This window comes from Juglans microcarpa x Juglans regia, chromosome 1D (genome assembly GCF_004785595.1).
Source record: "Juglans microcarpa x Juglans regia isolate MS1-56 chromosome 1D, Jm3101_v1.0, whole genome shotgun sequence".
NCBI lineage: Eukaryota > Viridiplantae > Streptophyta > Magnoliopsida > Fagales > Juglandaceae > Juglans > Juglans microcarpa x Juglans regia.
In genome coordinates, this window is record NC_054594.1 from 15,477,736 (window position 1) to 15,549,824 (window position 72,089).

General features: G+C 43.5%; 1 protein-coding gene across 1 annotated transcript; it reads right to left on the reverse strand.

Moving 5' to 3' along the window:
• Window positions 1–52,185: 52,185 nt before the first annotated feature.
• LOC121268333 lies at window positions 52,186–52,925 on the reverse strand. The gene is made up of 2 exons (XM_041172589.1): window positions 52,836–52,925; window positions 52,186–52,737 (listed from the first exon to the last, which is right to left on the reverse strand). Exons 1-2 carry the CDS (start codon window positions 52,923–52,925, stop codon window positions 52,186–52,188), a joined length of 642 nt encoding a protein of 213 aa, XP_041028523.1.
• Between the last annotated feature and the right edge of the window lie 19,164 nt (window positions 52,926–72,089).

The window sequence follows — 72,089 nt, forward strand, 5'->3', positions numbered from 1 at the left end:
TTCAAGGTTGGATGTCCTTGGATCGCATTGTAGGAGGAGGGAGCCTTTACCACAAGAAAATCCACCATGGTAGCCATCGTTCTTAGGGTCGTTCCCACCAGGATGGACAAGGTGATTGCTCTGATTAGCTGGATCACATCTCTAGTGAAGCCCTTGAGGGGTGTCGGGGTCGGGTGCAAATGATAGGGCAAGATCCCCATCCGAATGAACGCTTCCCAGAATATGATGTCAATCAAGTTGCCGTTGTCGATCAGGACTCTCCATGTTAAGTAGTTGGTGATTTGCACGATTACGACTAAGGCGTCATTGTGGGGGCACAACATGCATTCTTCATCCTTTTCGCTGAATGTTATGACAAGCTTCCTCGAGTGGCTCTTGGCACCTGGGACTACACTGTAAGTGATAAACACTTCCTTGTATCTGGCCCTCTTGGCATGGGCCCTCCTTGCTGATGAGGTGGTCCTTCCCTCGCTATCGTGAGAATTCCACCCACCGGGCGGCCCCCTCTAGTCGGGCTTCTTCGACATGGGCTTTCCATGGGCCGCCCTCCAACCCCTCTTCTTACTGGACTTTCACTTCTGCACAGCTGTGCACGATCCTTGGTTCATTGGCCATGCCTTTCAACACCTTGTTGGTCCAGCAGGGCCTTTAACTCCTCCATCTTTCGCTTTCTAGTGAAGCAATCCTCCATTCGGTGGTTGTCGGTTTTGTGATAGGTGCAATACTTAGTATGGATCGTGACCTATTGTTGCTTGCCTTGCAGGCACAGATCTCTATCGTCCTCCACTACTAGGCTGGAGTGGGTGCAGGGGTCGACCAGTCCTCGAGTGGGCTTTTCCTCTGCGTGTTTGGCCTCATGTGTCTTCTTCTTATTACCTTCTCGGCTCATCCTACTTCCCTGGCCAGCCACTTTCTTGTATGCCCTCTCCAACTCGATCTTTCAGGGAGCCGTCAACGCCCAAAGAGTATCTTCAGCATTGGTAAAACTATCAGCTCAGTCCATGAATTCTCTCAAGGAAGTCGGGGTCTTTTGCACGATCTCTGTCATGAATGCAAGGCCAAATTCCCCTAATAGTGCTGCTAGGGTGATTTTTTCATTCTGGTTGTCAGTCCTTATACTCTCCCTATTGAACCGGGAGAGGTAAGACTTTAGGCTTTCATCATCTCTTTGTTTCATGGTGAGGAGGTAGGCTGTAGGTCACCTCCTCTTCTGGCTGGCCATGAATTGCGTCAGGAAGAGTCAGGCCAACTCTGCAAACCTGTCGAATGCACTGAGTGGCCAGGAGCCAAACCATGCTCTTGTTGTTCCCCTTAGAGTGAGAGGGAATCACCTGCATGCAACCTCTCTCGGGAATCCGTGTAGGGTCATGTGGGCCTTGAACATCTCTAGATGCTCCAATGGGTCCTTTGACCCATCATACACGTCTATCTTGAGGACTTTAAACCTCAGAGGGAGAGGGACTGCCATGACTTCTGAGTTGTATTGCAGCTCATGCTAGTGAGTAGTTGGTCCACCAAGGATGTTGTGCCTAGCTGTTTGACCATTTTTGCGTACTTGTCCTTCGCAAGGAGATATTTTCTTGGTGAAGAGCTGCCAGTTCCTCCATAAGTTTTTGTATCACTTAGTTTGCTCGTTGATTCTTCCTTCCATCACTTTAGGTTGTTTTTCTTCCCGTCGCGAGGCTTGAGAACACATCGTTGCCTGCATACAAAGGACATGCTACTATAGGAAATAAAATCGCACTGACGGCATCATTGTTGATGTCGTGTTTTGCGGCCTGGGCAACTCCACGCTATTGAGCTCGAGCCTGGTTCCTGCTAAGATGGAGAATGGGAGGCTTCGCGCCCGTGGTACCTCCGATGCTCAAGTTAGTGCAAGGTATAAGATGAAGAGAAAAAGTGAGAGCTAAGAGTTTGGAGTGTAGAAGTATTCAAGAGTGTGAGTAACCCTATTCTCGGTGTAGAGAAGGGGTATTTATACCTGGTCGGGGTGAGCCCTGAGGTGATGGGGACTAGTATGCACTCCATACTGAGATCAGGTGTCCATGCCAACTTCCTGCCTCCCTACAGACCTGCCAGGCCTAACCATGGTTGTCGTTGGCACCCACGGGGTATGTTGTAGTGTGCCAACCCCTGGACGCATTGAATGCAGCGTGGCCCTTGCCATGGCGTGCCCGCTTCTATTCTATTAAATGCAGCGTGGTCCTTGCCAGGCATGTTCATCTTCCTGCGCCGTTTGGACAACTGTGTCAGGAACAAGGGTGTCCCTGATGGTCGGCCAGTTATGGTGTCAAGTTGTCCTGCCCACCTCCCATCTTTTTGTCAGTGTACCTTGCCTTGTTTCCCTCTTCCTGGGCTTTCGGGGTCGACCAGGCCCAGTCTAGGCCTTATATGTGGGCTTGGGCCCGAGTCTTATCACAGGCCCGGCCCATAGGGGATTTCTCCCCTCACAGTGCTCGTAATGAAGTCGAATGGCAAATGGAGAATGTGCTTCACCGATGTCAACAAAGTCTACCGGAAAGACAGCTTCCCACTTCCTCGCATCAACTTGATTGTCGACTCCATGGTGGGTTAGCGTATGCTCAGCTTCATGGATGCCTTCTTTGGGTATAACCAAATCCGTATGAACCCTGATGATGAAAAAAAGAGCTCATTCATCACTGACCGAGGCTTGTATTGTTACACGACAGTGTCTTTTGGGATTAAGAACGTAGGTGCCACCTACCAGAGGCTGGTCAATTGTTTATTCAAAAATCAAATACGAAGGAAGATTAAGGTCAACGTGGACAACCTGCTGGTTAAAAGTGGGACCACAGAACAGTACCTGAATGATTTAATGGAGGCTTTCCTGATACTATTACAGTACCAAATGAAGCTGAACCAGGCAAAATGCGTTTTCGGTGTCGGATCAGGAAAGTTCTTAGGATTCAATGTGTTCGAATGCAGAATCGAAGCCAACCTCGAGAAGGTGGAGGCCATCCTCAGCATGGCCCCACCCCAAAACATACATGAGGTACAAAGGTTGGCTGGGCGAGTGGCAGCTTTCAATCGGTTCATGTTAAGATCCACCGACAAATGCCTACCTTTCTTCAAAGTCCTTCGAAAAGCACAAGTATGGGATGGCAAGTGCAACCTGGTGTTTGAAGCCCTCAAGAAGTACCTCATGAGCCCACCACTCCTCAACCAACCCCTGTGTGGGGAAACACTGACCATGTACCTGGCTGTCTCCCACCAAGGCACCTCCTCAGAGTTAGTGCGCGAGGAGAATGGGGTCCAAAGGCCGATCTACTACACCAGCCAGGCGTATCGGGGGGGGGGGGGGGGGGGGCGAAGCTAGGTACCCTTTCATAGAACAACCCTTTGCGTTGGTAGTAACCTCGCGCACCCTGCGCCCATACTTTCAAGCTCACCCAATAAGGGTTCTCACATAAATCCCCCTAAAAATGGTACTATAATGATTGGACGCCTCAGGCCGGCTCATGAACTTGGCAGTGGAGTTAAGCAAATTCGACATTGATTATGCATCGCGAAACACCATCAAAGGACAAGTTCTAGCAGACTTCATCAGCAAGTTTACCATTTTCCAGCAGAGAACGATGATGCGCCTCCCGTGAAGCTCTAGCAAGTATTTGTTGATGGCTCATCTTGTTGGGATGGAGGGGAGTGAGAGTGCATATCGTTATGTCCGAGGGAGAGGAGTATAATTACGCCATCAAACTGACATTCAAGATTATGAATAACGAGGCAGAGTATGAAGTGTTGCTTTCGGGGCTAATGGTAGCTAGGTCTCTAGGCACCACCGAAATCAAAGTACAGGTTGATTCTCAAGTAGTGGTCAATCAAGTGCGTGAGGAGTTTGTTGTAAAAAGTGAAAAGTTGAAAAAATACGTAACACTAGTAGAGATTTGAACCGTGGAAGTACTTATTGTAGGGATCGAGGTAATGGAAATACTGCTCGGAGTCCAGCTTGGGCCGAGGACATACTCAGGTAGTTGGAAACCAATGAGGTGTTAGAGGACAGACAGGATGCTAGAAAGATTAGAAATAAAGCAGTGCGCTACACTTTAATCGAGGGATTCTATATCAGAGGGGCCACTCGGTGCCACTCTTGAGGTGCATCTCCTCAGAAGAAGTGCAATACATGTTGGCAAAAATACACGAGGGGATTTGTAGAAATCACTTAGAAGGAAATGCGCTGGCCGGGAAGATAATGAGAACAGGGTACTACTGCCTCGAGTCCTGTGGTATGCCAAGGAATATGCACGAAAATGACAGGAGTGCTAAGAATACACTAGGGTGCCTCATTGCCCACCGGAAGAGTTGACATCAATCACGCCACCTTGGCACATCTACGAAAATGCTATTGCTAAGATAATTCATTGTCGTAAATTTATATATTTCCATGCACATGTTAGAGGCCCTAACGAAAGATGTGTTGTATTTCAATGGCAAATTTTAGGAACAAAATGTAACCCACCAACAAACTCTCCGCCAATAAAATCAACTTAGTCTCCATCCGCAAAGTCAATTCTGTCAATGTGATCTACATCAGAAAAATTATAAAATCTCCATCAACAACTTACATCCTCGCAAGAAGAAAGGGGCGAGTTCAATGTCTAAGGCTGCTCTGCCCCTCTCGCGGAGGAGTGCGGGTCGACCCTTGGCCACTCAAAAATAAAAACTTTCTCGTTAAGCGTCATCAGGCAGGAGCGAGTCCAGTAACAGACTGCCCGAATGACTTACCTCCCTACAAGATACCATAGGGAAAGGTAGGCCTAAAGTTGCATTGTCCCTCCTGCAACGGAGAGCGAGATCAGCCCCACGGCTACTCGAATGAATTTTCCCGAACTCTGTTGCGACGAAATGTGGGATCAGCACCAGAACAACTTATCTCTCCATGAAGGATGATAGGTGAGCAAATGGCTCAACCTCCTCGTTCGGGAGAGCAGGAGCAGCTTCCCCGGTGGCCTGAGTAACTTACCCCTACCCATATCATCATGAAGGTACGGACCAGCAACATCATTGTCCGAATAACCTCCCCACCCCCGTGGGGCACAAGAGGTAAAGGTAAGCCTAAAAGTTGCCTTATCCCTCCCACAGCAGACTGCAGGTCAGTCCTCAGCTAATCGAAGAAAAGTTTTACCTTTCTCGTAAGCCTCAAGAGGAGGGAGCAGGTTTAGAAATAGACTGCTCGAACGACTTACCTCTCTACATGATACCATATGGAAAGGGGTAGATCTAAAGGTTGCCTTATCCCTCCCACAGTGAAGAGTGGGATTAGCTTCAAAGCTATCCCAATAACTTACCTCGACCTCTGCTACAACGAAGTGTGGGATCAGTGCCAGGCTGACCCAAACTTACCATTTCTGCAAACTCAAGCAAGAACCTGGCTTTTGAGGCCACAATATTTCAGAGGGAGAACTAGCTTGGTCTGCAAGTCGTCATGGGAACAACATGAGGCAAGACTAGGACTATCAAAGCAATGACCGTCTCTAGGAAAATTTGACAAAGAAATGGATGGGGGGACATGGCTCATCCCTAGCCAAACTCGATAGAGGACCTAGCCTATGAGGTTGCGATCGTCCTGAAGCAAACTCAAGGAAGGACCGAGCTAACCCTCAAGTTGCCCTAAAGAAAACTTAATGGAGGACTAGGATTGTTGAAGCCGCGATCATCAAGAGGCAAACTGAAGGAAGGATTTAGGTCATGCTTAGGGTTTTCTTAAGGCAAACTCGAGAGAGGATTAGGCGAGCTTGTGAGTGGACAGGCAAATTTTGGGGAGGAACTTAGTTGCTGAGGCCAGGATCGTCCAGAGGCAAACTCAAGAGAGGATAGAGCAGAACCACAATCATCCAAGGAAAACTCGAAGGAGTCAGATGCACAACAATTCACCCTAAGTGAAACTTGAGGGAAGACCGGGAACGGTTGTGGGTTATCCTCAGGCAAACTCAAGGGGATGCTATCGTGAGCGTGCCATGGCAAACTTGTTGAGGGATCCAGCAAGTTCATGGTTATCCCAAGAGAAACTCAATGGAGCATAGAGATGCACCACACAATTCTTTCGAGGCAAACTCAAGGGGAGCTGCTTAGGTCGTTATCGGCCAAAGGCAAACTTGAGGATGACCAAGTTAGGCCCCAAGTAGCCACAAGGGAAACTCGAGAGAGGCAAGATGTAAAGGGAGTGTCTATCGAGGTTGTGGGTCATCCTTTGGCAAACTCGACGATAGACTGAGTAAGTGGGGTCGTCCAGAGAAAACTCAACAAAGGATCGAGCTTGTCCAAGGCAAACCTAATGGAGGATTCGGGTTACTTAGGTTGCAATCTTTCCAACCCAAGCCCGGGGGAGGAACATGCGAGGTCTTCCCTCAAGTTTTCCTTGGAGAGACTTGCAGCCTAGCTCAGTCCTCTCTCAAGATGATGGGGCCTCACCGGAGATACTTCCTCAAGTTTGCCTCAAGATGATTGCGACTTTCGCAACCTTACTCCCTCAAGTTTGCCACGGGACGACTTGCAACCCACCCTAGTCCTCCCTCGAGTTTGCCACGTGACAACCCATGACCTCGCCTGATTCTCCCTTGAGTTTCCCTCAGCATGACTTACGGCCAAGCTAGGTCCTCCTTTGAGTTTACCTAGGGATGATTACGGACTCGGCTAGTCCCCCTTTGAGTTTGTCTCAGGATGATTCACGACCTAGCATAATTCTCCCTCGAGTTTGCCTCAGGAAGATCTGTAGTCTTGCCTAATCCTCCCTCGAATTTGCTTCGGCGATGTCTTGCATATTGCTCGGTCTTCCCTAGAGTTTTTCCCTTAGGGTGGCTTGCAGCACATTCCGGTCCTCCCTTAAGTTTTCCACAGGACAACCTGCATCCTCGCTTGTTCCTCCCTTAAGTTTGACTTAGGACTATCTGCGACCATGTCCATTTCTCCCTCGAGTTTTCCTAAGGACAATTGCGTCCTAGCAACCCACGACCTCAACAGGATCCTCCCATTTATATGAACCTCACGACGATCATAGCCTCAACAGCTTTAGTCCCCTATTAAGTTTAACTCAGGGTGACTTGTTGCTTTGGCAGATCGTCCCTCACTTTTTCCTTAGGATGACCCAGGCCTTGCTCATTCCGCCCTTTGTTGCCTTTAACCCTAAAGAAAATCTCGGCCTCTGTTGACTTTAACCCTCATTGACTTTGCCTCAGGACAACTTGTGGTAGCTCAGTCCTCCTTCATGTTTGCCTCGGGGAAATTTGTAGCCTAGTGAGATCTACCCTTGAGTTTTCCTCCAACCTTTGTAGCCCAAGTCCCTCATCGAGTTTGCCTCAAGGTGATTTGCAGCACTTCTCAGAGCTCTCTAGAGTTTTCCTCGGGACAACCTATGGCATTGCTTAATCCTCCCTTGAGTTTGCCTCGGGACGATTGTGGCCTCAGCAGCCTTAGTCCCCCTTAAAACTTTACCTCAGGGTGACTTGCAGCACAGTTTGGTCCTCCCTCAAGTCTGCCTGCGAATGACCCGTGATGTCACCCAATCCCAAGTGTCCCTCAAGACTATCACTTGGCAGCCCTAGTCCTTAGTTGAGCTTGCGTCAGTGCCCAACCCGGTCCTCCCACGAGTTTCTTCAACACGACAAGCAGTCCTGCTCGATCCTCCTTCTAGTGTCCCGAGAGAAGATCGCGGCCTCAATAGCCCTAGTATGGCCTTTGAGTATGGTTCGAGGCCCACTCTAGTCCTTCCTCAAGTTTGCCTCGGGATGAACAATGTTTCATCCTAAGCTCTCCTGAGTCTCACTCGGGAGAGCAAGAGCGAGAGGTAGGGGAGAGGGAGAGACAAGGGAGCAGAAGAGAGTGTGAGGGAGGAAAGAAAGAGAGGGGGAGAGAGGGGGAGGTGTAAGAAAGCATAGCGGAAAAATATCTCAAGCTCAGCTTATAAAATTGCTCCACAAGTTTCTCCAAATTGACAAATCCCCAAAGTTTCCTCTTAGTGATGAAGTGAACTACGTAGTAAAAAACTAGAGTAACACTTAACAAATCTACAGCCTAAACATCTTATCAATAGAGAATAAAAAGAGAGAGAGCTTTTGTGTATTTCAGATGATGCCAAAACCAAACTGATGCGGACTATTTATAGTCCACCAACACACGGTTGGCCTTCAAGGCCAGCCATTACACTGCAATCAAATTGTAGACTTTGCAAGCTGCAATGTAACGTATGGCATGTGGCATACGTTACTCTAAGAATGAAGGGAGGGGGTTAGCTCACGTGGGTGCCCCTCTTGCCCTCCTGCTAACATCTCCCACTAGCACAGAGTGGGCATGACCCTAGGTCTGCATCTCTCTAATGTTCTCAATCTTGTTCATACAAGTAAATAGGTCATGCAACCACCAAGCACATATGTAGAAAGGTGGGAGTACAGACACCAAATCTCTTCCAGAGAAGACCAGCATAGTGACATCCCTAAAGTGTCTGGTCATGTCCTAGACTCATTCGATCGCATTAAGATCAAGCATTTTCGAACCCTCTTGAGTTAAAAAACTCAAAACAATGCTTGACTACCACCAAATCATTTCAATGTGTTCACAACCTTTAGCCGCTACCAAGATGTAGCATCATAGTTTGACGACAGCAAACACTATCAAAGAACCGCTTTCCCAACAATGCCTCTTTAGGCCGTTTCAATTATGACCCTAGACAGCATGTCAAAGTAGAAGACATCACAACCTCCATCTCGTGACATAGTCAAAAGTAAAGGACAATTAAAAAAAATGAGATTCACACAGTGAGAAAGAGGGGAACCTTTTTCTCACTTACTCATATGCTCGTATAAGCACATGTAGTATGAAAGACATGCTATGATGGATTTCTCTTTCTCAAAAAGCATATGTCTATATCAACACTGTACAGATCTTAGTCTAGCCACTCCTTAAGCGTCTACTCGCTTAAGGACACAATGTCTCATCTCTACTCGCTACTCAGCGCTAGAGGCGATCGGTTGTGTGAGTGAGCCGATTTAAACCTATTGGCATATCTTGTGTGTGTATTAGAAAAAACAATACGATAAAGACAAAAACTGAATCATATTGTATTAATATCCTAAAGGAATGGTTACATCTCAATGTCATTTGAAACATAAATTGCATTTACAGTCTACACAATCTTAGATTCCTAACATGAGCCTCAAAGACATCTCTTGCAATAGGCATCGTTAAGGGATCAGCAACCATCCGACTCGTAGAAAGGTGTTTTAGAACCACTTCCTTTTGCGTTACCATGTCTCTGATGTAGTGATATCTGATATCTATGTGTTTAGTTCTTCCATGATACTTTAAGTTCTTAGCATATGTGAGAGCTGCCATGCTATGACAGAATATCATCACCGGATCTGAAGTATCCATGCGAATGTCGAAATGCTTAAGGAACCTCCGTAACCAAGTAGCTTATTGAACTGCTGCAGAACAAGCTATATATTCTGCCTCCATGATGGATAAAACTATACAGAGTTGTTTCTTACTGCTCCATGTAATGGCGCCTTTGTTGAGCAGAAAGACATACCCAGTGGTTGATTTGCGTTCATCTAGGTCACTGCCCCAATCGGTATCACTATAACCTCTTAGCTGCAAATATGAACCCTGATAGCACAGCACATAGTCTGCAGTTCCCTTGAGATATCGCATAATCCTCTTGACTACTTTTCAGTGAGCTAGTCCGGGGTTAGATTGGAATCTACTCACTAAGCCAATGGCATAGCATATATCAGGTCGAGTACACATCATTGCATACATCAGACTACCCACAACATTAGCATAAGGGACACGGGCCATCTTTTCCTTTTCTCTTTGATTCTTAGGACACAACTCTTTGGACAAGTTCTCACTTCTTGCAACAGGGGTGTCAATGGGTTTACTTCCACTCATTAGGAAGCACTCGAGAACTTTCTTTATGTAAGTTTGTTAGGACAAATACAAAAGTCTCTTTGAGTGATCTCTATAGATTTTTAGCTCCCATAATATATTATGCCTCACCCATATCATTCATCTCAAAAATTGAAGGATAACCACTCTTTTTGTGGCGACTATCGACCATTTATCATTTCCAGCTAGTAATATGTCGTCAACATACAATGACAATATAATGAAACTCTTCTTAGACCTTTTGACATAGACACAATGATCCTCTGTGATCATCGTAAACCCATTCGAGAGAATGGCTCTATGGAATCTGAGGTACCATTGTCTAGATGATTGCTTTAGGCCATATATAGATCATTTGAGCTTGCACACTTTGCGCTCTTGACCTTTGACCACAAAACCCGTTGGTTGATCCATATAGATCTTCTCATCTAGTTCTCCATTGAGAAATGTTATCTCAATATCCATCTGGTAGAGTTCCAAATCCATATTTGTTACTATATCTAGAATCAGGCGAATTGAGACAAACCTCACCACTAGTGAAAATGTTTCCTCATAGTCTATACCCTCTTGCTGAGTATATCCTTTCACCACTAAGCGAGCTTTGTACTTATCTATTGATCCATTCGACTTGCGTTTGACCTTAAGAACCTATTTGCTCCCAATAGTCTTACGCATTGTCGGTAGATCAACAGATCCAGACCTGGTTAGTCTTCATAGACTCAATCTCATCATTAAGAGCTTTCATCTATTCATCTTTAGTAGAAGATGAGAGAGCCTCATGAATTGACCTAGGCTCGTCATCATCTTGCGAAGCTACCATAAAAGCTTCCCCTTCAATCTCAAAACGACGACGGGGAATACTTTCACGTGTGCTTCTACGCGGCTGAGGTTGTTGCGATTGATTGACAAGTGGTGTGCTCCCACTTGGATTCAAATCCATTTTATAATTTGTAGGAGTCTGAAGAATTTCTTCCTTATTCTCAACTAAATTCCTTGGAGCACTTTCCTCTTGTTCCACAATCTCTTGAAGTTATAAACTTTTATCAACTTCACCTCTACTTGGAAACTCATCTTCAATGAAATCCACATCTCGTGACTCAATCTCAGTCACACTTCCATAAGATTGTTCACCTATTAACACATACCATTTAGAGTGTTCTGAGTACCTTATAAAGATACTCTTCTTCCCTCTAAGGCCTAACTTCCCATACTTATGAGAAAGATCGTGAACAAAATCCATTGAACCCCATGGCCACAAGTTACTCAAATTGGGTTTCTCGCCGGTCCATAGTTCATATGGGGTGGAAGTTATTGATTTGGAGGGCACTCGGTTAAGAATGTAGGCAACTGTCAAAAGTGCATCCCCCCAAAAAGAAATTGGTAGGTTTGCTTGCACCATCATTGACCTAACCATCTCAAGTAGTGTTCGATTTCTTCTTTCCACCACGCCATTTTGCTGCGGCGTACTCGGCATCGTCAACTGTTTTTTGATTCCTTTTTCATCACAGAGCTTTTTAAATTGGTCAGAGAGATATTCTCGTCCTCGGTCAGTTCTTAGAGTTTTTAAACTCTTGTCTAATTGATTCTCAACCATTCTTAGATATCGCCTAAAACATTCCAATGCTTCGGACTTATAGGAGATTAAGTAGATATGACCGTAATGTGGAAAATAATCTATAAATGTGATTAAACTTCCGTGTCTTACCCTCACACTCATTGGACCACAGATGTCTCAGTGAACTAATTGCAGTGGAAAAGATGCCCTAGTGGCTTTTCCAAACGATTTTCTCTTAGCTTTTCCCATTATACAATGTTCACATGTGGACAAGATGACCTTAGCGAGATTGCCTATTAGGCCTTCTCTAGCTAACAGAGCCATTCTATCTGACTTATATGGCTAGCCTAGCATGCCATTTATATGAATCCCAATTATTCGATGCAGAAAGAAAAGCAATAGACTCATTTATATTTGAATAATCCAAATCCAATATCATAAAACCGTCTTGAAGAAAAGTATTACCATAAAACACATGGCCTAAATAAAAGGAAACATAATTGTTTTCAAATACAATTCGAAAACCAAGTCTTAATAGAGTGACTACAAAAAGTAAGTTTCGTCAGATCTCGGGAGCGTATAGCACATTGTGGAGGAAAAGAGTGCGGCCACCCCGCAAGTCCAGCTTGTAGGTACCAAGTCCCAGTACCTCCACGCAAGCTCCATTCCTCACATTGATATCACGGCTCCCAGCTAGAATTCGGCAATACTGCACAAATCCGACTTTGTCTCGCACTATGTGTTCGGTCGCTCCTGAATCAACAGTCCACATAGGATAGAAGTGAGCAACCATTGCATGGCTAGTTGAAACACATTAATTTTGACTTGTTCTTCCCGCGCTTGCCCCTCTTGCTACGCTGAGAAGTTCCTGACACCTTCTTAATTTGTCCAGCAGCTACCACATTCTTGGACTTCTTGCGTGATGCCTTGCGCGAATCTGACGCGAGACATTATCAAAGTCTTTGATATTCTCGTTATGCATCAGGTTCTGGCTCATATTCTCCCAAGAATTAGGCAGTGATCTTATCACTGTCTGGACTTGCTGTTCATCAGTCAGGTTTTTTCCTACTGACTAAGTTCACCGATCATGGTCAACATAGCCCTAAGATGTTGTTTCATCATGTGGTCAGAGTGCATCTTGTAGGAGTCAAATCTCATGGTTAATCCATGCAACCTAGTGGCTGAAATTCCACCAAACTTCAACTTCAAAACTTCCCACATGCTTTGGGTAGTGTCATAGATCTCAAACTCACACATTAAATCATTGTGCATGCTGCTTAACATTATTATGCCAACACACCGACTTTTCTTAGCCCATTAAGTATAGGCTAATTGATCTATCTTGTAATATTCTGAGGTCCCTTCCACGGGCGTAGTAAGGGAGTGAGATAAGGCCTCCAAGACCTCTTGCTCATCTAAGACATATTGGATTTTGCGATGCCATATGTCATAGTTTTCCCCATCTAATTTGTGCCCTTTGTTTAAGTCGACAACAATACTCTTGGATGACATTTTACTACAATACATAAAGAAGGAATATTACACACACACTTAAGAAATCTGCCGCGTCCATCCAAGCTAGAAGAAGAATAATTTAGACATGTCGCAAGATCAAAAAATCGCTAGGCTTCAGAATCATCTCTTGCACCACAATATCCAATTATTAAATTTCTAACCTAATTCCCGCGCAAATTTAAAACAAATATGGAAGAATTAATCATCATAAATTTCAACCATACTCCCACTATCTTAAGTAGTCACCTAGTCCTAGTCAAGCATAAAGACAGATCCTACTAAAATTGTAGTAACCTTTTGGGCCAGTCTACAAGGACAGCTACTCCAACCACAGCAACCTGTTGGGCCAGTCTACAAAGATGGTTCATATAAGACCATTACAGTCCATTTTTCTTGTTCCATCAGTGCATTTACAGTTCTTACTGGGGCCACCATGGTCTTTTGGCTATACAGTGCATTTACAGTTCTTACTAGGGTCACTACAATTCTTTTAGCCTATCATTTACACTAACAATTCTAACTAAGACTACTTAGTGGGAATTTTTCTATTTTATCATTAAAAGAAACGAAGACTAATGTCTAAACATTCAAGACTAACATTCATAAATGTTAAAATAATCACATATCCACATGTTAAATTCATATATACATGTAATCACATTTAATCTAAAATATTAAATAAAAGATCACATGTAATATAACATTATGGAATTAAAAAAAATAGCATGAATATAACCATATATTCACATGTAATCACATTTAATCTAAAACATTAAATAAAAGATCACATTTAATATAACAATATATCTAAGCATAAATTAAATCATGCAAAAAAAAAAATTATTCTCTTTATAAAACAAATGTATAACAAATACATTTAAAACCCCCACCTAAATTAAAGGGAAGTTGTAGCCCAGTGGTACACCTATTACCTTAATTTCACTAGGTGGTCATAGGTTTGAGTGTCACTTTTATTTCTTTGTACAAAAAATGAGCTCATACTTATCTGGGCAGGAAAAAAAAAAGGCCCAGTTAAAAAAAACAAAGTTTTGGGTCTAAAAAACCCAGCCCAGCTCCAAATAAAAAAAAAAAAATGAGTTGTGCGCCTAGGCCCATGTGAAAGACAAATGACTTAGCTGTCGAGGAACTTAGCTCGTGAGTTTTACACAGGCAAATTCTGGGGAGGAACTTAGCTGCCGAGGCCAGGATCGTCCAAAGGCAAACTCAAGAGAGGATAGACCAAGACCACGATCATCCCTAGGAAAACTCAAGGGAGTATCGGATGCACAACAATTCACCCTGAGTGAAACTTGAGGGAGGACAAGGAACGATTATGGGTTATCCTCAAGCAAACTCGAGGGGATTCTATCATGAGCGTGCCATGGCAAACTTGTCGAGGGATCCAACAAGTTCGTGGTTATCCCGAGAGAAACTCAACGGAGCATAGAGATGCACCACAATTCATTCGAGGCAAACTCGAGGGGAGCTGCTTAGATTGTTATCAGCCTGAGGCAAACTTGAGGGATGACTGAGCTGGGCCCCAAGTTGCCACGAGGGAAACTCGAGAGAGGACGAGATATCAAGGGAGAGTCTATCGAGGTTGTGGGTCGTCCTTTGGCAAACTTGACGATAGATTAGGCAAGTGGGGTCGTCCAGAGCAAACTCAACAAAGGATCAAGCTTGTCCAACGCAAACCTATTGGAGGATTCAAGCTACTTAGGTTGCGATCTTTCCAAGCCAAGCTCAACGGAGGATCAGGTGAAGCCTTCCCTCAAGTTTGCCTTGGAGCAACTTGCAGCCAAGCTCGGTCCTCTCTTAAGATGATGGGGCTCACTGGAGATCCTTCCTCGAGTTTGCCTCAAGATGATTGTGGCTTTAGCAACCCCCTACTCCCTCAGGTTTGCCACGGGACAACTTGCAACCCATCCTAGTCCTCCCTTAAGTTTGCCATGTGATAACCCCCGACCTTGCCTGATTCTCCCTTGAGTTTCCCTCGGCATGACTTGCGGCCAAGCTAGGTCCTCCTTGAGTTTACCTAGGGATGATTATGGACTCGACAACCCTAGTCCTCATTTGAGTTTGCCTAAAGATGATTCACCACCTAGCATAATTCTCCCTCGAGTTTGCCTCGGGAAGATCTACAGTCTTGCCTGATCCTCCCTTGAATTTGCTTCGGGGGTGACTTGCATATTGCTCGGTCCTCCTTGGAGTTTCCCTTAGGGTGGCTTGCAGCACATCCTAGTCCTCCCTCAAGTTTTCCAAGGGATGAACCTGCGTCCTCGCTTGTTCCTCCCTTAAGCTTGTTCTCCCTCGAGTTTTCCTAAAGACAATTGCAACCCAGAGACCTACGACCTTAACAGCCCTAGTCCCCTTTGTTTTTGGCTCTGGGTGTATTAGGGCCCAACCAGGTCCTCCCATGTATATGAACCTCACAACAATCATAACCTCAGCAGCTCTAGTCCCCTATTGAGTTTAACTCGGGGTGACTCGTGGCCTTGGCCGATCGTCCCTCACTTTTTCCTTAGGATGACCCGAGCCTTGCCCAATCCACCCTCGAGTTTGCCTCGAGACAAGCTCCAGCCTCAGTTGCCTTTAACCTTCATCGACTTTGCCTCAGGGCAACCTGTGGCAGCTTGGTCCTCCTTGATGTTTGCCTCAAAGAAATTTGTAGCCTCGTGAGATCTTCCCTCGAGTTTTCCTCCAACCTCACTAGCCCTGGTCCCTCATCGAGTTTGCCTCGGGACAACCTATGGCATTACTTAATCCTCCCTTGAGTTTGCCTCGGGACGATCACGACCTCAGGGTCACTTGCGGCACAATCTGGTCCTCCCTCAAGTTTGCCTGGGATGACCCGTGATGCACCCAATCCCAAGAGTCCCTCAAGAATATCACTTGGCAGCCCTAGTCCCTAGTTGAGCTTGCATCAGTGCCCAACCCGGTCCTCCCACGAGTTTGCTCAAGACGACAAGCAGTCCTGCTCGATCCTCCTTCTTATGTCCCTAGAGAAGATCGCAGCCTCAATAGCCCTAGTCCACCCTTGAGCATGGTTTGAGGCCCACTCCAGCCCCCCCCTCGAATTTGCCGCAGGATGACCAATGGTCTTGCTCTAAGCTCTCCTGAGTCTCGCTCGAGAGAGCAAGAGTGACAGGTAGGGAGAGGGAGAGACAAGGGAGCAAAAGAGAGAGTGAGGGAGGAAAGAGAGAGAGATTGAGGGAGGTAAAGAGGGAAGGAGAGAGAGGGGGAGGGAAGGGAGAGCGAGTAGGAAAGAGAGAGGGAAGGAGGTGCAGAGAGATATAGAGAGGGAAATAAAGACGGAGAGAGGGGGAGGGAGTGGAAGAGAGGGAGAGAAGGGAGCACGAGAGACAAGAGATGGAGAGAGGAAAGGAAGGGGCGCAAGAGAGAAAAGAGAAATAGAGAGGGAAAAAGGTTGGGAGTGGAAGCGAGTGAGACAAGGAAAGAAAGAGAGAGAAGGGAGGAAGAGAGGAAGAGAGAGATGCTTGTATGAAATGTTAAAATCACGTTAGGTGTCTATCCTTGTAATTATTTTCGTGAAAATTTTATGAGAATTAGAATCTGAATTGTAAATTTAAAATATAACGCAGGAACTAAAAATGAAAAACGTGAACCAGAAATGGAAAGCAACTCGTTACATGAACAATTTCCTATAAAAATAAAAATGAATTATACAGACAAGCTTAATCGAGATAGTAAAGAGCCTTCATCCAAACATTTGCATAGTTAAAAGACATCAACATAGAATGAGCAGATGGGACAAATATCCTGCTACCAGATCAACGAAAAGGTATAGTAATATATGTTTACTATGCAGATACTCAAATCTAATCACTTCTTTTATTTAAGGCTTTACAAATCACCAAGCCATGAATTATTGCTAAATACCTTTTTGTAGATATTCGAATCACCAAACCATGTTTATTATGCAGATACTCAAAATCTAATCTAACATCCTGCAATAAAATTATTAGTAAATATCAAATCTAATCTAATATTCCTAAATGAAGTGCAATTGTAATTGTTATCTTTCAAAAAACTGGTAGTGTCACTTTTGAACCATCATCATCATCTGCAAAAGTTTTACATTATTGCACTAAAATCTTACAGAAAAATAATGCTGAATACCTGTTCAATGACGGTAGCCAAATGTCTTTAATATTGTTCATGGCTTCTTAAACACGTATGAGTGAGGTATGTGGTCAGCATCATCATCCATATACAAGATTTGTATCACCTGAATAAAGAAACAAACTTTAAAATCGACAGCGGCAATTATCTTTGTTATTTATTTATCAAACAGCAAATGGGTAACTAAAATACATTTTGCTTCCTGATGTTTTCTAATGTGTCAGAGACAAGTTCAGCTAGGGAACACTTAAACGAGAATTGACATCGATGATTACGGCTGTCCTTATTGAACTTTAAGGATTTGAGAGTCATGGCAGACCAAGTAAAATGTTCCAAAGATCAAAGACACCGAATCTTTGTTTTGTTTGAAATACAACCCAATTCGCAACCCGTAGAAACACAATAATTTTTGGTTCACGTCAAAAACTAGAATTGAGAAACCTAAAAGGATGACAGATATGTATCTCAAAGGTTAAAGCGCATCAAGAAACTTAAGAAATCTGAAAGAATCCATGATGGGAATCCAACAATGCAATATCTAGATCAAAAACAAGATTAGACCTCAAAACGAAAGCCTCAAAACGAACGATCTGATTATAATACGCTTCCTCTCTCGTTCTTTACACCTTCCTGTGAGTACCATTGCCCTGCCTTCTCCAACTTTCAGTACGCTTACATTGTTGCAAGTACACCCGCATTTTCTCTCTCTCTCTCTCTCTCTCTCTCTCTCACACACACACACACACAAACGGGCTGACGGGTTCTGAGACAAATTACAATGTATGTAATCAATATATAGACCTTGGGGAGAGAAGGTTGGTGACTGCAACGGCTACTTTTCCCTTTTTTGTTTTATTTTAAAATTTAAATCCGATGATACGGTGCCAGGTCCCTCAATCAAATGGGCTTAAGGCTCTGGTTCTGATCGTTGGATTAATATCAAATCATATTGGTGATGGAGAGAGGAAAGGACGGGGAGCAAGAGAGAAAAGAGAGATAGAGAGGAAAAGAGGTAGGGAGGGAGGGGAGGGTGTGGAAGCGAGTGAGACAAGGAAGCAAGAGAGAGAGGAGGGAGGGAGAGATGAAGAGAGACATGCTCTTATGAAATGTGAAACTAATGTTAGGTGTCTCTCCTTGTGATTATTTTCATGAAAATTTTGTTTGGATTGGAATCTAAATTATAAATTTAAAATCTAATACAAGAACTAAAAATGAAAAACGTGAACCAGAAATGGAAAACAACTCGTCGTTACATGAACAATTTCCCTGTAAAGATAAAAATGAATTATACACACAAACTTAATCAATTTAGTAAAGCGCATTCATCCAGAAATTTGTGTAGTTAAAAAAATCAACATAGAATGAGCAGATGGGACAAATATCCTGGTACCAGATCTACAAAAAGGTATATGTTTACTATGCAGATACTCAAATCTAATTTCTATTGGTGAAGCAGTTGCAGCATTTGGTATTTAATTTATCAAGAAAAGCAAATAAGAAGCTACACAGAAAATAAATCAAACAACAATTGCGTAACTAAAATACATTTTACTTCCTGATGTTTTCTAATGTGTCAGAGCCAAGTTCAGTTAGGGAACACAAACGAGAATAGACATCGATGATTGTGGCTGTCCGTATTGAACTTTAAGGATTTGAGAGTCATGACAGACCCTCAAAGATCAAAGAACAAAGACACCGAATCTTTGTTTTCTTTAAAACATGACCCAATTCGCAACCCGTAGAAACACAATAATTTTTGGTTCACGTCAAAAACTGAAAATTGAGAATCAAAAGGTTAAAGCGCATTAAAAGCGTAAGAAATATCAAAGAATCCATGGTGGGAATCCAAGAATGCAATACCTAGATCAAAAACAAGATTAGACGAGGAGAAAACGAAAACCTCAATACGAACGATCTGATAATAATACGCTTCCTCTCTCGTTCTTTACACCTTTCTGTGAGTCCCATTGCCCTGCCTTCTCCAACTTTTTGTACGCTTACATTGTTGCAAGTACACCGCATTCTCTCTCTCTCTCGCTCTCTCTCTCTCTCTCTCAAACGGGCTGACGGGTTGTGAGACAAATTACAATGTATGTAATCAATATATAGACCTTGGTGACTGCAACGGCTACTTTTCCCTTTTTTGTTTTATTTTAAAATTTAAATCCGATGATACGGTGCTAGGTCCCTCAATCAAATGGGCTTAAGGATCTGGTTCTGATCGTTGGATTAATATCAAATCATATTGGTGCCAGTTCCATTCGTTATATGTTTAATTTAAGACATCCTCCCCAGCATTCTCTTCATGTTGCTGACAACTTACAACACCTCGCTACGTGATCATACAAGTTTATTCGGCAAAAAGTGATCATTTGATGCGCACAAAGAGCTGCAGAAGGTTTCTGCTGATTGCTGTTGGAGGTCTTGCAGCTTGGGATAAGCCTTTGGATTCTGGAGAAAAAGATGACTGGGTATCAAATTGATGGACAGAATTCCAGAGGATGCATGAATTGGTTGCTCTGGCATTGTTTGCAATGGGGTGTTTTATGTTTACTCAGAGACTGATAAACTTGCGGATATGACATATAAATGTTAGTGGATTGGTGTCCAAATGACTCCATTCCCATCCCATGTTCAAGAGTACCACCCAAGTCTTTTATCTTGTAGTGGGCAGCTGTTCTTGCTTTCTATCTCCTGGTGTGAAGGAGAGGGTCAAATAGGCCTGGGAATCAAGGCTATTAGGACTGGAATGCTGCATTTGATGGGCACAGAATAATGATATTTGGGTGGTTGAAATGTTAAGAATATTTGGTCAGCTCTTAGATTTCTTGATTGTATGTATGTGACTCATGAATTTGATGCTTCATCATGCACGTCGACCTATGAAGTCCATTGCAAACTGCAACTCATGCAGAAAATGAAAGCCACCCCCTCTCACTAATGAAATCATTTATTTTCTTCAACAAATGGCCTGCAGCCACCTTGATATTAGGCCGCAAAACATCACTCAAATCACAGAAACATTAGCTGGTACGTCTGAAAATATAGACCCCCATACATAGTTACCATAACATATATTGAACACAAGATCACCGAAGACAAAGGATCGAATTCAAAGGAACATAATAAAAACATCCATAATAATTTTACATGATATAGTGTGTATATATATAACACATAAAGTACAATTCTAATTAATGAGACCAGAGAAAGGATCCCATGGCGAACTCTCTCTTCTGTTCAACATCCCCAACAATCGGTAGCCCATATTCTTTAAGCAAGCAATCCAGATTCCACTCCGGCATGGTTTCGTAATCGGCTTTGGTGTATCTTGGGTAATGCAACGGCATTTGGAAGTGTCCGCATGGATCCTTCCCTTGCTGTCCATTGGCTCTGCTACCTACGTTTGTTGAAGCCCAGCTTGTCACTGACTCCATTGCCCCGCCCCCAACACCAATGTTTCTCAATCCTTTCTTTCTTCTTTACTCTACTCTCTCTCTTGTCATGCCCAGTTATGGCAAACTGGTGGGCTATTTATGGGAAGTCCTTTACCAAAGGTTTTTGGGTTAAAGTGATTATAGTTTCACCCCAAAATCAAGTAGATCTAGGCTACAATTTTGTTGCTTTAAGAATCGTAAATAATCATTCTCTTGATGTTATTATGTTTTATACTTTGTAAAGCATTAGATCTTTTTTTCCTGGGCATTTAATCTCAAGCATTTCTGTTATAGTTATTACTTTTTTTTTATCCTCTGTACCTTATGTAACGCTCCGAACCCGGAAGTCTGGAGAGTTAGCTCTTAATACCTAATATCAACTTCAATAATACAACTATAAAGTCCAAAAATTTTCATAAAATATTAATTCATTTATTTAACCAAAAAATCTATGTTCCTTCATAGAGACAACAAAGTAATTTTTAATAACATAAATTAAAAACTCTCCAAAGGCTCGAAAATATCATTAATTTATCAAATCAAAATAATAAAAAATAAATCAATTTACTAACTAAAACTCTCAAATAAGCACTTGTACCCTCAGACACTTATTTCACTACGATCATCACACATTGCTAAAACTTCCTACTCTTGTTCTCCAACTGAACCATCAAAATTATCTGAAAAATATTTGGAGATAAAGGGTGACTTATCAACAACTCGGTAAGCAGAAAATATATATTAGTTTGTAAACATGAGCATTTATCAAAATTCAGAATGCTAAACAAAATATTTTCTTTCAGAATGTAAAATCAGAATACTTGTTTACAAAATGCAAAATTATAACATATTACTAAAAATATAAGAGCGAAACTTCCAGAAAACATTCTTATGCAAAATTTCCTTTGGCAGGGCATCACTGAGCATATTCGTCTTATCTTATCATTTCAGAATAGAGACAATGTTTAACCCCTGTGGCAGGGTTGTGTAAACCTCGGTAGCTAACCGAGCAGAATCAGAATGTGAATCTTCCCCTTATTCATTCTCGGAGCCTTGAGTGTTCACATAAGAAAGATCATGCAGGAAACCACTTTGTTTCCAAAGTGGATTCACCAAAAACAGAAAAGTTGGTACCAACCCGAATAGACGCCACAGTTTTACACCTGTGGTAAGGTCAGAATGGAATAGAAACAAAAATAGAATGTTATGCCAGATGTTTTCAGAAATCACGTCATATCATATCAGAGAACAAAACATTTTCAGAACAAAACAAAATCAGATCACAAAACATAATTTATGCACAAAATTACATATTTGCTCTCTTATGCACAGTTCAGAAAACAGAATGTCAAAAATAAGCTCATGCCTACACCAGTCATGCCAGAAAATACTTTATTCTTAAACAGAATCTCATGAGTAATACAAAACAAATAACTGAGATAGTTGAAATTTTTTTTCATAACAAATATTTATACTTCTCAAAAATTTAACCTCAACCCATTTTATTTTTATACAAAGTCTAGCATAGGAACCTTGCTTACTTGGATTTCTTAGCTTTTTTCAGAATTTTCCTCAAAAAGGCCGAATAATAATTAATCGTCACCTATAAAATAATCACGTTATCCTCGTAAATTCTCCATCAATCACGTATTTCGATATTTAATCTTAAGCTTCTAAAATAACCTATTTAATTCCTCAAAACCTTAAATTTCATAACCTCAAACTATATCATTACTTTCTAAAATCATCAACGTCAATTTAATAACTTCGACTAAAACCTTAAAAATCTAACTTATTTACTATTGAATTGTAACTATAAAATCTAGTACTAGAAAATATATTATAAAAATTTTGCGTCCAATTACTTATATTTATAACAATGAAACTTTAGCCTGATAAAAAAAATAAAATCTCAGCCTAATAAAATTGCTAAAACATAATAAAATCAAGCCTAAATAAAAAAAGAAAATGCACGAGTCTATCACAATGATGTGTCTAATTAATCTTAAGCCCAGCACACTAAAAAAAATAGCTCACTAGATTTAAATACCAATCAGATAATACTAAGCCTATCAGTGTAAGTCTTGTAGTCCATTACAAGCCTTTCCAAAATTTAAGGCATGTTTTAGAAAATGTAAGGGTGGGAAGGTAAAAACAAACTCTTCTTCTTAACCGATATACCTGATATATAATGTTTCCCTTTTGGTAAACTATAACAGACACTAAAGAAGACTAAAACATGCTCGGCTGCAGGGCTTACTCAAGGAGAAATCACGCAGCAACGTGCGACGACTGGACTGGGTAGGCAGTGGCGACACGGCAGCAGGAGTGCGACAGAGATGTCGTTAAGCTTGGCTAAGCATGAGAGAAAGAGAAAACAGAGAGTGAGAGGGCGAGGGCCACGGCGTGCGGGATAGATGTTACCGAGAGGGAGGGTGGTGGTTTGAAGCAGAGGCAGTGCAGTCCTGTGGTGCGGAGCGTAGCAAGGCCAGGTTGTGGCCGTTTTCGCCGAGAAAGGTGGCTGTCACCGGAGATAAGTGGGGTCTTGTTTCCTTTGGCAGTGCTCTGTTTTTAGAAATAAAAACAGAGGTGCATATGGTGGCCAAGCAAACTAGTTTGGCTGACAACGGAGGGACATGAGCATGGAGTTGGGTAGTGGGAAGGCGACTTCTGTCCTGCGAGGGAGGTCTCGTCACGTTGCTCGGGCTGTTGCGCCGTGGGGTGGAGGAAAGGGTCCGAGAAGGTTAATCTGGTGGTGCAGCGGCAATGAGAAATAGAGAGAAAAAAAAATGGAGAAAAAGTGAAGCGGCTGCTGTTCTCCCACGGTGGTTGAACGTGGGGATTGCGGGTTGAGTGGTTTCTCAGGTGCGGTGGTGAAAGGCAGCGTTGTGGAGGATCTCGGCACTTTGGGGTGGTTTCCATTCGGCTGAGTGCACATGGGCATTGGTTTTCTGCAAGGGGCACCCTCCACGGCAATGAGTTACGTTGGTTTGGGCTGAGGTTGTGGAGGGCTTCAGCGCACAAGAGGGATGGGGAAGGTGACGGCAGCGCTATTCCTAGGTTTCCTTCATGCACAAAGGATTAAATACAGGTCAAAAAAAAAAAAAAAAAAAAAAAAAACAAACCCTAGAAGGATGAGAGAGTGACATGCATGCAGGTGTATAAGGTGGATTTATATATGTGATGAAAACCCTAAGGAAAATACTGAGATGAAGAAACGTGCATGTCAAGGATGTGAGGAATAACTTTAGGGGAGAAAATAGACGGAAAGAAAACGTGCGCAAAAAGGGCTAGAAAAAAAATTCTCATGAATTGGGCATTTTCCGTCAATTATAGGCCCCAACACAAACTAAAGAAAATACTACAACTTTTTTTATAAATTTTCTCATCCTGTAAAAAAAGTTCGATATCCGCCGGAAAAGAATCCTAGGCCCGTACTCTCTTCTAAAAACAATTTACTCATAATTTTGAATGGGCTTTTCATGTCTATACACCCCTAAAACTGATTGAAAAGCAAGCCTAGTTGGAACCGGGTGTTACGTCTAAGAGACATAAAAACTAAAAGATGGGCGCCCACTGTTCCAACTCTAGTCTATGCTTAAATTAACTTCTACATTCATTGCTTTCTCATTTCACTGAAGCTGCCAAATCATGAAGTTGTTGGCTTGTGTTTAGATATTGTTGCGTGCTATGTGCTCTTTTGAGGCCTCGTTTAGATTCAGAAAATATTTCATCTCATCTCATCATTATAATTTTTTTAAATTTTCACACAAAATATAATAAACAATTCATCTTTTTCAAATCTCAATTTAATTTTTTCAAATCCTAAAATGAGAATTAAATTGTGCATTAAAAAAATACATAGACAAGAATACTTATAATACATATAATCGATCACGTTTTCTATGCTGGGAATATCATATTAATATCCATATCAAATAAACACACTATCTAATATGTCCAGCCTCACTGCCCTCAATTATCACAAATCTATTAGAAATGATCATACTTCTTATTTCTTCAATGACCTAAAAAGAAATGAATGGAATACATAAGAAAAATAAATAAACAAAACAACTGTTTCTTTCTTCTTCTAATAAGCTAAAACCTTCAACTCGAATGGTCAACTATAATGACAAATTATTTTATTTATAAGCCAGTGTGGAGGACACACCCTCTGCGTGCACTGCTTATAGGCAAAATTCATTTACAATAGATTTAATATTAGAATTTATCTTATAAATCAAGTCATGCCAAGTCAACTATGTGAAGGGTACTGTGCTCTCTACACCATTTGCAAATAGAATTTTGCATAATAAAATGTAACAAATGGTGAAAGACAGAAAATGAATGCTAACCTTTCTCAACTGAAAAAATAAAAATAAAAAACAATTCTAATGTTGATGGTAATGACTCGGTGACCACTAGACTACGCCTATTGAATGCAAACATAAATACGTACTGTTCATTCATTGTTTCTTGTCCACAAACACTCAGTGGAGTGTGAGACATGGCAATCAATGAATTTCTCACTGAAGTTATAGAGCATTCAAAATATTTGAAACTACACGTTCTGATCATAGACATCTCCATTAGATATGAATAAATATTCTCCCAACACAGAATGAATTGGAGAACCAACAAGACATATAGACCACGTACATATGGTTTCTTGATTTCTGTAACCATAGACCCACCATTCTTACTTTTTCTACACTACCTTCAAATTTTCAGTTGAAATACCTAAATGGAATATGAATGCTGAATTCCTTTGGGTTCTTAAGTGTAGTTTTGCGCTGCAAAGCATTTGTGTAGCAATGTGCAGTTCTTGATGGAGGTCAGATTGTTGGCTTTCAACTTTCTAGGATGGGAGTGTGAGAGCTGATGACAATTATTCATTCATGTTTTTTGTTTCGTGACAAAAGATGAATATCTCGAAATTGAAGTAAAGTTTTTAAAATATACAAACTTTACAATTCTTCGAGCTACATGCCATATTAATGGTGTCATCACAGAGTTACGCCGGGTTAAATGACTCTGACAACAAGAATAGTAGGAGGGGCACGAACTCCGTGGAAACAAACACGATCTGCACCTCCCCAGACCCATGGTATAAATAGCAAAGCGCAGGTATAAGAAAGCTCTCTGATCCCTAGACTATTTACTTATTTACAAACTTCCAAGAGAATTTATTAACTTTGGCATCGGAGACTCTCCAGTCCCAAGGCCGCCCTCTCTTAATTGTCTTCTCCCATATCTTTTGCAGGCCCATTTCTAAAGACCTGAGTTGTCGGAGTCTCACTCAAAAGCATGTAAAACACAACGTTAACAAGGATTATTCTGACTGTTGATTAATCAATTGAATTAGAATTTGAGATTAGGAAAATATACAAACAGAGATAAGATTGTAAGTAAATTATTGAGAAAATTTGAATTTGAGTTCTGGAACATACAAACTACGCTCAAATAGTTATGATAATCTGAAGTTATGAGAATTTTATCCAAAAACACAAAATCTTAGTTATTGCATAAAATTAAAATACGTAATAAAATAATAAAATTTTAAAAAACCTAGCCCAAATCATAATTAAAATCATCTTTAAAAGTAAAAGCAAAATATTTTCATAAAAGGCGAAAATTAACTTAAATTGATGATTAAAAGTGAAAAACGGTTGATCTGCGGATCAAAACATGAACTACCAAGAGATTTCTAAATTGAGGTCATATGCGCAATTTTGATACTCGTAGCCACAATTATGACCAAAATACTATTATCTCAATCAGATAAATCATTACCATTTGTTATCATTGTGCCGATCTACCTTCTTGAGATAGTACAACATTATCAATGTAGAATATGTCAAATCAGCATCATCAAGGACCAAATTAAACATATAGATTGTAAATTCAACGTTCGTATTCGCCTAATTATGTATTCCACGTTGAGAGAGAGAGAAAGAAGTTGTAGACCTTTCTTAGGAGACATAAAATATATGTTTCTTGTGATTTTTAAATATTATATAAAATAAACAATGAGATAAGATTATATGAGAAATCTGTAAAGGAAAATTTTATACACCAAATTACCATCACACTTTTATCTCACAATATAAGACGTGACACATTTATCACTCACTACAAGAAAATATAGCAATTGTAGTGAATTTGTTTTCGTTGTAATTGTAATCGCCGCAATAGCATACTATTTGCAATGACTTTGAATTCGCTGGTCGCTTTTTGTAGCAACTTCAACTGTTCTGATTTTATGGGTATTCATCCCCTTTTTGCAGCGATATTTTACTCTATTGCGTCGAAATAGTTCGTTGCGATAAAAACAATGATTTTGTGACCTTTTTTTTTTTTTTTTTTTTTTTTTTTTTTTTTTTTTCCGTCGGAAGCTTGTGGTTTAACGAAAGATATATCAACACAAAGTGCCATAATGCACCAAATTGTTTTTCTCAAGCCCTCGAAAGCCAAAATGCAAATTGAAGGCACTGAAGATTCTCTTCCATTCCCGCACACTTCACAATGCTCAAACCAAAATTCCAAGCCAGCAGACTATGGACTTCCACAGGAATCTCGTGATGGCTAGGTTGTGATCATTGCTAGTGCCTCTGCTTCCACCCATTTCCTGAAATAGTCGACCGCCACCACTACGAACTTCACTCCTCCTTTGCTCTTGGGAAACGGGCTGATGAGGTCGAGTCCCCATTGTGCAAAGGGCCAAGGGGAGAGAATGGAGGTCAACTCTTCTAGTGGACAGTGAGGGATCAGTGCATGCTTTTGGCACTTAGAGCATTTCTTCATCCAAGAGGGAGTTGGGTCAATAGTACCCCGCACGCATCACGCACACGGCCAATGCTCTTCCACTCGAATGGTTTCCACAGATTCTTTCACATTTCTCGACCAGCACGATGAGCCGTTAACGTAAACCTGTCAGGGCTTGCCTTCGGGTGTAATGGCTATCTCTTGAGGGAAGTTTGAGAACTCGGCCACAAAGTTTGTCAGGACTTTCCCTTTATCTCTGTTTGGGGTATTGCCAAATTCATCATCCTGCCAAACACGTCGGGCTTTTGTAGTACATTCTTGAGGGGGACATCGATGAGTACCTTCATCGAGTGAGCCTGGAAATACGACCTCAATCGTCTTGCGGCGATGACTAAAGCAAATGCCAACATCTCCGTCCTGGGGTACCTACCCTCGGCTCCTCGAAAGAAGCAGAATGTGTAGTTGACAGGTCGCTGGTCTCCCCCTTGCTGCGGACTAGGACAGCAGACATAGCATTTGGGGTCATTGCCAGGTATACAATCAAGTCTTCCCCCAGGCTGGTTCGACTGAGAAGTGGTGAGTGGGCCAAATACTCATTTAGTTCACGAAAGGCCTAGTTGTACTCGGCATCCCACTCTTGTGCCTTCCTGAAGACCTTGAAAAAGGGAAGGCAGCGGTCGGTCGACCTTACGATAAGGCGGATCAGAGTAGCCACTCTCCCTGCCAACCTTTAGACCTCATTTATGATTCGTGGTGGCAACATATCCACAATCGCCTTGACATTCTCAGGGTTGGCCTTGATTCCACTTTCTAAGACCATGAAGCTCAATAACTTCCCCGACTTGACACCGTAGGCACACTTGAGCATGTTGAGCTTCATCTTATACTTTCTCAGCATTGCAAAGGCTTCTCGAAGGTTGTCGAGATGCAGCTCAGGCTTCTTGCTTTTGACCAAGAGGTCATCCATATGGACTTTCACATTTTGCCAATTTTGTTTCTTGAACATCAAGTTGACCAGCCATTGGTAAGTTGCACCTTCATTCTTAAGACCCAACGTCAGCTTTGTAGCAGTAGAGCCCCCAGTCGGTGATGAAGGTCATCTTCTCCTCATCGTCCACGTTCATTTTGATCTGGTTGTACCCAGAGTATGCATCCATGAAACTGAGTAGGGGGTGTCCGGCCGTCGAATCCACTATCAGATCTATGTGTGGGAGCGGGAAGCTGTCTTTTGGGCAAGCCTTGTTCAGGTCGGTAAAGTCTATGCATATCCTCCACTTTCCACTTGCCTTCTTCACTAAGATTACATTGGAAAGCCACATGGGATAGTGGACTTCCCTAATGAACCCCGTGGCTAGGAGCCGGTCCACCTCTTCGACGATTGCCACATACTTCTCTGCATAGAAGCTACAATGCTTCTGCTTGATTCTTTTTGCCTTGGGATCCACACTGAGGCGATTCTCACTGATAGATGTGTCAATCCCAAACATTTCTTAGTGACCCCAAGCGAACACGTCTTGGTGCTCGACAAGGAGCCACTTCATGGATTGGATCAGCTGAGGGGCCATCTTGGTTCCGACCTGGATAGTTCGTTCGGGTCTCTGCGGATCCACCTTCACTAACTCCGCTTGCGGTATGGCCTTCTTATCCCTTACTTCCTTGTCCAGCTCCATCAAGGTTAGACTTGGAGGTGGGCCTGCTTCCTCTCGCATTCCTTCGAAAACTCAAACCTCGATAGCCTAGAGCTTCAGCTCCCAAGCGTAGCACTCTCTCTCAAGTTTCTAGTTGCTGCATATTTCCCTCACCCCTATGGGGGTTGAGAACTTCAACTTCAGGTGATAGGTGGATGTCCTCACCCTTAGGTGGTTCAAGGTTGGATATCCCTGGATCGCATTACAGGAGGAGGGAGCCATTACCACAAGAAAATCCACCATGGTAGTCGTCGTTCCCACCAGGATGGACAAGGTGATTGCTCTGATTAGCTAGATCACATCTCCACTGAAGCCCTTGAGGGGTGTCGGGGTCGGGCGCAAATGATAGGGTGTGATCCCCATCCGAATGAAAGCTTCCCAGAATATGATGTTGACTGAGCTACCGTTGTGGATCAGGACTCTCCACGTCAAGTAGCTGGTGATTTGCATGGTCACGACAAGGGCGTCATCGTGGGAGTGCCACATGCATTCTTCATCCATTTCGCTAAATGTTATGACAGCCTCCCTCGAGTGGCTCTTGGGGACCGGGGCTGCCTTGTAAGTGGTGAATACTTCCTTGTATTTGGCCCTCCTGACATGGGCCCTCCTTGCTGATGAGGTGGTCCCTCCTCCGGTGTATCCCCTGCTATTGTGAGAATTTCACCCACCGGGCAGCTCCCTCTGGTTGGGCTTCTTCAATGCTGGCTTTCCCTAGGTTGCCCTCCAACCTTTCTTCTTACTAGACTTTCACTTCTGCATAGCTGATCCTTGGTTATTTAGCCATGCCGCTCGTCACCCCGCTGGTCCAGCAAGGCCTCTAACTCCTCCATCTTTCGCTTTCTAGTGAAGCAATCCTCCGTTCGGTGGCTGTCGATTTTGTGATAGGTGCAATACTTAGTGCGGGTTGTGCACGGTTGCTTCTCGCCCTGCGAGCACAGATCTCTATCGGCCTCCACTATTAGGCTGGAGTGGTTGCGGGGGCCGAGCAACCTTCACGTGGGTTGTTCCTCCACATGTTTGGCCTCACATGTCTTCTTCTTATTACCTTCTCGGCTCGTCCTACTTCCCTGGCCAATCGCTTTCCTGTATGCCCTCACCAACTTGGTCTTTCTGGGAGCTGTCAACTCCCAAAGAGTATCTTCAGCGTTGATAAAACTGTCGACTCAGTCCATGAATTCTCTCAAGGAAGTCGGGCTCTTTTGCGCGATGTCTGTCATGAATGGGTTGCAAGGCCAGATTCCCCCCAATAGTGCTGCAAGGGTGATTTTTTCATCATGGTTGTCTGTCCTCATATGCTCCCTGTTGAACCGGGAGAGGTAAGACTTTAGGCTTTCATCGTCTCTTTGTTTCACGGTCAGGAGGGAGGCTGCAGGTCACCTCCACTTTTGGCTGGCCAAGAATTGCGTCAAGAAGAGTCGGTCCAGCTCCGTAAACCTATCGACCGCCCCGGGTGGCAAGGAGCCAAACCATGCTCTTGTTGTTACCCTCAGAGTGAGAGGGAATGACCTGCATGCAACCTCTCCTGGGAATTCATGTAAGGTCATGTGGGCCTTGCATGTCTCCAGATACTCCAAAGGGTCCTTTGACCCATCATACGCGTCTATCTTGAGGACTTAAAACCACAGAGGGAGAGGGACTGCCATGACTTCGGAGCTATATTGCAGCTCCGTGCTAGGGAGTAGTTGGTCCACCAATGACACTGTGCCTAGCTATTTGACCATTTCTGCGTACTTGTCCATGAGCTCCTGGAGCTCGAGGCACATTTTGTGTTGTTGTTCAGCCGTTGCTACCTTGGGTGGTCGACAGGACTCAGAGTGGTGGTTCTGCTGGTCTCCCTCTGGTTCTCTGCCGACCCTTCACAAAGGACAGGTTTAGAAACAGACTGCCCGAACAAATTAACTCCCTGCAGGATACCATAGGGAAACCTACACCTAAAGGTTGCCTTATCCCTCCCACAGTGAAGAGTGGGATCAGCTTCAAAGCTACCCGAATAACTTTCCTCGGCCTCCGCTACCACGAAGTGTGGGATCAACGCCAGCCTGACCAAAACTTACCCTTTCAATGAACTCAAGTGATAACCTGGCTTTTGAGGCCACGATAGTTCGGAGGGAGAACTAGCTTGGTCTGCAAGTCGTCATGGGAACAACATTAGGGAGGACTAGGACTATCAAAGCAATGACTATCTCGAGGAAAATTCGAGAAAGAAATGGATGGGGACGTGGCTTGTCCCTAGCCAAACTCGATAGAGGACCTAGCCTATGAGGCCACGATCATCCCAAGGCAAACTCAAGGAAGGACCAAGCTGACCCGCAAGTTGACCTAAAGAAAAATCGATGGAGGACTAGGATTGTTGAAGTCGCGATCATCATGATGCAAACTGAAGGAAGGATTTAGGTAATGCTAAGGGTTGTCTTAAGACAAACTCGAGAGAGGATTAGGTGAGCTCGTGAGTTCTGTACATAGGCAAATTCTGAGAAGGAACTTAGCTACTGAGGCCAGGATCGTCTAAATGAAAACTCAAGAGAGGATATAGCAGGACCACAATCATCCCTAGGAAAACTCGAGGGAGTATCAGATGCACAACAATTCACCCTGAGTGAAACTTGAGGGAAGACGGAGAACGGTTGTGGATTATCCTCAGGCAAACTCAAGGGGATGCTGTCGTGAGCATGCCATGGAAAACTTGTCGGGGGATCCAAAATGTTCATGGTTATCTCGAGACAAACTCAATGGAGCACAGAGATGTAGCACAACTCATTCGAGGCAAACTCGAGGGGAGTTGCTTAGGTCGTTATTGGCCGAGGCAAACTTGAGGGATGACTGAGCTAGGCCCAAGTCGCCACATGGGAAACACGAGAGAGGACGAGATTTCAAGGAAGGAGAGTCTATCGAGGTTGTGGGTCGTCCTTTGGCAAACTCGACGATAAACCAGGCGAGTGGGATCCAGAGCAAACCCAACAAAGGATCGGGCTTGTCCAAGGCAAACCCAATGAAGGATTCGGGTTACTTAGGTTGCAATCTTTCCAAGCCAAGCTCGGGGGAGGATCATGCGAGGTCTTCCCTCAAGTTTGCCTTGGAGCGACTTACAACCTAACTCGATCCTCTCTTAAGATGATAGGGCCTCACCTCAGATCCTTCCCCAAGTTTGCCTCAAGATGATTGTGGCTTTAACAACCTTACTCCCTCAAGTTTGCCACGGGACGACTTGCAACCCATCCCAGTCCTCCCTCGAGTTTTCCATGTGACAACCCACGACCTCACCTGATTCTCCCTTGAGTTTCCCTTTGCATGACTTGAGGCCAAGCTAGTTCCTCCATTGAGTTTACCTTGGGATGATTACGGACTCAGCAACCCTAGTCGTCCTTTGAGTTTTCCTCAGGATGATTTGCGACCTAGCATAATTCTCCCTCGAGTTTGCCTCAAGAAGATCTGCAGTCTTGCCTGATCCTCCCTCGAGTTTTCTTTGGGGGTGACTTGCATACTGCTCGGTCCTCCCTGGAGTTTCCCTTAGGGTGGCTTGTAGCACATCCTGATCCTCCCTCGAGTTTTCCAAGGGACGACCTATGTCCCCGCTTGTTCCTCCCTTAAGTTTGACTCAGGACTATCTACGACCATGTCCATTTCTCCCTCTAGTTTTCCAAAAGACAATTGCGTCCCAGCTACCCCTGACCTTAAAGGCTCTAGTCCCCTTTGGCTTTGCCTCTGGGTGTCTTACGACCCAACCAGGTCCTCCCATGTATATGAACCTCAAGAGGATCATAGCCTCAACAACTCTAGTCCCCTATTGAGTTTAACTTGGGGTGACTTGTGGCCTTGGTCGATCATCCCTCACTTTTCCCTCAGGATGAGCCAGGCCTTGCTCAATCGGCCCTCGAGTTTGCCTCGAGACAATCTCAACCTCAGTCATCGTGGGGGCACAACATGCATTCTTCAACCCTTTCGCTGAATGTTATGACAGGCTCGCTCGAGTAGCTCTTGGCACTCGGGGCTGCCCTGTAAGTGGTGAACACTTTCTTGTATCTGGTTCTCCCGGCATTGGCCCTCCTTGCCGATGAGGTGGTCCCTCCTCCGGTGTATCCCCTGCTATCGTGTGAATTTCACCCACCTTGCAGCCCCCTCTGGTCGGGCTTCTTTGACGCAGGCTTGGCTTGGGCAGCCCTCCAACCCATCTTTTTACTAGACTTTCACTTCTGTGCAGCTGTATGTGATCCTTGGTTAGTTAGCCATGCCTCTCGTCACCCCGCTGGTCCAGCAGGGCCTCTAACTCCTTCATCTTTCGCTTTCTAGTGAAGCAATCCTCTGTTCGGTGGCTATCAGTTTTGTGATAGGTGCAATACTTAATGTGGGTCGGGCCCAGTTGATGCTCACCCTGCGGGCTCAGATCTCTACCGGCCTCCACTACAAGGCTGGAATGGGTGTTGGGGCCAACCGCATGTGGGTTGTTCCTCCGCGTGTTTGCCTCATGTGTCTTCGTCTCATTACCTTCTCGGCTCGTCCTGCTTCCTTGGCTAGCCGCTTCCCTGTATGCCCTCTCCAACTTGGTCTTTTAGGGAGCCTTCAGCGTTGATAAAACTGTCGGCTCAGTCCATGAATTCTCTCAGGGAAGTCGGGGTCTTTTGCGCGATCTCTATCATGAATGGGTTGCAAGGCCAGATTCCCCCAATAGTGCTACCAGGGTGATTTTTTCATCTTGGTTGTCTGTCCTCATACGCTCCCTATTGAGCCTGGAGAAGTAAGACTTTAGGCTTTCATCAACTATTTGTTTCACGGTCAGGAGGCAGGCTACAGGTCACCTCATCTTCTAGCTGGCCATGAATTGCGTCAGGAAGAGTTGGGCCAGCTTCGCAAACCTGTCGACTGCCCTAGGTGGCAAGGAGCCAAACCATTCTCTTGTTGTTCCCCTCAGAGTGAGAGGGAATGACCTACATGCAACCTCTCTTGGGAATCTGTGTAAGATCATGTGGGCCTTGAACATCTCCAGATACTCCAAAAGGTCCTTTGACCCATCATACGTGTCTATCTTGAGGACTTTAAACCTTAGAGGGAGAGGGACTGCCATGACTTCTGAGTTGTATTTGCAGCTTCATGCTGGTGTGAGTAGTTGGTCCAACAAGGATGTCGTGCCTCGTTGTATGACCATTTCTGTGTACTTGTCCATGAGATCCCAAAGCTCGAGGCACATTCTGTGTTGTTCTTTAGCCACTGCTACCTCAAGGGGGTCGACGAGACTCAGAGTGGAGGTTCTGTTGGTCTCCCTCTAGTTCTTTGTCAGCCCTTCGCAAGGAGATATTTTCCTGGTGAAGAGCCACCACTTCCTCCATAAGTTTCCATATCACTTTAGTTTGCTCGTTGATTCTTCCTTTCATCACTTCAGTTGTTTTTCTTCACATAGAGAGGCTTGAGAGAGCATCGTTGCCGGCATACAAAGGACATGCTACTACAGGAAACAAAATCCCACAGAAGGTGCCATTGTTGATGTCGTGTTTCACGGCTTTGGCAACTCCACTCTATTGAGCTCAAGCCTGGTTCTTGCTATGATGGAGAATGAGGGGCTTAGGGGTCGTGGTACCTCCGATGCACAAGTTAGTAACCCCCTTCTCGGCACAGAGAGAGGGTATTTATATTTGGTCCGAGTGAGACCTAAGGTGATAGTGAACTAGTATGCGACTCCGTACCGAGATTAGGTGTCCATGCCAATTTCCTGCCTCCCTGAGACCCAGGGGGTATGCTATAGTGTGCCAACCCTGAGACGCATTGAATGCAGCATGGCCCTTGCCATGGCGTGCCCGCTCATGTTCTATTAAATGCAGCGTGGTCCTGGCCAGGCACGTTCATCCTCTTGCACCATCTGGACAACTGTGTCAGGAATAAGGGTGTCCCTGATAGTCCGCCAGTTATGGTGTCAGGCAGTCCTGCCCACCTCCCATCTTTTTGTAAGTGTACCCTACCCTGTGTCCTCTTCCTGGGCCTCCTGGGTTGACCCGGCCCATCCAGGCTTTATATGTTGGCTTGGGCCTAGGCTTTATCACAGGCCCGGCCCACAGGAGATTTCTCCCTCTCACAGTGCTCGTAAAGAAGTCGAATGGAAAATGTGCTTCACCGACCTCAACAAAGCCTGCCCAGAAGACACCTTCCCACTTCCTCGAATCAACCTGATTGTCGACTCCTTGGCGGGTCACCGTATGCTCAGTTTCTCTATGTATAACCAAATCCATATGAACCCCAAGGACGAAAAGAAGACTTCATTCATCACTGACCGAGGCTTGTATTATTACACTGCGATGTCTTTTGGGCTTAAGAACAAGGGTGCCACCTACCAGAGGCTGGTCAATCTTTTATTTAAAAATCAAATAGGAATGAACATTAAGGTCTACGTGGACAACCTGCTGGTTAAAAGTGGGACCACGGAACCAAATGAAGCTGAACCCGGCAATATGCGTTTTCGGTGTCGGATTAGGAAAGTTCTTAGGATTCAAGGCATCCAAACGCGGAATCAAAGTCAACCTCGGGAAGGTGGAGGCCATCCTCAGCATGGCCCAACCCCGAAACATACATGAGGTACAAAGGCTAGCTGGGTGAGTGGCAACTCTCAATAGATTTGTGTCAAGATTCATCGACAAATGCCTACCTTTCTTCAAAGTCCCGCGGAAAGCACAGGCATGGGGTGGCAAGTGCAACCTAGTGTTTGAAGCCCTCAAGAAGTACCTCATGAGCCCACCGCTCCTCAACCAACCCCGATGTGGGGAAAAACTAATCATGTACTTGGCGGTCTCCCCCAAGGCACCTCCTCAACGTTAGTGCGCGAGGAGAATGGGGTCCAAAGGCCGATCTACTACACCAGTTGGGTGTATCAGGGGGCGAAGCTAGGTACCCTTGCATAGAATAGCCGGCCTTTGCATTGGTAGTAACCACGCGCAAGCTATGCCTATATTTTCAAGCTCACCCAATAAGGGTTCTCACATAAAACCCCTAAAAAGAGTACTACAACTACCGGACGCCTCAGGCCGCATCATGAACTTGGCAATGGAGTTAAGCAAATTCAACATCGACTATGCATTGTTGAACACCATCAAAGGACAAGTGCTAGCAGATTTCATCGCTGAGTTTACTGATTTCCCGACAAAGAATGATGACGCACCTCCCGTGAAGCCCTAGCAAGTATTTGTAGATGGCTCATCTTGTCGGGCTAGAGGGGGAGTGGGAGTGCATATCGTTATGTCCGAGGGAGAGGAATACAATTACGCCATCATACTAGCATTCGAAATGATGAATAACGAGGCAGAGAATGAAGCGTAGCCATGTTATTCATCACACGGTTCCTATGGAGGACGATAGTTTGTAGGTTTGACATCTGCGTACTATCATATCGGATAACGGGAGACAATTTGACTCCGACCACTGCCGCAATTGGTGCCAGGAATTGGGGATCGATGGGAATGCTCAAGAAGCGGCTCGACAACAGGAAGGGGGCGTGTGCAGAAGAACTCCCCGCCATCCTGTGGGCCTATCAGGTTACAGTGAAAATACCAATTGGGGAAACTCCCCTCCATCTTATGGCCCTATTAGGTCACTGTGAAACGGCCACGAGGAGATGCCATTAGTGGAGATTGAAATCCCCCACCTACAAAGTTTAGCACTTCGAGCAAGAATCCAACAATAGGCGACTAGAGGAACACTTGGATTTATTGGAAAAATACAGACTAGAAGCCAAAATAAAAACCACAACCAACAAAAGAAGGGTCGAGAGATGCTTCAACAAGCGCATGCACCTGAGAACGTTCAAGGTTGGGGATCTCGTACTCAAAGAGACAGTAGGACGAAAGAAAGCTTGGCCCCCGATGGGAGGGCCCCTATGTGGTCACCGCCAAATATTGCCGAGGCTCTTACCATCTCTGAGACTCTCAAAGAATGAGCTGCCGCATCACTGGAACGCCGAACATCTACGAAAATTCTATTGCTAATATAATTCATTGTCATAAATTTATATATTTCCATGCACACGTTAGAGGCCCTAATGAAAGAAGTGTTGTATTTCAATGGCAAATTTTAGGAACATAACGTAACCCACAAACGAACTCACTCCACCAACAAAATCAATTTAGTCTTCATCCGCAAAGTCAACTCTGTCAATGTGATCTACATCAAAAAAATTAACAAAATCTCCATCAACAACTTATACCCTCGCAAGGAGAATGGGGTGAGTGCAATGCCTAAGGCTGCTCTGCCACTCTCGCGAGTCTGCCCTTGGCCACGCGAAAATAAAAACTTCCTCGTTAAGCATCAACAGGCAAGAGCGAGTTCAATAACAGACTGCCCGAATTACTTTATTCCCTGCGAGAAACCATAGGGAAAGGGTAGGCCTAAAGGTTGCATTGTCCCTCCCGCAACGGAGAGCGGGATCAGCCCCACAGCTACCCGAATGAATTATCCCGATCTCTGTTGAAACAAAGTGTGGGATTAACACCAGCCTGACCCAAACTTACCCTTCCTTGTAATGTGAACGGGTGGGAGTGGGTTAGACCTAAACTACCAGAACAACTTACCTCCCCACAAAGGATGATAGGTGAGCAGGTGGCTCAACCTCCTCGTCTGGGAGAGCAAGACCAGCTTCCTCGGCAACCCGAATAACTTACCTCAACTCCTATCACAGCAAAGGAACGGACCAACAACATCATTGTCCAAATTACCTCCCCACCCCCGTGGGGCACTAGTGGGAAAGTTAGGCCTAAAGGTTACCTTATCCCTCCCGTAGTAGAGTGCGGGTCAGCCCTCAACTACCGAAGAAAATATTTTCCTTCCTCGTAAGCCTCAACGGGAGGGAGCAGATTTAGAAACAGAATGCCCGAACAAATTACCTCCCTGCAGGATACCATAGGGAAAGCTACACCTAATGGTTGCCTTATCCCTCCCGCAGTGAAAAGTGGGATCAGCTTTAAAGCTACCCGAATAACTTACATCGGCCTTTGCTACAACGAAATGTGAGATCAATGTCCACCTGACCCAAACTTACCATTTCCATGAACTCAAGGGAGAACCTGACTTTTGAGGCCACGATAGTTCGGTGGGAGAACTAGCTTGGTCTGCAAGTCGTCATGGGGAACAACATGAGGGAGCACTAGGACTACCAAAGTAATGACTATCTCGAGGAAAATTCGAGAAAGAAATGGATGGGGACATGGCTCATCCTTAGCCAAACTCGATAGAGTAGCCCATGAGGTCGCGATCGTCCCAAGGCAAACTCGAGGAAGGACCGAGCTGACCTAAAAGTTGCCCTAAAGAAAACTCGATGGAGGACTAGGATTGTTGAAGCCGCCATCATCATGAGGCAAACTAAAGGAAGGATTTAGGCAATGCTAAGGGTTGTCCTAAGGCAAACTCAAGAGAGGATTAGGCTAGCTCGTGAGTTGTGTACACAAGCAAATTCTGGTGAGGAACTTAGCTACGAGGCCAGGATCATCCAGAGATCATCCCAAGGAAAGCTCGAGGGAGTATCAGATGCACAACAATTCACCCTGAGTGAAGCTTGAGGGAGGACCAGGAATGATTGTCGGTTATCCTCAGGCAAACTCGAGGGGATGCTGCCGTGAGCGTGCCACGGCAAACTTGTCGGGGGATCCAGCAAGTTCATGGTTACCCGAGAGAAACTCAATGGAGTAGAGAGATGCACCACAATTCATTCGAGGCAAACTTGAGGGATGACCAAGCTGGACCCCAAGTCGCCACAAGGGAAACTCGAGAGAGGACTAGATGTCAAGGGAGAGTCTATCGAGGTTGTGGGTGGTCCTTTGGCAAACTTGACGATAGACCGGGCAAGTGGGGTCGTCCCTTAGTTTTTCCTTAGGACGACCTGGGCCTTGCTCAATCCGCCCTCAAGTTTGCCTCGAGACAATCTCGACCTCAATTGCCTTTAACCCTCATCGACTTTCCCTCGGGGAAACTTGTGGCAGCTCGGTCCTCCTTCGTGTTTACCTTAGGGAAATTTGTAGCCTCATGAGATCTTCCCTCGAGTTTTCCTCCAACCTCAATAGCCCTAGTCCCTCATCGAGTTTTCCTTGAGGAGATTTGCAATGCTTCCCAGAGCTCTCTAGAATTTGCCTCGGGACAACCTATGGCATTGCTTAATCCTCCCTTGAGTTTGCCTCAGGACGATCGTGGCCTCAGCAGCCCTAGTCCCCTTAAAACTTTACCTCGAGGTGACTTGCAGCACAATCTGGTCCTCCCTCAAGTTTTCCTGGGGATGACCCAATCCCAAGTGTCCCTCAAGACTATCACTTGGTAGCCCTTGTTTCTAGTTGAGCTTGCGTCAATGCCCAACCCCGTCCTCCCTCTAGTTTCTTCAAGACGACACACAGTCCTGCTCGATCCTCCTTCTAGTGTCCCTAGAGAAGATTGTGTCCTCAATGGCCCTAGTCCGCCCTTGAGCATGATTCGAGGCACACTCCAATCCTCCCTCGAGTTTGCCTCAGGATGACCAATGGTCTCGCCCTAAACTCTCCTGAATCTCACTCGGGAGAGCAAGAGCGAGTGGTAGGTAGAGGGTGAGACAAGGGAGCAAGAGAGAGAGAGAGAGGTGGAGGGAGGTAAAGAGGGAAGGAGAGAGAGGGGGAGGGAAGGGAGAGCGAGCAAGAAAGAGAGCCCTAGAAGGGGCAGAGAGATACAAAGAGGGAAAAAAGGAAGGAAAGAGGGGGGAGGGAGTAGAAGAGAGAGAGAGAAGGGAGCAAGAGAGATGGAGAAAGGAAAGGAAAGGAAAGGAAAGGGAGCAAGAGAGAAAAGAGAAATATAGAGGGAAAAAGGTTGGGAGGGAGGGGAGGGAGTGGAAGAGAGTGAGACAAGGAGAGAGAGAGAGAGGAGGGAGGAAAGACAGATCCTACTAAAATTGCAGTAAAGACATACTCCTACTATCTTAAGTAGTCATTAGTCCTAGTCACGCGTAAAGACAGATCCTATTAAAATCGCAGTAACCTTTTGGGCCAGTCTACAAGGACAGCTACTCCAACCACAGTAACATGTTGGGCCAGTCTACAAAGATGGTTCATATAAGACCATTACAATCTATTTTTCTTGTTCCATCAGTGCATTTACAGTTCTTACTGGGGTCACCATGGTCTTTTGGCTATACAGTGCATTTACAGTTCTTACTGGGGTCACTGCAATTCTTTCAGCCTATCATTTACACTGACAATTCTAACTAAGACTACTTAGTGGAAATTTTTCTATTTTATCATTAATAGAAATGAATATTAATGTCTAAACATTCAAGGCTAACATTCATAGATGATAAAATAATCACATATCTACATGTAAAATTCACATATACATATAATCACATTTAATCTAAAATATTAAATAAAAGATCACATGTAATATAACATTATGGAATTAAAAAAAAAAATAGCAAGAATATAACCATATAGTCACATGTAATCACATTTAATCTAAAACATTAAATAAAATATCACAAGTAATATAACAATATATCTAAGAATAAATTAAATCATGCAAATATATATATATATATATATATATATTCTCTTTATAAACAAAACAAATGTATAACAAATATATTTATAACCCCCACCTAAATTAAAGGTAAGTCGCAACCCAGTAGTGCGCCTATTACCTTTATTTCACTAGGTGGTCATGGGTTTGAGTGTCACTTTTATCTTTTTTATTTCTTTGTATAAAAAATGAGTTCATACTTATCTGGGTAGCAAAAAAAAAAAAAAAAAAAAAAGACCAATCACCCTTTTTCTTTTTTTTTTAAAACAAAGTTTTGGGTCGTAAAAACCCAGCCCAACTCTAGAAAAAAAAATTGAGTTGTGAGCCCAAGCCCAGGTGAAAGACAGATGATTAAGATCATCTTTTACCTCCAGCTAGGGCATTGTTCACATGAGTACTGCCTCTTCTTCATCAACGACTTGCAGCGGCTCAAACAACTGCCCATCGCCAGAAGAAGGATGTTCGGAGTCGTCGCTGCACCCTTGTGGTGCTCGTGGGACCCATGTGGTGCGCACGGCACCCCCCAAGGTGAGCACAACACCCCCAGGTGCGCATGGTACCGCTGGGTGCAAGCTGAGTGGCACCCCCAAGGTGCGCACAACACCTCCAATGGAGGTTTTTTTTTTTTTCAAAAAAAAAAAAAAAGAAAAGAGGGACAAAAATGACACCTAGACAAAATCCAAACAAATCTCAAGCATATGCGAGAAAATAAAAAATTATAAATTGGAAGCAACTATAAAATCTCTGATATCAATGTAAGAAAGCAAAGCAGAAAAATATCTCAAGCTCACTTGCTAACAGGAGGAAAGGGAGAGGGAGCAGGAAAGAGAGCCCTAGGAGGGGCAGAGAGATACAAAAAGGGAAATAGAGGAGAGAGGGGGAGGGAGTGGAAGAAAGAGAGAGAGAGAGAGAGAGAAGGGAGCAAGAGAGACAAGGGAGATGGAGAGAGGAAAGGAGGGGGAGCAAGAGAGAAAAGAGAGATAGAGAGGGAAAGAGGTAGGGAGGGAGGGGAGGGAGTGGAAGCGAGTGAGACAAGGAAGCAAGAGAGAGAGGAGGGAGGGAGACAGAGATGAAGAGAGACATGCTCTTATGAAATGTGGAACTAATGTTAGGTGTCTCTCCTTGTGATTATTTTCATGAAAATTTTGTTTGGATTGGAATCTAAATTATAAATTTAAAATCTAATACAAGAACTAAAAATGATAAACGTGAACCAGAAATGGAAAACAACTCGTCGTTACATGAACAATTTCCCTGTAAAGATAAAAATGAATTAAACACACAAACTTAATCAATATAGTAAAGCGCATTCATCCAGAAATTTGTGTAGTTAAAAAAATCAACATAGAATGAGCAGACGGGACAAATATCCTGGTACCAGATCTACAAAAAGGTATATGTTTACTATGCAGATACTCAAATCTAATCTCATCTTTTATTTAAGGCTTTACAAATCACCAAGCCATGAATTATTCCTAAATACCCTTTTTGCAGATATTCGAATCACCAAGCCATGTTTATTATGCAGATACTCAAATCTAATCTAATATCCTGCAATAAAATTATTGCTAAATATCAAAATATACAACAAACTTCTAGCTAATGTTCCTAAATGAAGTGCAATTGTAATTGTCATCTTTCAAAAAATGGGACACCTAAGTGTCACTTTTGAACCATCATCATCATCTGCAAAACTTTCACATCATTGCACTAAGACCTTACGAAAAAATAATGCTGAATACCTGTTTAATATTGTTCATGGCTTCTTCAACTTTACACCTTTCTGTGAGTCCCATTGTCATGCCTTCTTCAACTTTTTGTACGCTTACATTGTTGCAAGTACACCCGCATTCTCTCTCTCTCTCTCTCTCTCTCAAACGGGCTGACGGGGTGTGAGACAAATTACAATGTATGTAGTCAATATATAGACCTTGGGGAGAGTAGGTTGGTGACTGCAACGGCTACTTTTCCCTTTTTTGTTTTATTTTAAAATTTAAATCCGATGATACGGTGCCAGTTCCCTCAATCAAATCGGCTTAAGGCTCTGGTTCTGATCGTTGGATTAATATCAAATCATACTGGTGCCAGTTCCATTCGTTATATGTTTTATTTAAGACATCCTCCCCTGCATTCTCTTCATGTTGCTGACAACTTACAACACCTCGCTACGTGATCATACAAGTTTATTCGGCAAAAAGTGATCATTTGATGCGCACAAAGAGCTGCAGAAGGTTTCTGCTGATTGCTGTTGGAGGTCTTGCAGCTTGGGATAAGCCTTTGGGTTCTGGAGAAAAAGATGACTGGGTATCAAATTGATGGACAGAATTCCAGAGGATGCATGAATTGGTTGGTCTGGCTTTTATCTTGTAGTGGGCAGCTGTTCTTGCTTTCTATCTCCTGGTGTGAAGGAGAGGTCAAATAGGCCTGGGAATCAAGGCTATTAGGACTGGAATGCTGCATTTGATGGGCACAGAATAATGATATTCGGGGTGGTTGAAATGTTGAGAATATTTGGTCAGCTCTTAGATTTCTTGATTGTATGTATGTGACTCGTGAATTTGATGCTTCATCATGCACGTCGACCTATGAAGTTCATTGCAAACTGCAACTCATGCAGAAAATGAAAGCCACCCCCTCTCACTAATGAAATCGTTTTTTTTCTTCAACAAATGGCCTGCCGCCACCTTGATATTAGGCCCCAAAACATCACTCAAATCATAGAAACATTAGCTGGTACGTCTGAAAATATAGACCCCCATACATAGTTACCATAACATATATTGAACACAAGATCACCGAAGACAAAGGATCGAATTCAAAGGAACATAATAAAAACATCCATAATACATTTGCATGATATAGTGTGTGTATATATATATATATATATATATATAACACATAAAGTACAATTCTAATTAATGAGACCAGAGAAAGGATCCCATGGCGAACTCTCTCTTCTGTTCAACATCCCCAACAATCGTTAGCCCATATTCTTTAAGCAAGCAATCCAGATTCCACTCCGGCATGGTTTCGTAATCGGCTTTGGTGTATCTTGGGTAATGCAACGGCATTTGGAAGTGTCCGCATGGATCCTTCCCTTGATGTCCATTGGCTCTGCTACCTACGTTTGTTGAAGCCCAGCTTGTCACTGACTCCATTGCCCCGCCACCAACACCAATGTTTCTCAATCCTTTCTTTCTTCTTTACTCTACTCTCTCTCTTGTCATGCCCAGTTATGGCAAACTGGTGGGCTATTTATGGGAAGTCCTTTACCAAAGGTTTTTGGGTTAAAGTGATTACAGTTTTACCACAAAATCAAGTAGATCTAGGCTACAATTTTGTTGCTTTAAGAATGGTAAATAATCATTCTCTTGATGTTATTATGTTTTATACTTTGTAAAGCATTAGATCTTTTTCTCCTGGGCATTTAATCTCAAGCGTTTCACTTATAGTTATTACTTTTTCTTGATCCTTCGTACCTTATCTAATGCTCCGATCCCGAAGGTCCAAAGAGTTAGCTCTTAATACCTAATATCAACTTCAATAAAACAACTATAAAGTCCAAAAAATTCTATAAAATATTAATTAATTTACTCAACCAAAAAATCTATTTTCCTTCATAGAGACAACAAAGAAATTTTCAATAACATAAATTAAAAACATTCCAAAGGCTCGAAAATATCCTTAATTCATCAAATCAAAATAACCGAAAATAAATCAATTCATTAACTAAGACTCTCAAATAAGCATTTGTACCCTCAGACACTTATTTCACTACGATCATCACACATTGCTAAAACTTCCTACTCTTGTTCTCCAACTGAACCATCAAAATTATCTGAAAAATATTTGGAGATAAGGGGTGACTTATCAACAACTCAGTAAGCAGAAAATATATACTAGTGTGTAAACACGAGCATTTATCAGAATTCAGAAGGCTAAACAAAATATTTTCTTTCAGAATGTAAAATCAGAATACTTATTTACAGAATGCAAAATTATAACATATAACCAAAAATATAAGAGCGAAACTTCCAGAAAACATTCTTATGCAAAATTTCCTTTGGCAGAGCATAACTGAGCATATTCATCTTATCTTATCATATCAGAATAGAGACAATGTTTTACCCCCGTGGTAGGGTTGTGTAAACCTCGGTAGCTAACCGAGCAGAATCAGAATGTGAATCTTCCCCTTATTCATTCTCGGAGCCTTGAGTGTGCACATAAGAAAGATCACGCTGAAAACAACTTTGTTTCCAAAGTGGGTTCACCAAAAACAAAAAAGTCAGCACCAACCCGAATAGACGCCACAGTTTTACACCTGTGGTAAGGTCAGAATGGAACAGAAACAAAAATAGAATGTTATGCCAGAAGTTTTCAGAAATCACGTCATATCATATCAAAGAACAAAACATATTTAGAATAGAACAAAATCAGATCACAGAAACATAATTTATGCACAAAATTACATATTCGCTCACTTATGCACAGTTTAGAAAACAGAATATCAAAAATATGCTCATGCCTACACCAGTCTTGCTAGAAAATACTTTATTCTTAAACAGAATCTCATGAGTAATACAAAACAAATAACTGATATAGTTGAAATTTCTTTTCATAACAAAATATGCATTCTTCTCAAAAATTTAACCTCAGCCCATTTTATTTTTATACAAAGTCTAGCATAGGAACCTTGCTTACCTGGATTTCTTAGCTTTTTTCAGAATTTTCCTCAAAAAGGCCGAACAATAATTAATCGTCACCCATAAAATAATCACGTTATCCTCGTAAATTCTCAATCAATCACATATTTCGATATTTAATCTTAAGCTTCTAAAATAACCGATTTAATTCCTCAAAACCTAAAATTTCATAACCTCAAAATATATCATCACTTTCTAAAATCATCAATGTCAATTTAATAACTTCGACTAAAACCTTAAAAATCTAACTTATTTACTATTGAATTGTAACTATAAAATCTAGTACTACATAATATATTATAAAAATTTTGCGTCCAATCACTTATATTTATAATAGTGAAACTTTAGCTTGATAAATAAAATAAAATCTCAGCCCAATAAAATTGCTAAAATATAATAAAATCAAGCCTAAATAAAAAAAGAAAACGCACGAGTCTATCACAATGATGTGTCTAATTAATCTTAAGCCCAGCCCACTAAAAAAAATAGCTCACTAGATTTAAATACCAATCAGATAATACTAAGCCCATCAGTATAAGTCTTGTAGTCCATTACAAGCCTTTCCAAAATTTAAAGCATGTTTTAGAAAATGAAAGGGTGGGAAGGTAAAAACAAACTCTTCTTCTTAACTGATATACCTGATATATAAAGTTTTCCTTTTAGTAAACCATAACAGACACTAAAGAAGACTAAAACATGCTCGGCTGCAGGGGCTTACTCAAGGAGAAATCACGTAACAACGTGCGACGGCTGGACTAGGTAGGCAGTGGCGACGCGGCTAAAGAGCAGGAGTGCGACGGAAATGCCGTTAAGCTTGGCTATGCATGAGAGAAAGAGAAAACGGAGATTGAGAGGGCGAGGGCCACGGCGTGCGGGATAGATGTTACTGAGAGGGAGGGTGGTGGTTTGAAGCAGAGGCAGTGCAGTCCTGTGGTGCGGGGCGTAGCAAGGCCGGGTTGTGGCCATTTCCGTCGAGAACAGTGGCTATCACTGAAGATAAGTGGGGTCTTGTTTCCATTGGCAGTGCTCTGTTTTTAGAAATAAAAACAGAGGTGCATATGGTGGCCAAGGAAACTAGTTTGGCTGACAACGGAGGGACATGAGCATGGAGTTGGGTAGTGGGAAGGCGACTTCTGTCATGCGAGGGAGGTCTCATCACGTTGCTCGGGCTGTTGCGCCGTGGGGTGGAGGAAAGGGTCCAAGAAGGTTAATCTGGTGCTGCGGCGACAATGAGAAACAGAGAGAAAAAAAATGGAGAAAAAGTAAAGCGGCTGCTGTTCTCCCACGTTGGTTGAACGTGGGGCTTGCGGGATGAGTGGTTTCTCGGGTGCGGTGGTGAATGGTAGAGAGGATCTCGGCACTTTGGGGTGGTTTCCATTCGGCTGAGTGCACATGGGCGTTGGTTTTCTGCATGGGGCATCCTCCACAGCTTTGAGTTACGTCAGTTTGGGCTTAGGTTGTGGAGGGCTTCAGCGGACAAGAAGGATGGGGAAGGTGACGGCAGTGCTATTCCTAGGTTTCCTTCATGCACAAAGGATTAAATATAGGTCAACAAAAAAAAAAAAAACAAAAACAGACCCTAGAAGGATGAGAGAGTGACGTGCATGCAGGTGTATAAGGTGGATTTATATATGTGATGGAAACCCTAAGGGAAACACTGAGATGAAGAAACGTGCATGCCAAGGATGTGAGGAATAACTCTAGGGGAGAAAATAGACGGAAAGAAAACGTGCGCAGAAATGGCTGGAAAAAAAAAATTCTCATGAATTGGGCTTTTTCCATGAATTATAGGCCCCGACTCAAACTAAAGAAAATACTACAACTTTTCTTTTAAATTTTCTCAGCCCGTAAAAAAAATTCGATATCCACCGGAAAAGAATTCTAGGCCCGTACTCTCTTCTAAAAACAATTTACTCATAATTTCGAATGGGCTTTTCATGTCTATACACCCCTAAAATAGATTGAAAAGCAAGCCTAGTTGGAACTGGGTGTTATGTCTAAGAGACACAAAAACTAAAAGATGGGTGCCCACTTTTCCAACTCTAGTCTATGCTTAAATTAACTTCTACATTCATTGCTTTTTCATTTCATTGAAGCTGCCTAATCATGAAGTTTTTGGCTTGTGTTTACATATTATTGGGTGCCATGTGTTCTTTTGAGGCATTGTTTGGATTTAGAAAATGTTTCATCTCATCTCATCATTACAATTTTTTTAAATTTCCACACAAAATATAATAAACAATTCAACTTTTTCAAATCTCAATTTAATTTTTTCAAATCCTAAAAGGAGAATTAAATTGTGCATTAAAAAAATACATAGACAAGAATACTTATAGTACATATAATCGATCACGTTTTCTATTCTGGGAATATTATATTAATATCCATATCAAATAAACACACTATCTTATATGTCCAGCCTCACTCCCCTCAATTATCACAAATCTATTAGAAATGATCATTCTTCTTATTGACTCTTCGATAACCTAAAAAGAAATGAATGGAATACATAATAAAAATAAATAAACAAAACAACTGTTTCTTTCTTCTTCTAATGAGCTAAAACCTTCAACTCGAATGGTCAACTATTCTGAAAAATTATTTTATTTATAAGCCAGTGTGGAGGACACACCCTAGCGTGCACTGCTTATAGGCAAAATTAATTTACAATAGATTTAATTTTAGAATTTATCTTATAAATCAAGTCATGCCAAGTCAACTATGTGAAGGGTACTGTGCTCTCTACACCATTTGCAAATAGAATTTTGCATAATAAAATGTAACAAATGGTGAAAGAAAGAAAATGAATGCTAACCTTTCTCAACTAAAAAAATAAAAATAAAAAACAATTCTAATGTTGATGGTAATGACTCAGTGACCACTAGACTACGCCTATTGAATGCAAACATAATACGTATTGTTCATTCATTTTTTCTTGTCCACAAACACTCGGTGGAGTATGAGACATGGCAATCAATGAATTTTTCAGTCAAGTTATAGAGCATTCAAAATATTTGAAATTACACGTTCTGATTATAGACATCTCCATTATATATGAATAAATCTTCTCCCAACACAGAATGAATTGGAGAACCAACAAGACGTATAGACCTCGTACATATGGTTTCTTGATTTCTGTAACCATAGACCCACACAAAATTTAATGCCAAGATCTTACTTTTTCTACACTACCTTCAAAGTTTCAGTTGAAATACCTAAATGGAATATGAATGCTGAATTCCTTTGGGTTCTTAAGTGTAGTTTTGTGCTGCAAAGCATTTGTGTAGCAATGTGCAGTTCTTGATGGAGGTCGGATTGTTGGCTTTCAACTTTCTAGGATGGGAGTGTGAGAGCTGATAACAATTATTCATTCATGTTTTTTGTTTCATGACAAAAGATGAATATCTCGGAATTGAAGTAAAATTTTTAAAATATACAAACTTTACAATTCTTCGAGCTACATGCCATATTAATTAATTGTGTCTTCACAGAGTTACGCCGTGTTAAAGGACTCTGACAGCAGGAATAGTAGGAGGGGCACGAACTCCGTGGAAACAAACACGATCTGCACCTCCCCAGACACATGGTATAAATAGAAAGGCCCGGGTATAAGAAGGCTCTCCGATCCCTAGATTATTTACTTATTTACAAACTTCCAAGAGAATTTATTAACTTTGGCATCCGAGACTCTCCAGTCCCAAGGCCACTCTCTCTTAATTTTCTTCTCCCATATCTTTTGCAGGGCCATTTCTAAAGACCTGAGTTGTCGGACTCTCACTCAAAAGCATGCGAAACACGACGTTAACAAGGATTATTCTGACTGGAAAAATATACAAACAGAGATAAGATTGTAAGTATGTTATTGAGAAAATTTGAATTTGAGTTCTGGAACGTACAAACTAGGCTCAAATAGTTATGATAATCTGAAGTTATGAGAATTTTATCCAAAAACACAAAATCTTAATTATTGCATAAAATTAAAATACGTAATAAAATAATAAAATTTTAATAAATCTAGCCCAAATCATAATTAAAATCATCTTTAAAAGTAAAGCAAAATATGTTCATAAAAGGCGAAAATTAACTTAAACTGATGATTAAAAGTGAAAAACGGTTGATCTGGGGATCAAAACATGAACTACCAAGAGATTTCTAAATTGAGGTCATATGCGCAATTTTGATACTTGTAGCCACAATTATGACCAAAATACTATTATCTCAATCAGATAAATCTTTACCATTTCTTATCATTGCGTTGATCTACTTTCTTGAGATAGTACAACATTATCAATGTAGAATATGTCAAATCAGCATCATCTAGGACCAAATTAAACATATAGATTGTAAATTCAACGTTCGTATTCGCCTAATTATGTATTCCACGTTGAGAGAGAAAGAAGTTGTAGACCTTTCTTAGGAGACATAAAATATATGTTTCATGAGATTTTTAATTATTATGTAAAATAAACAATGAGATGAGATTATATGAGAAATCTGTAAAAGAAAATTTTATATACCAAATTACCATCACACTTTTATCTCACTATATAAGATGTGACACATTTATCACTCATTACAAGAAAATAGAGCTATTGTAGTGAATTTGTTTTTGTTGTAATTGTAATCGCCGCAATAGCATACTATTTGCAACGACTTTAAATTCGCCGGTCGCTTTTTGTAGTAACTTCAACTGTTCTGATTTTATGGGTATTCATCCCCTTTTTGCAGCGATATTTTACTCTATTGCGTCGAAATAGTTGATCGCAATAAAAAAAATGATTTTGTGACCTTTTTTTTTTTTTTTTTTTTTTTTTTTTTTTCCGTCGGAAGCTTGTGGTTTAACGAAAGATATATCAACACAAAGCGCCATAATGCACCAAATTGTTCTCAAGCCCTCGAAAGCCAAAACGCAAATTGAAGGCACTGAAGATTCTCTTCCATTCCCGCACACTTCACAGTGCTCAAACCAAAATTCCAAGCCAGTAGACTATGGACTTCCACAGGAATCTCGTGATGGACTGGGTTGTGATCGTTGCTAGTGCCTCTGCTTCCACCCATTTCCTGAAATAGTCGACCGCCACCACTACGAACTTCACTCCTCCTTTGCTCCTGGGAAACGGGCCGATGAGGTCGAGTCCCCATTGTGCAAAGGGCCAAGGGGAGAGAATGGAGGTCAACTCTTCTCGTGGATAGTGAGGGATCAGTGCATGCTTTTGGCACTTAGAGCATTTCTTCATCCAAGAGGGAGTTGGGCCAGTAGTACCCCGCACGCATCACGCGCACGGCCAATGCTCTTCCGCCCGAATGGTTTCCACAGATTCTTTCACATTTCTTGACCAGCACGATGAGCCGTTAACGTAAACCTGTCAGGGCTTGCCTTCGGGTATAATGGCTATCTCTTGAGGGAAGTTTGAGAACTCGGCCACAAAGTCTGTTAGGACTTTCCCTTTATCTCTGTTTGGGGTATTGCCAAATTCATCATCCGGCCAAACACGTCGGGCTTTTGTAGTACATTCTTGAGGGGGACATTGATGAGTACCTTTATCGAGTGAGCCTGGAAATATCACCTCAATCGTCTTGCAGAAATGACTAACGCAAATGCCAACATCTCCATCCGGGGGTACCTAGCCTCGGCTCCTCGAAAGATGCAGAACGTGTAGTAGACAGGTCGCTGGTCTCCCCCCTTGCTGCAGACTAGGACAGCAGACATAGCATTTGGGGTCATTGCCAGGTATACAATCAAGTCTTCCCCCAGGCTGGTTCATCTAAGAAGTGGATAGTGGGCCAAATACTCATTTAGTTCACCGAAGGCCTAGTTGTACTCGGCATCCCACTCTTGTGCCTTCCTGAGGACCTTGAAAAAGGGAAAGTAGCGGTCGGTCGACCTTACGATAACGCTGATCAGAGCAGCCACTCTCCCTGCCAACCTTTAGACCTCGTTTATGATTCGTGGTGGCAACATATCCACAATCCCCTTGACATTCTCAGGGTTGGCCTCGATTTCACGTTCTGAGACCATGAAGCCCAAGAACTTCCCCGACTCGACACTGTAGGCACACTTGAGCATGTTGAGCTTCATCTTATACCTTCTTAGCACTGCAAAGGCTTCCCAAAGGTTGTCGAGATGCAGCTTAGGCTTCTTGCTTTTGACCAAGAGGTCATCCATATAGACTTTCACGTTTTGCCCATTATGTTCCCTGAACATCAGGTTTACTAGCCATTGGTAAGTTGCACCTTCATTCTAACGACCCAACATCAGCTTTGTAGCAGTAGAGCCCCCAGTCGGTGATGAAGGTCATCTTCTCCTCATCGTCCACGTTCATCTTGATCTGGTTGTACCCAGAGCATGCATCCATGAAACTGAGTAGGGGGTGTCCGGCCGTCGAATCCACTAACAGACCTATGCGTGGGAGCGGGAAGCTGTCTTTTGGGCAAGCCTTGTTCAGGTTGGTAAAGTCTATGCACATCATCCAATTTCCACTTGCCTTCTTCACTAAGACTACATTGGAAAGCCACATGGGATAGTGGACTTCCCTAATGAACCCCGTGGCTAGGAGCTGGTCCACCTCTTCGACGATTGCCTCATACTTCTCTGCATAGAAGCTACAATGCTTCTGCTTGATTCTCTTTGCCTTGGGATCCACACTGAGGCGATGCTCACTGATAGATGTGTCGATCCCAAGAATTTCTTAGTGACCCCAAGCGAACACGTCTCGGTGCTCGACAAGGAGCCACTTCATGGATTGGCTCAGCTGAGAGGCCATGTTGGTTCCGACCTGGATAGTTCGTTCAGGTCTCTGCGGATCCACCTTCACTAACTCCACTTGCGGTAGGGCCTCCTTATCCCTTACTTCCTTGTCCAACTCCATCAAGGTTAGAGTTGGTGGTGGGCCTGCTTCCTCTCGCATTCCTTCGAAAACTCAAACCTCAATAGCCTCGGGCTTCAGCTCCCAAGCGTAGCAGTCTCTCTCAAGTTTCTAGTTGCTGCATATTTCCCTCACCCCCATGGGGGTTGAGAACTTCAACTTCAGGTGATAGGTGGATGTCCTCACCTTTAGGTGGTTCAAGGTTGGATGTCCCTGGATCGCATTATAGAAGGAGGGAGCCTTTACCACAAGAAAATCCACCATGGTAGCCGTCATTCCCACCAGGATGGACAAGGTGATTGCTCTGATTCGCTGGATCACATCTCCACTAAAGCCCTTGAGGGGTGTCGGGGTTGGGAGCAAATGATAGGGTGTGATCCCCATCCGAATGAAAGCTTCCCAGAATATGATGTTGACTGAGCTACCGTTGTCGATCAGGACTCTCCACGTCAAGTAGCTGGTGATTTGCATGGTCACGACAAGGGCATCATCGTGGGAGCGCAACATGCATTCTTCATCCATTTCGCTAAATGTTATGACAGCCTCCCTCGAGTCGCTCTTGGGGCCCGGGGCTGCCCTGTAAGTGGTGAACACTTCCTTGTATCTGGCCCTCCTGACATGGGCCCTCCTTGCCGATGAGGTGGTCCCTCCTCCGGTGTATCCCTTGCTATCGTGTGAATTTCACCCACCGGGCAGCCCCCTCTGGTCGGGCTTCTTCAATGCTGGCTTGCCCTAGGTTGCCCTCCAACCTTTCTTCTTACTGGACTTTCACTTCTGCGCAGCTGATCCTTGGTTCTTTGGCCATGCCACTCGTCACCCTGCTGGTCCAGCAAGGCCTCTAACTCCTCCATCTTTCGCTTTCTTGTGAAGAATCCTCCGTTCAGTGGCTGTCGATTTTGTGATAGGTGCAATACTTAGTGCGGGTTGTGCACGGTTGCTGCTCGCCCTGCGGGCATAGATCTCTATCGGCCTCCACTATTAGGCTGGAGTGGTTGCGGGGGCCGACCAGCCTTCACGTGGGTTGTTCCTCCACATGTTTGGCCTCACATGTCTTCTTCCTATTACCTTCTCGGCTCGTCCTACTTCCCTGGCCAGTCGCTTTCTTGTATGCCTTCACCAACTTGGTCTTTCTAGGAGCCGTCAACTCCCAAAGAGTATCTTAGGCGTTGATAAAACTGTCCGCTCAGTCCTTGAATTCTCTCAAGGAAGTCGGGCTCTTTCGCGCGATCTCTGTTATGAATGGGTTGCAAGGCCAAATTCCCCCCAATAGTGCTGCAAGGGTGATTTTTTCATCCTAGTTGTCTGTCCTCATACGCTCCCTGTTGAACTGGGAGAGGTAAGACATTAGGCTTTCATTGTCTCTTTGTTTCACGGTCAGGAGGGAGGCTGCAGGTCACCTCCTCTTTTGGCTAGCCATGAATTGCGTCAAGAAAAGTTGGTCCAGCTCCGTAAACCTATCGACCACCTCGGGTGGCAAGGAGCCAAACCATGCTCTTGTTGTTACCCTCAGAGTGAGAGGGAATGACCTGCATGCAACCTCTCCCGGGAATTCATGTACGGTCATGTGGGCCTTGGATGTCTCCAGATACTCCAAAGGGTCCTTTGACCCATCATACGCGTCTATCTTGAGGACTTTAAACCTCAGAGGGAGAGGGACTGCCATGACTTCTGAGCTATATTACAGCTCCGTGCTGGTGAGTAGTTGGTCCACCAATGACGCCGTGCCTAGCTATTTGACCATTTTTGCGTACTTGTCCATGAGCTCCTGGATCTCGAGGCACATTTTGTGTTGTTCTTCAGCTGTTGCTACCTCGAGGGGTCGACGGGACTCATAGTGGTGGTTCTGCTGGTCTCCCTCTGGTTCTCTGCTGGCCCTTCGCAAGGGACATGTTTAGAAATAGACTGCCCGAACAAATTACCTACAGGATACCATAGAAAAAGCTACACCTAAAGGTTGCCTTATCCCTCCCACAGTGAAGAGTGGGATCAGCTTCAAAGCTACCCGAATAACTTTCCTCGGCCTCTGCTACCACGAAGTGTGAGATCAACGCCAGCCTGACCCAAACTTACCCTTTCAGTGAACTCAAGCGATAACCTGGCTTTTGAGGCCACGATACTTCGGAGGGAGAACTAGCTTGGTCTGCAAGTCGTCATGGGAACAACATTAGGGAGGACTAGGACTATCAAAGCAATGACTATCTCGAGGAAAATTCGAAAAAGAAATGGATGGGGACGTGGCTTGTCTCTGGACAAACTCGATAGAGGACCTAGCCTATGAGGGCACGATCATCCCAACGCAAACTCAAGGAAGGACCAAGCTGACCCGCAAGTTGCCCTAAAGAAAAATCGATGGAGGACTAGGATTGTTAAAGTCGCGATCATCATGATGCAAACTGAAGGAAGGATTTAGGTAATGCTAAGGGTTGTCTTAAGACAAACTCGAGAGAGGATTAGGTGAGTTCGCGAGTTCTGTACATAGGCAAATTCTGAGAAGGAACTTAGCTGTCGGGGCCAGGATCGTCTAGAGGCAAACTCAAGAGGGGATAAAGCAAGACCACAATCATCCCTAGGAAAACTTGAGGGAGTATCAGATGCACAACAATTCACCCTGAGTGAAACTTGAGGGAAGACCGAGAACGGTTGTTGATTATCCTCAGGCAAACTCAAGGGGATGCTGTCGTGAGCGTGCCATAGCAAACTTGTCGGGGGATCCAAAATGTTCATGGTTATCCCGAGACAAACTCAATAGAGCACAGAGATGCAGCACAACTCGTTCGAGGCAAACTCGAGGGGAGTTGCTTAGATCGTTATCGGCCCGAGGTAAACTTGAGTGATTACTGAGCTAGGCCCCAAGTCGCCACAAGAGAAACACAAGAGAGGACGAGATTTCAAGGAAGGAGAGTCTATCGAGGTTGTGGGTCAACCTTTGGCAAACTCGATGATAGACCAGCCAAGTGGGATCCAGACCAAACTCAACAAAGATCGGGCTTGTCCAAGGAATCCCAATGGAGGATTCGGGTTACTTCTGTTGCAATCTTTCCAAGCCAAGCTCGGGGAGGATCATGCGAGGTCTTCCCTCAAGTTTGCCTTGGAGCGACTTACAGCCTAACTCGGTCCTCTCTTCAGATGATAGGGCCTCACCTAAGATCCTTCCCCAAGTTTGCCTCAAGATGATTGCGGCTTTAACAACCTTACTCCCTCAAGTTTGCCACGGGACGACTTGCAACCCATCCTAGTCCTCCCTCAAGTTTTCCATGTGACAACCCACGACCTCACCTGATTCTCCCTTAAGTTTCCCTTGGCATGACTTGCGGCCAAGCTAGTTCCTCCATTGAGTTTACCTTGGGATGATTATGGACTCAGCAACCCTAGTCGTCCTTTGAGTTTTCCTCAGGATGATTCACGACCTAGCATAATTCTCCCTTGAGTTTGCCTCCAGAAGATCTGCAGTCTTGCCTGATCCTCCCTCGAATTTGCTTTGGGGGTGACTTGCATACTGCTCGATCCTCCCTGGAGTTTCCCTTAGGGTGGCTTGTAGCACATCCTAATCCTCCCTCGAGTTTTCCAAAGGACGACCTATGTCCTCGCTTGTTCCTCCCTTAAGTTTGACTCAGGACTATCTATGACCATGTCCATTTCTCCCTCGAGTTTTCCTAAAGACAATTGCATCCCAGCGACCCATGACCTTAAAGGCCCTAGTCCCCTTTGGCTTTGCCTCTGGGTGTCTTACGACCCAACCAGGTCCTCCCATGTATATGAACCTCAAGATGATCATAGCCTCAACAACTCTAGTCCCCTATTAAGTTTAACTTGGGGTGACTTGTGGCCTTGGTCGATCATCCCTCACTTTTTCCTTAGGATGAGCCGGGCCTTGCTCAATCCGCCCTCGAGTTTACCTCGAGACAATCTAACCTCAGTCATCGTGGGGGCGCGCAACATGCATTCTTCAACCTTCTCACTGAATGTTATGACAGGCTCCCTCGAGTGGCTCTTGGCGCCCGGGCTGCCCTGTAAGTGGTGAACACTTTCTTGTATCTGGCCCTCCCGCATTGGCCCTCCTTGCCGATGAGGTGGTCCCTCCTCCGGCGTATCCCCTGCTATCGTGCGAATTTCACCCACCGGGCAGCCCCCTCTGGTCGGGCTTCTTTGACGCAGGCTTGGCTTGGGCCGCCCTCCAACCCATCTTTTTACTGGACTTTCACTTCTACGCAGTTGTACCTGATCCTTGGTTAGTTAGCCATGCCTCTCGTCACCCCGCTAGTCCAGCAGGACCTCTAACTCCTTCATCTTTCACTTTCTAGAAAAGCAATCCTTTGTTCGGTGGCTATCAGTTTTGTGATAGGTGCAATACTTAATGTGGATCGGGCCCTATTGCTGCTCACCCTGTGGGCTCATATCTCTACCGGCCTCCACTACAAGGCTGGAATGGGTGCTGGGGCGAACCGCGTGTGGGCTGTTCCTCCGCTTGTTTGGCCTCATGTGTCTTCGTCTCATTACCTTCTCGGCTCGTCCTGCTTCCCTAGCTAGCCGCTTCCTTGTATGCCCTCTCCAACTTGGTCTTTCGGGGAGCCTTCTGCGCCCAAAGAGTATCTTCAGCGTTGATAAAACTGTGGGCTCAGTCCATGAATTCTCTCAGGGAAGTCTGGGTCTTTTGCGCGATCTCTATCATGAATGGGTTGCAAGGCCAGATTCCCCCCAATAGTGCTGCCATGGTGATTTTTTCATCTTGGTTGTCTATCCTCATACGCTCCCTAATGAGCCGGGAGAGGCAAGACTTTAAGCTTTCATCAACTATTTGTTTCACGGTCAGGAGGTAGGCAACAAGTCACCTCATCTTCCGGCTGGCCGTGAATTGCGTCAAGAAGAGTTGGGCCAGCTCCGCAAACCTGTTGATTGCCTTGGGTGGCAAGGAGCCAAACCATTCTCTTGTTGTTCCCCTCAGAGTGAGAGGGAATGACCTGCATGCAACCTCTCTTGGGAATCTGTGTAGGATCATGTGGGCCTTGAACATCTCCAGATAATCCAAAAGGTCCTTTGACCCATCATATGTGTCTATCTTGAGGTCTTTAAACCTTAGAGGGAGAGGGACTGCCATGACTTCTGAGTTGTATTGCAGCTCCATGCTGCTGTGAGTAGTTGGTCCACCAAGGATGTCGTGCCTAGTTGTGTGACCATTTCTGCATACTTGTCCATGAGATCCCACAGCTCGAGGCACATTCTGTGTTGTTCTTCAGCCACTGCTACCTCAGGGGGGTCGACGAGACTCAGAGTGGAGGTTCTGTTGGTCTCCCTCTGGTTCTCTGTCAGCCTTTCGCAAGGAGATATTTTCCTGGTGAAGAGCCACCACTTCCTCCATAAGTTTCCATATCACTTTAGTTTGCTCGTTGATTCTTCCTTTCATCACTTCAGTTGTTTTTCTTCACATAGAGACGCTTGAGAGAGCGTCGTTGCAGGCATACAAAGGACATGCTACTAGAAGAAACAAAATCCCACAGACGGTGCCATTGTTGATGTCGTGTTTCACGGCCTGGGCAACTCCACGTTATTGAGCTCAAGCCTGGTTCTTGCTAAGATGGAGAATGAGGGGCTTAGGGGTCGTGGTACCTCCGATGCACAAGTTAGTAACCCCCTTCTCGGCACAGAGATAGGGTATTTATATCTGGTCCGAGTGAGCCCTAAGGTGATAGTGACTAGCATGCGGCTCCGTACCGGGATCAGGTGTCCATGCCAATTTCTTGCCTCCCTGCAGACCTGCCAAGCCTAACCATGGTTGTCGCTGGCACCCAGGGGATATGCTATAGTGTGCCAACCCCGGGACGCATTGAATGCAGCCTGGCCCCTGCCATGGCATGCCCGCTCCTGTTCTATTAAATGCGGAGTGGTCCTGGCCAAGCGCGTTCATCCTCTTGCGCCATCTGGACAACTGTGTCAGGAATAAGGGTGTCCCTGATAGTCTGCCAGTTATGGTGTCAGGCAGTCCTGCCCACCTCCCATCTCTTTGTAAGTGTACCCTACCATGTGTCCCTCTTCCTGGACCTCCTGGGCTGACCCGGCCCATCCAGGCTTTATATGTGGGCTTGGGCCCAGGCTTTATCACAGGCTCAGCCCACAGGGGATTTCTTCCCCCCCCCCCCCCCCATCCAGGCTTTATCACATGGCTCGTCCTTAGCCAAACTCGATAGAGTAGCCCATGAGGCCACGATTGTCCCAAGGCAAACTCGAGGAAGGACTGAGCTGACCTGAAAGTTGCCCTAAAGAAAACTCGATGGAGGACTAGGATTGTTGAAGCCGCGATCATCATGAGGCAAACTAAAGGAAGGATTTAGGTAATGCTAAGCGTTGTCTTGAGGCAAACTCAAGAGAGGATTAGGCTAGCACGTGAGTTGTGTACACAGGCAAATTCTGGGGAGGAACTTAGCTACGAGGCCAGGATAATCTAGAGATCATCCCAAGGAAAGCTCAGCTACGAGGCCAGGATCATCCAGAGATCATCCCAAGGAAAGCTCGAGGGAGTATCAGATGCACAACAATTCACCCTAAGTGAAACTTGAGGGAGGACTGGGAACAGTTGTAGGTTATCCTTAGGCAAACTCGAGGGGATGCTGTCGTGAGAGTGCCATGGCAAACTTGTCAGGGGATCCAACAAGTTCATGGTTACCCGAGAGAAACTCAATGGAGTACAAAGATGCACCACAATTCATTCTAGGCAAACCTGAGGGGAGCTGCTTTGGTCGTTATCGGCTCGAGGCAAACTTGAGGGATGACCAAGCTGGACCCCAAGTCGCCACAAGGGAAACTTCAGTGAGGACTAGATGTCAAGGGAGAGTCTATCGAGGTTGTGGGTGGTCCTTTGGCAAACTTGACGATAGACCTGGCAAGTGGGTCATCCCTTACTTTTTCCTTAGGTTGACCTGGGCCTTGCTCAATCCTCCCTCAAGTTTGCCTTGAGACAATCTCGGCTTCAATTGCCTTTAACCCTCATCGACTTTGCCCCAGGGCAACTTGTGGTAGCTCGGTCCTCCTTCGTGTTTACCTTAGGGAAATTTGTAGCCTTATGAGATCTTCCCTCGAGTTTTCCTCCAACCTCAATAGCCCTAGTCCCTCATTGAGTTTTCCTCGAGGAGATTTGCAATGCTTCCCGGAGCTCTCTAGAATTTGCCTCGGGACAACCTATGGCATTGCTTAATCCTCCCTTGAGTTTGCCTCAGGACGATTGTGGCCTTAGCTGCCCTAGTCCCCTTTAAAACTTTACCTCGAGGTGACTTGCAGCACAGTCTGGTCCTCCCTCAAGTTTTCCTGTGGATGACCCAATCCCAAGTGTCCCTCGAGACTATCACTTGGCAGCCCTTATTTCTAGTTGAGCTTGCGTCAATGCCCAACCCCGTCCTCCCTCTAGTTTCTTCAAGACGACACATAGTCCTGCTCGATCCTCCTTCTAGTGTCCCTAGAGAAGATCGCGGCCTCAGTGGCCCTAGTCTGCCCTTGAGCATGATTCTAGACACACTCCAGTCCTCCCTCGAGTTTGCCTCAGGATGACCAATGGTCTTGCCCTAATCTCTCCTGACTCTCGCTCGGGAGAGCAAGAGCGAGAGGTCAGGAGAGGGTGAGACAAGGGAGCAAAAGAGAAGGTGAGAGAGAGAGAGAGAGAGAGATGGAGGGAGGTAAAGAGGGAAGGAGAGAGAGGGGAGGGAAGGGAGAGCAAGCAAGAAAGAGAGCCCTAGGAGGGGCAGAGAGATACAGAGAGGGAAATAAGGAAGGAAAGAGGGGAAGGGAGTAGAAGAGAGAGAGAGAAGGGAGCAAGAGAGATAAGAGAGATGGAGAAAGGAAAGGAAAGGAAAGGGAGCAAGAGAGAAAAGAGAAATAGAGAGGGAAAAAGGTTGGGAGGGAGGGGAGGGAGTGGAAGAGAGTGAGACAAGGGAAGAGAGAGAGAGAGAGGAGGGAGTAAAGACAGATCCTACTAAAATTGCAATAAAGACATACTCCCACTATCTTAAACCCCAACCATACTCCCAAAATCTTAAGTAGTCACTAGTCCTAGTCACACATAAAGACAGATCCTTCTAAAATCGCCGTAACCTTTTGGGCCAGTCTACAAGGATAGCTACTCCAACCACAACAACATGTTGGGCCAGTCTACAAAGATGGTTCATATAAGACCATTATAGTCTATTTTTCTTGTTCCATCAGTGCATTTACAGTTCTTACTGGGGTCACCATGGTCTTTTGGTTATACAGTGCATTTATTGTTCTTACTGAGGTCACTGCAATTCTTTCAGCCTATCATTTACACTGACAATTCTAACTAAGACTACTTAGTAGGAATTTTTCTATTTTATCTTTAATAGAAATGAAGACTAATGTCTAAACATTCAAGCCTAACATTCATAGATGATAAAATAATCACATATCCACATGTTAAATTTACATATACATGTAATCACATTTAATCTAAAATATTAAATAAAAGATCACATGTAATATAACATTATGGAATTAAAAAAAAATAGCAAGAATATAACCATATATTCACATGTAATCTCATTTAATCTAAAACATTAAATAAAAGATCACAAGTAATATAACAATATATCTAAGAATAAATTAAATCATTCAAATATATATATATATATATATATTCTCTTTATAAACAAAACAAATGTATCACAAATACATTTATAACCCGCACCTAAATTAAAAGGAAGTCGCAACCCAGTAGTGCGCCTATTACCTTAATTTCACTAGGTCGTCATGGGTTTGAGTGTCACTTTTATCCTTTTTATTTCTTTGTATAGAGGAGAGAGGGGGAGGGAGTGGAAGAGAGAGAGAGAGAGAGAGGAGGGAGCAAGAGAGACAAGGGAGATGGAGAGAGGAAAGGAGGGGAGCAAGAGAGAAAAGAGAGATAGAGAGGGAAAGAGGTAGGGAGGGAGTGGAAGCGAGTGAGACAAGGAAGCAAGAGAGAGAGGAGGGAGGGAGAGATGAAGAGAGACAGGCTTTATCACAGGCCCGGCCCACAGGGGATTTCTCCACCTCATAGTGCTCATAGAGAAGTCGAATGGAAAATGTGCCTCACCGACCTAAAAAAGCCTGCCTGGAAGACACCTTCCCACTTCCTCGAATCAACCTGATTGTCGACTCCTTGGCGGGTCACCTTATGCTCAGCTTCTCTGGGTATAACCAAATCCATATGAACCCCAAGGACGAAAAGAAGACTTCATTCATCACTGACCGAGGCTTGTATTGTTACACTACGATGTCTTTTGGGCTTAAGAAAAAGGGTGCCACCTACCAGAGGCTGGTCAATCTTTTATTCAAAAATCAAATAGGAATGAACATTAAGGTCTACGTGGACAACCTACTAGTTAAAAGTGGGACAACGGAACCAAATGAAGCTGAACCCGGCAATATGCATTTGTGGTGTCGGATTAGGAAAGTTCTTAGGATTCAAGGCGTCCAAACGCGGAATCAAAGCCAACCTCGGGAAGGTGGAGGCCATCCTCAACTTGGCCCGACCTCGAAACATACATGAGGTACAAAGGCTAGTTGGGCGAGTGGCAGCTCTCAATAGATTTGTGTCAAGATTCATCGACAAATGCCTACCTTTCTTCAAAGTTCCGCAGAAAGCACAGGCATGGGCTGGCGAGTGCAACCTAGTGTTTGAAGCCCTCAAGAAGTACCTCATGAGCCCACCACTCCTCAACCAACCCCGATGTGGGGAAACACTAACCATGTACTTGGCGGTCTCCCCTTAAGGCACCTACTCAACGTTAGTGCACGAGGAGAATGGGGTCCAAAGGCCGATCTACTACACCAGTCGGGTGTATCAGGGGGGCGAAGCTAGGTATCCTTGCATAGAATAGTCGGCCTTTGCGTTGGTAGTAACCACACGCAGACTGTGTCTATACTTTCAAGCTCACCCAGTAAGGGTTCTCACATAAAACCCCCTAAAAGGAGTACTGCAACGACCGGACGCCTCAGGCCGCATCATGAACTTGGCAATGGAGTTAAGCAAATTCAACATCGACTATGCATTGTTGAACACCATCAAAGGACAAGTGCTAGCAGACTTCATCACTGAGTTTACTGATTTCCCGACAAAGAATGATGACGCACCTCCCGCGAAGCCCTAGCAAGTATTTGTCGATGGCTCATCTTATCGGGATAGAGGGGGAGTGGGAGTGCATATTGTTATGTCCGAGGGAGAGCAATACAATTATGCCATCATACTAGCATTCAAAATGATGAATAACGAGGCAGAGAATGAAGCGTTGCCATGTTATTCATCACACGGTTCCTATGGAGGATGATAGTTTGTAGGTTTGACATCTGCGTACCATCATATCGGATAACGGGAGACAATTTGACTCCAACCACTGCAGATATTGGTGCCGGGAATTGGGGATCGAGTTTTGGCACTCATCCTCAAGGCATCCCCAGTCTAACGGGTAAGTCGATGGGAATGCTCAAGAAGCGGCTCGAGAACAGGAAGGGGGCGTGTGCAAAAGAACTCCCTGCCATCCTGTGGGCCTATCTGGTCACAGTGAAAATACCGATTGGGGAAACTCCCCTCCGTCTTATGGCCCTATCAGGTCACTGTGAAAACACCGATTGGAGAAATTCCTTTTACCCTGACTTACGGCCAGGAGGAGATGCCATTAGTGGAGATCGAAATCCCCCACCTACAAAGTTTAGCACTTTGAGCAAGAATCCAACTATAGGCGACTAGATGAACACTTAGATTTATTGGAAAAATTCAGAATAGAAGCCGAAATAAAAACCACAACCAACAAAAGAAGGGTCGAGAGATGCTTCAACAAGCGCGTGCACCCGAGAACTTTCAAGGTTGGGGATCTCGTACTCAAAGAGACAGCAGGACGAAAGAAAGCTAGGCCCCCGATGGGAGGGCCCCTTCGTGGTCACCGCCAAATATTGCCGAGGCTCTTACCGTCTCCGAGACTCTCAAAGAACGAGCTGCCACATCACTGGAACGCCGAACATCTACGGAAATTCTATTGTAAAGATAATTCATTATCATAAATTTATATATTTCCATGCACATGTTAGAGGCCCTAATGAAAGAAGTGTTGTATTTCAATGGCAAATTTTAGGAACATAACGTAACCCACAAACGAACTCTCTCCACCAACAAAATCAACATAGTCTTCATCTGCAAAGTCAACTCTGTCAATGTGATCTATATCGAAAAAATTAACAAAATCTCCATCAACAACTTATATCCTCACGAGGAGAATGGGGCGAGTGCAACGCCTAAGGTTGCTCTGCCACTCTCGTGGGTCTGCCCTTGGCCACGCGAAAATAAAAACTTCCTTGTTAAGCATCAACAGGCAAGAGCGAGTTCAATAACAGACTGCCCGAATTACTTTATTCCCTGCGAGAAACCAAAGGAAAGGGTAGGCCTAAAGGTTGCATTGTCCCTTCCGCAACGGAGAGGGAGATCAGCCCCACAGCTACCCGAATGAATTACCCTGATCTCTGTTGAAACGAAGTGTGGGATCAACACCAGCTTGTCTCAAACTTACCCTTCCCTATAATGTGAACGGGTGGGAGTGGGTTAGACCTAAACTACCATAACAACTTACCTCCCCACAAAGGATGATAGGTGAGCAGGTGGCTCAACCTCCTCGTCAGGGAGAGCAAGACCAGCTTCCTCGGCAGCCCGAATAACTTACCTCGACCCCTATCATAGTAAAGGAACGGACCAACAACATCATTGTCAGAATTACCTCCCCACCCCCGTGGGGCACTAGAGGGAAAGTTAGGCCTAAAGGTTACCTTATCCCTCCCGCAGTAGAGTGCAGGTCAGCCCTCAACTACCAAAGAAAAGATTTTCCTTCCTCACAAGCGTCAATGGGAGGGTGCAGATTTAGAAACAGAATGCCCGAACAAATTACCTCCCTGCAGGATACCATAGGGAAAGCTACACCTAATGGTTGCCTTATCCCACCCGCAGTGAAAAGTGGGATCAACTTCAAAGCTACCCGAATAACTTACATCTGCCTCTGCTACAACAAAATGTGGGATCAATGCCAACCTAACCCAAACTTACCATTTCCGTGAACTCAAGCGAGAACCTGACTTTTGAGGCCACGATAGTTCGGTGGGAGAACTAGCTTGGTCTGCAAGTCATCATGGGGAACAACATGAGGGAGGACTAGGACTACCAAAGTAATGACTGTCTCGAGGAAAATTCGAGAAAGAAATGGATGGGAACATGGCTCGTCCTTAGCCAAACTAGATAAAGTAGCCCATGAGGCCGTGATCGTCCCAAGGGAACCTCGAGGAAGGACCGAGCTGACCTAAAAGTTGCCCTAAAGAAAACTCGATTGAGGACTAGGATTGTTGAAGCCGCGATCATCATGAGGCAAACTAAAGGAAGGATTTAGGTAATGCTAAGGGTTGTCTTAAGGCAAACTCAAGAAAGGATTAGGCTAGCTCATGAGTTGTGTACACAGGCAAATTCTGGGGAGGAACTTAGCTATGAGGCCAGGATCATCCAGAGATCATCCCAAGGAAAGCTCGAGGGAGTATCAGATGCACAACAATTCACCCTGAGTGAAACTTGAGGGAGGACCAGGAACGGTTGCAGGTTATGCTCAGGCAAACTCGAGGGATGCTGTCGTGAGGGTGCCATGGCAAACTTGTCGGGGATCCAGCAAGTTCATGGTTACCCGAGAGAAACTCAACGGAGTACAGAGATGCACCACAATTCATTCGAGGCAAACTTGAGGGATGACCAAGCTGGACCCCAAGTCGCCACAAGGGAAACTCCAGAGAGGACTAGATGTCAAGGGAGAGTCTATCGAGGTTGTGGGTAGTCCTTCGGCAAACTTGACGATCGACCGGGCAAGTGGGTCATCCCTTACTTTTTCCTTAGGACGACCTGGGCCTTGCTCAATCCGCCCTCGAGTTTGCCTCGAGACAATCTCAGCCTCATTTGCCTTTAACCCTCCTCGACTTTGCCTCGGGGCAACTTGTGTCAGCTCGGTCCTCCTTCGTGTTTACCTTAGGGAAATTTGTAGCCTTATGAGATCTTCCCTCGATTTTTCCTCCAACCTCAATAGCCCTAGTCCCTCATCGAGTTTTCCTCAAGGAGATTTGCAATGCTTCCCGGAGCTCTCTAGAATCTGCCTCGGGACAACCTATGGCACTGCTTAATCCTCCATTGAGTTTGCCTTAGGACGATTGTGGCCTTAGCTGCCCTAGTCCTCCTTAAAACTTTACCTCGAGGTGACTTGCAGCACAGTCTGGTCCTCCCTCAAGTTTTCCAGGGATGACCCAATCCCAAGTGTCCCTCGAGACTATCACTTGGCAGCCCTTGTTTCTAGTTGAGCTTGCGTCAATGCCCAACCCCGTCGTCCCTGTAGTTTCTTCAAGACAACACATAGTCCTGCTCGATCCTCCTTCTAGTGTCCCTAGAGAAGATCGCGGCCTCAATGGCCCTAGTCCACCCTTGAGCATGATTCTAGGCACACTCCAGTCCTCCCTCGAGTTTGCCTTAGGATGACCAATGGTCTTGCCCTAAACTCTCCTGAGCTCGCTCGGGAGAGCAAGAGTGAGAGGTCAGGAGAGGGTGAGACAAGGGAGCAAAAGAGAGAGAGTGAGAGAGAGAGAGATGGAGGGAGGTAAAGAGGGAAGGAAAGAGAGGGGGAGGGAAGGGAGAGCGAGCAAGAAAGAGAGCCCTAGGAGGGGCAGAGAGATACAGAGAGGGAAATAAGGAAGGAAAGAGGGGGAGGGAGTAGAAGAGAGAGAGAGAGAGAAGGGAGCAAGAGAGATAAGAGAGATGGAGAAAGGAAAGGAAAGGAAAGGGAGCAAGAGAGAAAAGAGAAATAGAGAGGGAAAAAGGTTGGGAGGGAGGGGAGGGAGTGGAAGAGAGTGAGACAAGGAGAGAGAGAGAGAGGAGGGAGAAAGACAGATCCTACTAAAATTGCAGTAAAGACATACTCCCACTATCTTAAGTAGTCACTAGTCCTAGTCACGCGTAAAGACAGATCCTATTAAAATCGCAGTAACCTTTTGGGCCAGTCTACAAGGACAGCTACTCCAACCACAACAACATGTTGGGCCAGTCTACAAAGATGGTTCATATAAGACCATTACAATCTATTTTTCTTGTTCCATCAGTGCATTTACAGCTCTTACTGGGGTCACCATGGTCTTTTGGCTATACAGTGCATTTACAGTTCTTACTGGGGTCACTGCAATTCTTTCTGCCTATCATTTACACTGACAATTCTAACTAAGACTACTTAGTGGAAATTTTTCTATTTTATCATTAATAGAAATGAAGACTAATGTCTAAACATTCAAGCCTAACATTCATAGATGATAAAATAATCACATATCTACATGTTAAATTTACATATACATTTAATCACATTTAATCTAAAATATTAAATAAAAGATCACATGTAATATAACATTATGGAATTAAAAAAAAAATAGCAAGAATATAACCATATATTCACATGTAATCACATTTAATCTAAAACATTAAATAAAAGATCACAAGTAATATAACATTATGGAATTAAAAAAAAAAATAGCAAGAATATAACCATATATTCACATGTAATGACATTTAATCTAAAAATATTAAATAAAAGATCACAAGTAATATAACAATATATCTAAGAATAAATTAAATCATGCAAATATATATATATATATTCTCTTTATAAACAAAACAAACGTATAACAAATACATTTAAAACCCCCACCTAAATTAAGGGTAAGTCGCAACCCAGTAGTGCGCCTATTACCTTAATTTCACTAGGCGGTCATGGTTTGAGTGTCACTTTTATCTTTTTTATTTCTTTGTATAAAAAATGAGTTCATACTTATCTGGGCACCCTTTTTTTTTTTAAAACAAAGTTTTGGGTCAAAAAACCCAGCCCAACTCTAGAAAAAAAAAATTTGAGTTGTGAGCCCAAGCCCATGTGAAAGACAGATGATTAAGATCATCTTCTACCTCCAGTTAGGGCATTGTTCACATGAGTACTGCCTCTTCTTCGTCAACGACTTGCAGCGGCTCAAACAACTGCACCCTTGTGGTGCTCGCGGGACCCATGTGGTGAGCACGGCACCCCCAAGGTGAGCACAACACCCCCCAGGTGCGCATAGTACTGCTGGGTGCAAGCTGAGTGGCACCCCCCAAGGTGCGCACAACACCTCCAATGGAGGTTTTTTTTTTCAAAAAAAAAAAAAAAAAAAAAAAGGGGGATAAAAATGACACCGAGACAAAATCCAAACAAATCTCAAGCATATGCGAGAAAATAAAAAATTATAAACTGGAAGCAACTATAAAATCTCTGATATCAATGCACAGCGGAAAAATATCTCAAGCTCACTTGAGCGCCTCTCCTGCCCTCTTGCTAACAGGAGGAAAGGGAGAGAGAGCAGGAAAGAGAGCCCTAGGAGGGACAGAGAGATACAAAAAGGGAAATAGAGGAGAGAGGGGGAGGGAGTGGAAGAAAGAGAGAGAGAGAGAGAGAGAGAAAAGGGAGCAAGAGAGACAAGGGAGATGGAGAGAGGAAAGGAGGGGGAGCAAGAGAGAAAAGAGAGATAGAGAGGGAAAGAGGTAGGGAGGGAGGGGAGGAGTGGAAGCGAGTGAGACAAGGAAGCAAGAGAGAGAGGAGGGAGGGAGAGAGAGATGAAGAGAGACATGCTCTTATGAAATGTGGAACTAATGTTAGGTGTCTCTCCTTGTGATTATTTTCATGAAAATTTTGTTTGGATTGGAATCTAAATTATAAATTTAAAATCTAATACAAGAACTAAAAATGAAAAACGTGAACCAGAAATGGAAAACAACTCGTCGTTACATGAACAATTTCCCTGTAAAGATAAAAATGAATTATACACACAAACTTAATCAATATAGTAAAGCGCATTCATCCAGAAATTTGTGTAGTTAAAAAAATCAACATAGAATGAGCAGATGGGACAAATATCCTGGTACCAGATCTACAAAAAGGTATATATATGTTTACTATGCAGATACTCAAATCTAATCTCATCTTTTATTTAAGGCTTTACAAATCACCAAGCCATGAATTATTCCTAAATACCCTTTTTTGCAGATATTCGAATCACCAAGCCATGTTTATTATGCAGATACTCAAATCTAATCTAATATCCTGCAATAAAATTATTGCTAAAATATCAAAATATACAACAAACTTCTAGCTAATGTTCCTAAATGAAGTGCAATTGTAATTGTCATCTTTCAAAAAATGGGACACCTAAGTGTCACTTTTGAACCATCATCATCATCTGCAAAACTTTCACATCATTGCACTAAGACTTTCCGAAAAAATAATGCTGAATACCTGTTTAATGACGGTAGCCGTATGTATTTAATATTGTTCATGGCTTCTTGATCACGTATGAGCGAGGTATGTGGTCAGCATCATCATCCATATACAAGATTTGTATCACCTGAATAAAGAAACAAACTTTAAAATAGACAGCAGCAATTATCTTTGTTATTTATTTTTTTATTTGTTTGAAGAATAGAATTTCTATTGGTGAAGCAGTTGCAGCATTTGGTATTTAATTTATCAAGAAAAGCAAATAAGAAGCTACACAGAAAATAAATCAAACAACAAATGCGTAACTAAAATACATTTTACCTCCTGATGTTTTCTAATGTTTTATACTTTGTAAAGCATTAGATCTTTTTTTCCTGGGCATTTAATCTCAAGCGTTTCAGTCATAGTTATTACTTTTTCTTGATCCTTCGTAGCTGATGTATCGTTCCGATCTCGGAGATCCAAAGAGTTAGCTCTTAATACCTAATATCAACTTCAATAGTATAACTATAAAGTCCAGAAAATTTCATAAAATATTAATTCATTTACTCAACCAAAAAATCTAAGTTCCTTCATAGGAACAACAAAGAAATTTTCAATAACATAAATTAAAAATTCTCTAAAAATTCAAAAATATCCTTAATTCATCAAATCCAAATAACCGAAATAAATAAATTTACTAACTAGGACTCTCAAATAAGCACTTCTACCCTCAGGCACTAATTTCACTATGATCATCGCACATTGCTAAAACTTCCTACTCTTGTTCTCCAACTGAACTATCAAAATTATCTAAAATATTTGGAGATAAAGGGTGACTTATCAACAACTCGGTAAGCAGAAAATATATACTAGTGTGTAAATACGAGCATTTATCAGAAGTCAGAATGCTAAACAAAAATATTTTTCTTTCAGAATGTAAAATCAGAATACTTGTTTACAGAATGCAAAATTATAACATATTACTAAAAATATAAAGAGCGAAACTTCCAGAAAACATTCTTATGCAAAATTTCCTTTGGCAGAGCATAACTGAGCATATTCATCTTATCTTATCATATCAGAATAGAGACAATGTTTAACCCCCGTAGTAGGGTTGTGTAAACCTCGGTATGTGAATCTTCCACTTATTCATTCTCGGAGCCTTGAGTGTGCATATAGGAAAGATCATGCAGAAAATAACTTTGTTTCCAAAGTGGGTTCACCAATAACAGAAAAGTCAGTACCAACCGAATAGACGCCACAGTTTTACACTTGTGGTAAGGTCAGAATGGAACAGAAACAAAAATAGAATGTTATGCCAGATGTTTTCAGAATAGAACAAAATCAGATCACAAAAACACAATTTATGCACAAAATTACATATTCGCTCACTTATGCACAGTTCAGAAAACAGAATGTCAAAAATAAGCTCATACCTACACCAGTCATGCCAGAAAATACTTTATTCTTAAACAGAATCTCATGAGAAATACAAAACAAATAACTGATATAGTTGAAATTTCTTTTCATAGAAAAATATGCATACTTCTCAAAAATTTAACCTCAGCCCATTTTATTTTTATACAAAGTCTAGCATAGAAACCTTGCTTACCTGGATTTCTTAGCTTTTTTTCAGAATTTTCCTCAAAAAGGCCGAACAATAATTAATCGTCACCCATAAAATAATCATGTTATCCTCGTAAATTCTCAATCAATCACGTATTTCGATATTTAATCTTAAGCTTCTAAAATAACCTATTTAATTCCTCAAAACCTAAAATTTCATAACCTCAAAATATATCATCACTTTCTAAAATCATCAACGTCAATTTAATAACTTCGACTAAAACCTTAAAAATCTAACTTATTTATATTGAATTGTAACTATAAAATCTAGTACTAGATAATATATTATAAAAATTTTGCGTCCAATTACTTATATTTATAATAGTGAAACTTTAGCTTGATAAAAAAATAAAATCTCAGCCATAAAATTGCTAAAACATAATAAATCAAGCCTAAATAAAAAAGGAAAACGCACGAGTCTATCACAATGATGTGTCTAATTAATCTTAAGCCCAGCCCACTAAAATAAATAGCTCACTAGATTTAAATACCAATAAGATAATACTAAGCCCATCAGCATAAGTCTTGTAGTCCATTACAAGCCTTTCCAAAATTTAAAGCATGTTTTAGAAAATGAAAGGGTGGGAAGGTAAAAACAAACTCTTCTTCTTAACTGATATACCTGATATATAAAGTTTTCCTTTTAGTAAACCATAACAGACACTAAAGAAGACTAAAACATGCTCGGCTGCAGGGGCTTACTCAAGGAGAAATCACGTAACAACGTGCGACGGCTGGACTAGGTAGGCAGTGGCGACGCGGCTAAAGAGCAGGAGTGCGACGGAAATGCCGTTAAGCTTGGCTATGCATGAGAGAAAGAGAAAACGGAGATTGAGAGGCGAGGGCCACGGCGTGCGGGATAGATGTTACTGAGAGGGAGGGTGGTGGTTTGAAGCAGAGGCAGTGCAGTCCTGTGGTGCGGGGCGTAGCAAGGCCGGGTTGTGGCCATTTCCGTCGAGAACAGTGGCTATCACTGAAGATAAGTGGGGTCTTGTTTCCATTGGCAGTGCTCTGTTTTTAGAAATAAAAACAGAGGTGCATATGGTGGCCAAGGAAACTAGTTTGGCTGACAACGGAGGGACATGAGCATGGAGTTGGGTAGTGGGAAGGCGACTTCTGTCATGCGAGGGAGGTCTCATCACGTTGCTCGGGCTGTTGCGCCGTGGGGTGGAGGAAAGGGTCCAAGAAGGTTAATCTGGGTGCGGCGACAATGAGAAACAGAGAGAAAAAAATGGAGAAAAAGTAAAGCGGCTGCTGTTCTCCCACGTTGGTTGAACGTGGGGCTTGCGGGATGAGTGGTTTCTCGGGTGCGGTGGTGAATGGTAGAGAGGATCTCGGCACTTTGGGGTGGTTTCCATTCGGCTGAGTGCACATGGGCGTTGGTTTTCTGCAGGGGCATCCTCCACAGCTTTGAGTTACGTCAGTTTGGGCTTAGGTTGTGGAGGGCTTCAGCGGACAAGAAGGATGGGGAAGGTGACGGCAGTGCTATTCCTAGGTTTCCTTCATGCACAAAGGATTAAATATAGGTCAACAAAAAAAAAAAAAAAAAACAGACCCTAGAAGGATGAGAGAGTGACGTGCATGCAGGTGTATAAGGTGGATTTATATATGTGATGGAAACCCTAAGGGAAACACTGAGATGAAGAAACGTGCATGCCAAGGATGTGAGGAATAACTCTAGGGGAGAAAATAGACGGAAAGAAAACGTGCGCAGAAATGGCTGGAAAAAAAAATTCTCATGAATTGGGCTTTTTCCATGAATTATAGGCCCCGACTCAAACTAAAGAAAATACTACAACTTTTCTTTTAAATTTTCTCAGCCCGTAAAAAAAATTCGATATCCACCGGAAAAGAATTCTAGGCCCGTACTCTCTTCTAAAAACAATTTACTCATAATTTCGAATGGGCTTTTCATGTCTATACACCCCTAAAATAGATTGAAAAGCAAGCCTAGTTGGAACTGGGTGTTATGTCTAAGAGACACAAAAACTAAAAGATGGGTGCCCACTTTTCCAACTCTAGTCTATGCTTAAATTAACTTCTACATTCATTGCTTTTTCATTTCATTGAAGCTGCCTA

Excerpts from the sequence above, each read along its gene's own strand:
- LOC121268333 (XM_041172589.1), bottom strand. The coding sequence starts at position 52,925 with ATGGAGGAGTTAGAGGCCTTGCTGGACCAGCAGGGTGACGAGTGGCAT. Across the intron at positions 52,738-52,835 it reads TGCGCAGAAGTGAAAGTCCA|GGATACACCGGAGGAGGGAC; the intron begins GTAAGAAGAAAG and ends CACGATAGCAAG.